This window comes from Sorex fumeus, unplaced genomic scaffold (genome assembly GCF_029834395.1).
Source record: "Sorex fumeus unplaced genomic scaffold, SorFum_2.1 ptg000098l, whole genome shotgun sequence".
NCBI lineage: Eukaryota > Metazoa > Chordata > Mammalia > Eulipotyphla > Soricidae > Sorex > Sorex fumeus.
This window is the reverse complement of record NW_026606155.1, coordinates 21,311,735-21,373,581: the sequence shown is the minus strand read 5'-3', so window position 1 is coordinate 21,373,581 and position 61,847 is coordinate 21,311,735. Positions and strand designations below refer to the sequence as shown.

The window sequence follows — 61,847 nt, the reverse complement described above, 5'->3', positions numbered from 1 at the left end:
CCCACCAGATGCCCAGAAAAGCCAGCCAGAGAGGACCTTTCTGAAATGCCATCTCTTCTGTCCTTGCCTGAGGATCCCCAGAGCCCCTGAAAGGTGAGGCCTGAGCCCCCTACCCTGCCTCTCCCTTGGCCTTGATCCCCAGCGGGAGCTTGCTTCTGACCTTTGCTTCCAAATCCTGCAGGGAGACCTCTCCAAGGAGGGGTCTTTTCCCAGCCCCCTACTCCCCAAGGAGGGAGGCCGCAAAGGTCTGAGCACTGTGGGAAAGGCTGTCCTGACCTCTGGGTTTTTTGCTTGTTTGGGGGACCATATTCCTGGATTGCTCAAAATTTACTTCTGGCAGGCTTGGGAGACTTACAGGATGCTGGGGACTGAACCCCGATTGGCTGCGTGCAAGGCGAGAGCCTTACTCGCTGTGCTATTACTCCAGCCCCAGTCCCTGGCCTCTGGAAGAACTAGGGGAACTCACCAAACCCGTCCATGCCTCCCACATCCTTTCCCTTCTTGCCGCCTTCTCCTTTCATTTGGGAAGTGTCATCAATGTTACAGTATTAATCAGGAAAACCAATGAATGACAGTTCAGCATGGGACAACCCAGAATACCATGTTGAGTGACTGAGACAAGTCCTGGAATGAAATGGCAACTGTGATTCCATGTATGTTGTCTTTAAAACTAGGTCAGACAATATCCAGATTTTTCACTGTGAGTTCATGAGTGTGCTATTACAGCTGAATAGGGAGCTATCTAGAGACAGACAGAATTGAGGTATCAGGAGTAGCACAAACAAAACAAACACTGCCCTCCCGTTGTTCATCGATTTGCTCGAGTGGGCCCAGTAACATCTCCATTTTGAGACTTGTTGTTACTGTGTTTGGCATATTGAATACGTTCCAGGGAGCTTGCCAGCCTTTGCCGTGCAGGCAAGATACTCTCAGTAGCTTGCCGGGCTCTCCAAGAGGGGAGGAGGAATCAAACTCGCGTCAGCCATGTTGGCCGCTTGCAAGGCAAACGCCCTACCCACTCAGGGGTCATATCCAGCTAGGCTAACAGCTGTCCCACTGTTCCTTCATAAAATTAATCCTTTTTTGGCTATATTAATCAAGTTAGTACGAGGTCTAATTTTATTCAGTGTTGGAGAAATATATCTAAGGGAATATGAAAATGTGGACAGTTCTGAAACCTTTTAACTTAAAACAAATGGTTAACTTAAAACAAACACGCTCAGATTGCCTCGGGTTCAATCTGAGGCATCCCATCTCTCTTTTGTGCTATCACAAAAGGAATATATATAGGACATGCTTCCTATTTTTAATTAAGTTAATTAGGAGGGGGTTGGGGTCATATCCAGCTAGGCTAAGGGCTTATTCCTGACTCTGGGGAGTCATTCCTAGTGGCACTCAGGTACCAGGGTTTGAACCAGGGTTGGCTACATGCAAGGAAAATGCCTCACCTCCTGTGCTGGATCTCTAGAGTAAAAATGTTTAAAATTTTGCTTTCTCTTTTGAAGCCTACCAGAGACCTACGTTGATACACGTCTCTTCATAACTACCCAGTAGGTTTTAATACATAATTTCCGTGGCCTGGGAGCCACAAACACAGAAGGGCAAGTTCATTGTGAACGTACTTTGGACTCAACAGAGGCTCATATAAGAACCTAAAGCAAATCCACGCTAACCTTTATCCTCTGCTTACTGAATACCGCAGAGTAGCAGACACTGCATTTTGTGTAGGGGATTGAGACAATGGAACATCAAGTGTGGCTGCAGATCTTCCCAGAATACGATAAACATGTACACACAAGCCCAGCCAATGCGTAGGGAGACAGCTCTGGGGTTAGCGAGGGACTGAAAAGAGATTTAGAGGATGATTATCAGTCCTTAGGCAAACAGGAGTTAGGGATAGATAGCTACACAAAGTTGTCAGAGAGGGCCAGAGTAATAGTACCATGGGTAGGGTGATTCCAGGTTCAATCTGAGGCATCCCATCTCCAAGCCTTCCAGGAGTGATCTCTGAATGAGAACCAGGTGTGACTTCTGAGTATTGCAGGATTGCAAGCTGCGACCCAAAAAGAAAAAGAAAAAAAAAGAAATCCAACCAAACAAAAAAAAACCTCAAGTTGTCAAGGAGAAAAAAGAGCGAGCACTTTGGGGAGGGACTGGAGAGAGGGTGACTGGAGCACACCTGAGGAATGGGGGTACGGGAAGGGGAGGAGGGGTGAGGGGGTCACAACCAGGTTATCAATGCCAGGGCAAGTTTCAGAGGTTAGAATTTATCTGAAGACTGGGAGGAGGCTGGAAAGACTTTAAGCAGGGGTGTGATTCCATTAGATTTGCATATCATGAGGATCTTTGCACCTGGAGTGAGAGGTTAGGAAAATGAGGGGAGCCCAGGGTGGTTAGGGAGTAACTCAGACGGGCTTTCTCGTCAAGCCCACCTTCTCCCTTGGACAGGTATCTTGCATGCTTGTCTCAGTGTTTTTCTGCTTGCCTGTTTCCACTCTGGAGAAGCCTGTGCTCTCTCCTGAACAAGCTCTTCTCCCTTTCTCTCCTCTCACAGCTTTCTAATTAAGTTTCAATAAAACCTTTCTTGTTTTGTGCGCATGCACACACACACAGACACAGAGACACACAACACACGCGCACACACACAGACAGGGAGACACACACACGTGATCCCTGAGTGCAGCCAGGAGTAACCCCTGAGCATCCACTGGGTGTGGTCCAAAAATGAGAAAATAAAGGAACCCAGATGCTGAATGTTGAATTTCGATCATGGGCAGCCCCAGGCCAGGGTGTTTCCTTGGTGTCTGGTTAGGGCCAGCCCATCCCTCCAGAAGGCCTGTGGAAGAAATGCTGGCTGTGAGTTTAAAGGCCCGGTGGCTTAAAGGCCCGGTGGGTCAGCCAAAATGACTCAGCTAAGGAAACCCACGGCCCAGGCTCTGACTTTGCCTGACAGGGGCTGTGGGTGCTGTGCCTGGCAGCTGTCCCACTGTTTCTTCATAAAACTAATCCTTTTTTGGCTATATTAATCAAGTTAGTACGAGGTTTAATTTTATTCAGTGTTGGAGAAATATATCTAAGGGAATATGAAAATGTGGACAGTTCTGAAACCTTTTAACTTAAAACAAATGGTCAAGCTTTTTTTCTATCTTCTAAATTATGATATCTGTTTTTGTTTTGCTTTATTTTGATTTTGGAGTCACACTCAGCTGTGCTTAGGGATCATTCCTGGTGGGCTCAGGGGACTAATACCATGTGCCTCTAATTGAACCTGGGTCAGCTGAGTGCAATGTAAAGGCCCCACCTGCTGTAAGATCTCTCTGGCTCCTGAAACAGTTTTTTTTTTTTTTGCATTTTGCATTTTGGGTCACACCTGGCGATGCACAGGGGTTACTCCTTGTTCTGCACTCAGTCATTACACGTGGCAGTGCTCAGGGGACTATATGGGATGCTGGGAATTGAAGCCAGGTTGGCCGCGTGCAAGGCAAATGCCCTCTCTGCTGTGCTATTGCTCCAGCCCAGTACAGTATTTTTAAATGTAAACATTGTGATCAAACGTGGTGTTTTGTTGCTTTATTGTTTATTTGGGGCCATACCTGGTGATGCTTTCCAGAGGAAGATGGTGGTTGGGCTGGGGCAGGGCTGTGAGCTATCTTTGGTCCCCCTGTTTCCATATGCAACATTCCTCCCACCCTCTTAAAAGAGAAAACCAACAAAAGCAAGCAAGCTCCAAGAAGCCCACTCATTCCCTGCATCCCCCCTCCATTTCCCCTCCCACCCCAAAGCCTTCCAAATGCAAGGCTTGAGTATATGCCTGGTCCATCCTCAGTGCATTCTCCCAGAAGAAACCCAGCTGCAGACCGAGAAGCTATTTTTCTTACACATTCATTTAGGTTTTTGGGCCATACCCCATTGTGCTCAGGGCTTAATCCCCCGGTGGTGCTCCGGATGCACTGCAAGGTAAGTAAGTACCCTCCCCACTGTGTTATCTGTCCTGTTCCACGCTTTAAAAAGCTGGCACAAAATCTGCTCACTTGTGGCATGTCCATTTCCAACCCACACCTAACTCATGCTCAGCTCTAAGTTCAGGGGAGACGTTCAGCGACCCACCTAACCCGGTACACTTACATCCTGGGGTAACGTGACAACTCTCCACGTATTTGCACAGCACATGTAGAGAACAATCAGCTTGTTAGGAGAGAGTGAGTAATGATTAGGGAAGCGCGGCTGTTTGTGAAGATCTGCTCCGTAAAATGACAGTGGGCTGCGCTGGAGAGATAGCGCAGGGCTTAAGACACTTGCCTTGCACGTGCCAATAGATCCCAGGGACAGGATATATCGGTCCCCCAAGCCTGCCTTGCAGGCGTGATCCCTTGAGCGCAGAGCCAGGAGTAAGCCCTGAGCATCACGGGGTGTGGCCGGGGGTGAAAAAAAAAAGACCGCGAAGTGTTCCGGGTTCTGGAGACAGAAATAAATGCCTGGGGCTTAAAAAAAATTTTTTTTTTTCGTTAGTGGCTCCCGAGGCCAAAGAGGGCAACGGCACGTGCCCAAGGCCACTCATGTGTACGCTCAGGCAGGCTTGACTGCCAAGGTCGAAGTCCGCAGCCCGCGCGCGCTCTTCTGGGGCGTGCAGAGCCGGGGCGCGGCGCCCCGGGGTCCCGGGGGGCGCACGGCGGCGGGTCCCGAGCCAGGTCGGGGCTGCGGGGGCCGCACGCAGGCGCGGGCTGACCTCCGGGAGGCCGGGCCGAGGTTGCTGGGGGGGGGGGAGGGGGGGGCAAGCTGCGCCCCGCCCCGCCCCCCGGACCCCGTGCGCGCGCGCGCGCGCCGCCGCCCCCCGCGCCGCGCCCGCCGTGGTTCGCTCCGCACCCCCCGGGCCCGCGCGGTGCCGCGGCCCAGCCCACTTCCGGCGCCGGCCGGGCCCTATATCCGGTGTCCGCCCGCCCTCGGCTCTGCCGCCGCCGCCGCCGCCACCGCCGCGATGCTGTCCCGGTCCCGCTGCGTGTCCCGGGCCTTCAGCCGCTCACTCTCGGCTTTCCAGAAGGTACGGCCCGGCCGCGCCTGACCCCGCAGCGCGGGAGAAGCCGGCCGGGGGCGGGGGCGCACGGGTGGCTCGGGAGGGCAGGGGCGAGGCGCGCTGGCCAGGCCGAGCACCAAGGGCACCGGGACGCGGAGGCCGCGGGCTGGGCCGTCCCGGGCCGCCGTGGCCCCCACGGGGCTCAGCGGAGCTCGCCGGCGCGACTTCCCCCCCGCGGCCCCGCTCCCCTAGCCCCCCCGAGCCCCGCGCCCCGACTGTCCACTCCGGGATGCGACACTCGGTGGTGGAGGAGGAGGAGAAGGCGCCGCTGAGCCCATCCACCCCCAAGGGGCCCGACCCCCTCTCGGCGCTGAGTCAGTGGGTGGCAGCCCCTTGGGGAAGCGGAGATGGCCCGGCCGGCCCGTGCCATGGGACTTGAGCGCCCCGGCCGGGTTGACCACCTTCGCGGCGGCACCTGTCACCGACCCCGGGAGCCCGACAAACCCGGGCCTCTCCCCTCGTTACCCGCGCGGGTGACGTCGATCATGTCTGCTTTCTCAACAGGGGAACTGCCCTCTAGGGAGACGTTCCCTGCCCGGTAAGTCCTGCCCTTGTGGTCACCAAAAAGCCCCCACCCCCATCACCTCCTCCCCTCCGGGGACCCCCCTGCACCGCGCGCGGTTCAGCTAGAGACAAAGTGTCAAAGTGAAGAGCTGCGGGTTTCGCCGGGGAGTTACTGAGTTGCAGTTGCGCTGGCCTTGCCGCGGTGCTGGGCGCCTGCTGGGGGCACGACAGTGGAGCAGGTCTCAGTCCCGGAGCTGCTGACGGCCGTAAGCCCAGCGGGCGCTCAGAGTCGCAGGTGAGGGCAGAGAAGAGTAGGGGTGGGGGGCGGACAGCAGCGGCCTCCTGGACCGCGGGACCTTAGGGCTGTGACCCAAAAGGTGCGATGCAGGCTGCTAGCCCCCCCCAGGGGAGAGCCGGAGGAAAGGGCATGGTCTGTACGCAGTCCCCGAGGAAGGCAAGGACTTGGCAGGGTTTGGGAACTGGAAAAAAGGTGATTTGGCCGAGCATTTTTGGTTAAGGAAGAGAGTCGCTTGAGAGAGGAGTTGGTCATGGAGCCGGTTGCCAAGAGCTGAGATTTGACCCCAGTCATTCTCCCAGGGCTCGCAAAAATATTTGTCGAGTGAGTCGATCTTGATGTGGGTTTTCCGTGTGCCGGGCATTATCCCGAGTGCTTTCTGTGCAGTTTTCAGGTAAAGAAGCATGAAGCGGGTTTTCTCTTTTACAAGTGCCTGACCCAAGGCTAAGAGAGGTCAAGGTCATTTAGCTAACTGGAGTCAGCCTGCTACTCATCTGCGCCACAGATAATTTAGTGAGTTCTTATGCATTGCCGGCCCAGTGCTTGGTGACAGGGCTGCAGCTGGTCTGTCTGTGCCCTCAAGGATCATCTTTGGAGACAGCAGCCATTTATGCATACATGAGGCCAATAATTAGGCCGTGGTTGCCCTGACCGGAAATGCAGGTTGTAATGAGAGGGGCGGGGGTTATGTAGACCAGCTGGGGAATGCCATCAAAGCTCTCCTCTCCCAGGAAGGGACTCACCCCTCCCAACCCCCCAGTGGTGCTCTCAACCAAACCACAGAGCCTCCCAAAATAGAGGTTACTGAGCTATCTCCCTGGCCCCCGATATGCTGTTTTAAACCATGTTTTGGATAATGCCTAGAAGTTGGCCCAGACAACAGTATTGCAGGCAAGAGAGCATTGCTTGCTCTTAAGTTCCCAGGCAGGAAGAGATTTGGAAATGGAAAGGATGCCCACCTGGGTGGACCCACAGGGCTGGAGGGAATGTGTAAAGTTTTTGAACTAATTTCTAAAGAGTCAGGAGAGCATATAGACATCTAATCCAGGGCTAACTCAGTAATCAGTGTTTATTTTATTATTTTAATTGGGAATCCTGAAACAAATCAGTAAACATTTTCTCTGCTGTAGAGAGACTGGCGAGACAGTGGGATGATCCTTTCACGTGGGGTTTGCAGTGAGGGCTCGGGGCTCTAATCTTGGGCGATTCACGTCAGCTGGGGCCCTACCTCTCTTCGGAATAGGGAACGGCAGGTGGGAGTTTGACTTCAGGGAGCTGTGAGACACGAAAAATCAAAATGAGGTCATTATGTGAATGCTTTTTATAAACTCAGAAGCTCTGCATGGGTGAAAATGGCGGTGGGTGAGCCCTGGGTTGGACTCTGTGCTTGCTCCTGGCTGAGGGGTGTCGCAGAGACATTGGCTGGGCCCGGAGGGGACTCGCTGCGACCTGGGGGTGTTTGGGAGAAGGTGAAAACAAGAGCGCAGCTTTCCAATGGGTCTCTTTGGAGCTTTGTAGCCCAGAAAGTTCTCAACTGATCCAGAAACAAGGGCATAGACCCCTGAAAACATATGTGTCGGTGAGGTGGATGAAGTCATTAGTTATTGGTGTGGGGAGAGTAAAGTTATCTGTGGTGACCACCGTTAGTGGGGGTAGAAAGGGCCTCCCACCTTCTGAGTGATGAGGGCGAAGACAGTGAGTAAAGTGTGTGTTTGGGGGGTCCCCAATAACAATACTCTTAGTCCCAGAGACCCTGCAGATGGAGTCTAAGGAGCCCTAACTTTGCTGTTAGGGTTTGTGCATTAGGACTTCTAGGCTAGTGCACTGAAGTAACCAGGGAACCAAACCTAGATCCCCCACCCCACCCTCACCACCCCTTCACAGATTAGGCCACGTGCAGGCGCAGGATAAGCCCTCATGAGCCTTCATGACTCAGTTGGAGTTGAAGACTTGGGGGATAGACAATTTATTATGAAAACTTTAGAGATGGTAGAAGATTATGCATTTTTAAGGTAAATAAACATGAAAAAAATTGCTTCCGGCTGTGCCCTCGGAATTCTCCCCCTTTTTCACCACATGCCTATCCCCTGTCAAGCCCACGTGGGCGTTGTGTCTGCCACTTGTAACTGCCTTGGTGGAAAGGACTGAGGATCAGGGCTGTGTGCTTTAGAGTACCTTGTCATGGATAGTCTGTCCTGCCCCGTCTCCCGAGTTAGGGGAGGAACAGACTTCATTCCCGTTCCCAGCAGGGATTGTGTATAAGAGTCGTTGGTTAAGAGTTGTTTTGTTTCTTGCAGGGGTCTCCTTATGTCAGGGACCAAGTTACCCTGACAGCAGGAAGATTGTGTAAGTATCATTGGGGAGCACAGATGTGTTGCCATGGGGTATTTAAGGCACCAGTTCTGCATTTGACCTTGATTGCTTCTCTGAGAGAAGCCTAGGGAATGAAATGGTTCTGTCGGGTCCCTAGACCGACCCTTGATGGTCATTTATTATGTGCAAGGACCCTCCAGCTTCAGCCCGTGTCAAGTGCTGAGCCAGGTGTTTAGAGTATAGTGGAGGTGGACTTGGAACCCTCTTTCTCTGGGAATGGGTTTAGAAGTGTGCTTCTTAATAATCTGGTTGGATGCTAGAGCAGCTGAAAGGCAGAGGTTCCATGGAATGTGGAGATCAAGAGCATCCTCTTGGCAGCGTAGCTACTGGTTTGAGGAGCAATAAAAGCAGACTGAGCCGGAGTTGGGTCCTGGGGCTCTGACTAGTTGGAGGGAATGGTAGTGTTGCACACAGCCACCTGGGAGAAAAGCCTCCCACCAATGTTTTGGAGACACTTTGCTTGTTACTTAATTGCTGCTAATTTGCATTCCAACTATATTCTGGGTGGTGGTAAAAGGATGCTCTCTAGTAATCTGTTAAAGTCTCTCAACCTACTACTATCTCTTCCTTTGAAATGAAAGGTCCACAAATTAGCTCCTTCCTGGTGCATTACATCAAGTCTTTTTCTTTCTTTCTTTTCTTTCTTTCTTTCTTCCTTTCTTCCTTTCCTTTCCTTTCCTTTCCTTTCCGTCTTTGTCTTTTTGTCTTTCTCTTTCTTCTCTTTCTTTCTGGAGGGGTGGGGGAGAAGGATGCATTCAGTACTGCAGTATGAATTCCTGCATTATTTTTGGAGGCCAATTTGGCAGTAAGTCTTTGGACTGTGTGTTTCTTTTGATCTAGTAATTCTATTGCTAGGGATCTATATTGAAAAACTCCTGGTATACCTAGGTGTATATCATAATGACCAGGCAAGGCAGATGGGTTGAGTTATGCCCTGTTGACACATTCATGCAGCTGAAAAGGAAAGAAGATCGCTTCTGCTGGGGGACAGATATAGTTCCATTATAAGTGGGTTTTTTCCCCCCCTCTTTCAAATGTTCTGTGGTGAACATTTAATGACTTTCATAATCTGAAAGTTTTTTAGTGGTACAGAATGTGCTGCTTATCTGCAATTCAGATGAAAATTGAAGCAACTATATATTGCTGTGCAACAAATATAGCGTACTTATTTCAAAGTAAAGTCTTGGAAACAACACCTAAACTTTAAGGGGTGAGATCACACTTTAGGCATCTCTCTACTTAAAGAGTATGTTTTTCTGGAAATAAGTTACCCTTTTTATTTTTAGTTTTGCTTGGTGGTGCTCGGGGCTTACTCCTGACTGCACTTGGGAGTCAACCTGGCAGTGCAGTGCTTGAGGGTCCATATGGGGTTCCAGGCATTGACCCCAGGTCGGCTGCATGCAAGGCAAATGCCCTACCCACTGTCTTTGCTCTGGCCCGACCCTCTATCTTTAAAAAGTCTTGGATGGTAAAAACTTGGTTTTGTTCGTAATTGTTGCATTTTTGTTTTTTTTATGGCTTGGGGTATTTATGGCTCAGGGTACCCTGTGATGCCAGGGATTGAACCAGCCTCCCCAGAGATAGAACTTGTGCTCCAGCTGTTGAACTCTCTCCTTCTGGCCCTTTAAGAGGTTTTTCCGCATGGTTTAAAAGTAAAAGGAGGAGAAGTAGTCTTTGTCCTCTTATACCACTTGACTTTTTCTGCCCAGGATTCCCGGGTGTCTTCAGAGCAGCCTCTGTACCTGCTCCTCACCTGCTCATTCTTGTCAGGGCCTTGAACTTACAGACCTGATGCAGAACACTTTGTGTGCTGGGATTTAAAAAAAAAAAAAGACCACCTTTTTTGGGGGGAGGGGGGAGAAGTTTAGTACTCAGTGATGTTCGTGGTCTGCTCCAGAGCCTGTGTGGTGCTGAGGGTTGGGCGTTTCCTCCCACGGCCAGAGCTGTTCCCAGCCTTCCCAGCCTTGTTCCTTTTTGTTTTGTTTTGCTTGTTTGGCGGGGGTTGGTGTTGGGCCATACTCGCCTGTACTCAGGGCTCACTCCTGGTTCCGAGCTCTGAGCTCACTCCTGGTGGTGCTCGAGCGACCATCTGTGGTATCCAGGATTGACCTGGTGTGCCACGTGTGAGGCAAGTGTCCTCTGCCTTCTCTTCAGGCCCCCGTTCCATAGTTTTAAATCGCACTTCACATCCCCCTCCATAAACACACCTTGCTTCTACTTAGTTTTTGACATGATAAAGGGGAAAAATCCTATCAGATGACAGCTTAAGCCTATTTTATTATTATAAAGATATGGGTCGTACGATAAACTCTGGAGTCATGAGGTGTGGAGAGTGAATCCCCGTCTAGCCTTTCGTGCCTGCAGCTCCCACGCTCCAGAGGACCCCTATTGTGGGTTGGGAACTGGTGATCCTGGGGCCGGCCTCCTGTCAGTGCATCCCCAGTCTTCACGCGTCCTTTGTCTGGGTCCAGATTGGACGGGCAGCTGCTCCCGAGGCGAGTAAACAGACGAGGAGACAGTAAATAAAGTGTCTGGGTGAGAGGTCTTTGGCACACAGCACCTTGTTTTACTAGCACGCAACACCTGGTTTTACCAAGTAGTTTTCAAGTTGATTCTTTCATCTTGCTTATCAGATCTACCTCTAATCCGCTGAACAGAAATTCCTCTGTGGCATAGTGGCATGTACCTCAGGGGCAGACAATTTAATACTCAGATTTAATTAGCAAGAAGCCCTATTTGAAGCTGAAGTCCTTTTGGATATGCAAAAAAGGGATCAAGGCCTTATTCCTGCCCTTCTCCCCCATAGCGCCCCCTCCCCCCAAAAAAAAATTCCAACCAAATACCAGACTGTGGTGAGAGCTGACACACTCATTGAACACAGGGTTCTGGACCCACATAAAGAACTCACTGCTTTGGCACCAGATCCTCCAGGCTCTGCCCCATCCCTGCCAGCTGGGTCTCTACAGAGGGCCCCGCACATCCATACATGCTTGGGAGACATTCCCTTACAGGGGACACTTAACAGGCACCTCTGGTCGAGGACCCCTTGTTTAAAGGGACGCTGACTACTCCAGGTGCTTCTAGTGACCGAAAGGGGAGTGGCGCACTGGCTGACAGAGCTGCTTCTTGTTTCGTAGCCTCAGCAACAGTGTCTGCAGCGTTCGTTTCTTCAGAACAACAGCTGTGTGCAGTAAGTAGCTGCCTTCAGCCCCCTGCTTGCCGAGCCGTGGATTCACCTGTTAAACCGTTCACTGAAGTTGAGCTAGAGGGGTGGGGAGGACAAAGACTGGACTCCTCATGGTTTTCTTTTGTGTTCTTTTCCTAGAGGATGATGTGATTACAGTCAAAACCCCCGCGTTTGCAGAATCCGTCACAGAGGGCGATGTCAGGTGGGAGAAAGGTGAGATGCGGTGCGTCCTCCCTTCGGACTTTAGGAAGTACCTTATAAGAAGCCTGCGACTCCCCTACTACCCAGGACAACAGGGATCTCGTGGAGCGTTTGGGGCTGGGCTGCCTGTCGCCTGGTCCTCCCAAGTGGCCGACTGTGTCCCTGCAGTGGCAGAAGGGCTTTCGTCCCCTCCACAGCTGCTCTGATCGAGAGAGAATTACAGGGGGAGGTGGAGCAATACCAGCAGCTCTGGCAGGGCTTGAGTCAGTCCTCGCTGGGGTGGCCGGAGCTTGAGGCTCAGCTTGTGGAAAAGGTCTTCGTGGCAGAGGGGCTCGCCCTGCTGGATGGGGCCAGTCAGGTCTTCGAACTGCTGCATCCCACGTCGGTCCAACAGGACCTGGGGGAAGAGGCTGGACGATGTCACGGCTGAAATGACGGGATAAGAAGCCCAGCCCCAGGACCCAGAGTGGCAGTCAGAGCAGCAAAAAGAGACTCCGGCTCAGGCAGCCACAGCTGCAGCTGCCGGGAAGGCCTGGCCTCATGGGGAGAGGGAGGGTGGCCATGAGGAAGCTCTAGACTCTGTCCGGTAGCTAATAAAAGGCCAAAACAAGACAAAAAGCGCAAAGGGATCTCGTAACTTGTTTGCCAGAAGGAAGTCGGTGCTTCTTGAATGAGCCCCTGCTAACTCACAGCCTCTCTCCTTTCAGCTGTTGGAGACTCGGTGGCAGAAGATGAAGTGGTTTGTGAGATTGAAACTGACAAGGTATGCTTCTCCTGCGCTACTTTTAGCTGTTCATGGTCTTCCCGTGGTTTCTTTGTGAAAGAACCAGCAGCCGGGGCCGGAGCAATAGTACAGCGGGGAGGGCGTTTGCTTTCCACAACCCGGATTCAGTCCCCGGCATCCCATAAGGTCCCGGGAGCACCACCAGGAGTGATCCCTGAGTGTAGAGCCAGGAATGACCCCTGAGCATTGCTGGATGTGACCTAATAGAGCTCCCCCTCAACCCCCCCACCACAAAAATAAAGAACCAGGGACTTGGCTGTTTGGGGTGCTGTTGGGGTGTGTGTGTCTGCTTGTCTGTGTGTTTTTCAAGACCTACTTGGAAAACTTAGGGTCTATCATTGATCTTCATCCACTGATTCTGATTGCCTTTCATATCACTTAAAAATCATTGCAATATCTTATGAGTAAGTGAAACATGCTTTGTAAATTAAATTTTACGTAGTTCTAGGTATGGGTGCTATGTACTTGAGCAACTGTTGTGTGGCAGGGATGGAGTGGGGGTGCTCATAAAATGTTTCCACTTTTTTTTTTAAATTTAGATAGCACTGTAGCACTGTCCTCCCATTGTTCATTGATTTGCTCAAGCAGGCACCAGTAACTTCTCCATTGTGAGACTTGTTACTGTTTTTGGCATATCGAATATGCCACGGGGAGCTTGCCAGGCTCTGCTGAGTGGGCTGGATACTTTCGGTAGCTTGCCAGGCTCTCCGAGAGAGGTAGAGGAATCGAACCCAGGTTGTCTGTGTGCAAGGCAAACACCCTACCCGCTGTGCTATTACTCCAGCGCTAAATTTAGATATTGTTTGGAAACAGTAATTGCGTATTGCTCTAACATTCCTGAGAAGGAATGAAAGGGTTAATCTCTATACTAAGTATTTTTGCCATCACTCTTAGTTTGAAAGTATGGTTTTGGTGTGTTTATCCAGTCTTGGGTGTCTGTCTGTACCTCTTCTGACTCATATTTGTGCTTCTGTTTAATTTTCTAATGCTGAGTAAAATATGGACTGTCTCTTGTTCTTGCTTTCTTAGACTTCTGTGCAGGTTCCATCACCAGCCAATGGTGTGATTGAAGCTCTGCTGGTTCCCGACGGGGGGAAAGTAGAAGGAGGCACTCCTCTCTTCACACTCAGGAAAACTGGCGGTAAAGGTCCCCCCCAGTCTCGCCCTTGGGATTGAGCCTGAGCACGTGGCGTTGATGCCTTCACTCCTCAGCCCTTTTGGCTCCCCAGCTGCCCTTGAACTAGGAGGGGTGATATTTCTGTAATGTGGAATTTCCAGACAAAGCTCTAGAAGAAGGGAATTCCATAAACCTCAGCTTTTTTTTTTTTTTTATTGTGTTTCTTGTGCTGGACCGTCTCTTAAAGATAAAATAGAAATGAAGATGATGGTTCCCCCTCCCCATCCCTGGCACTATTGAAAATAATACAAATGTACAGTCCCTTGGACTAGAGAGATAGCATAGTGGGTAGGGTGCTTGCCTTGTACACAGCCAATCCCAGTTTGATCCCCAGTATTCCATATGGTTCCTGAGCACCACCAGCTGCGAGTGATTCCTGAGTGCAGAATCGAGAGTAATCCCTGAGCATCGCCAGGTGTGGCCCCAAAACAAAAAAGTCCCCCAACCCAACTGTATAGTCCTTCTCATCCCATCCCTGGGTTCTAATCTATTATATCTGGTGCTAAATTCAGGTTACCATTTGCAGTGCTGAGACGCTCAGCTCCACAGCAGGGCTTAAGAGCCTTAGTTCTGGAGTGAGCAGCAGTATTTTAGGGGGTTTATTATGGACCTACAGTGTAGTTTTTTCACTTTTAGTCTTTCAGTATTCCTGATGGGTCACTTGTGGAAAAAATGAGATAAAGGAATTTGACTTAGAATTTGACTCTAATATTCACATTAAATATTAGAGATTAAAAAAATTTTTTTTAATTGTTAAATGCTATAACTGCTGAAGTGTTTCTCATTGTTAAAATAGTTCAGCAGCATGGGGGATTGAGTGATAGTACAGCAGATTTTGTCCCCGGCACCCCATATGGTCCTCCGCGCCCTGCCAGGAGTGATCCCTGAGCTTAGAGCCAGAAGTAAGCCCTGAGCACTGCTCTCCTCTCTCCCTTCTCTTTCCCCACCCCCAGTAATAGACTAGTTTAGCAGGAGGACTGGAGAGAGAATATGTTGGATAGGGTACTTTGCGTGTGCCTAACCTTGATTCGATCCCCAACAATGTTTTTGGTCCCCAGAAACAGGAGTAAGCCTTGAGCACAGCCAGGTGTGGTCCAAAACAGATAGTAGATTGCCTCCTTGAGGTTGCTCAGGGAGTAGACTAAGATTTGGGATTAAGATTAGTTCACGCTGAAGAGAATTCTAATAATTCCTTAAAAAGTTATTGTCCTGGAGACCAGAGTGATAGTACTGTGGTTAGGGCATTTGCCTTGCATGTGGCCAACCCAAGTGTGATCCCCGGCATCTTATGGTCCCTCGAGCACTGCCAGGGTTGATTCTGAATGCAGAGACAGGAGTAACCCCCAAGTATGCTGGTGGCAGGGGGGGTGGGGGGGGAGTTGGAGGAGAGGAGACAAAAGGCAAGAAAAAAGAGAAATTCTAAAATATAAAGCCAGAAGTGTTTATCACACAGGTCAAGTTAAGCATCTGATTTTTAAGATAACGGTCTTATTTTACTTGACCACCTCATTGATTTCTTTTCGGTGCTTTTTGGGTCACATCAGTGATGCTCAGGGGTTACTCCTGGCTGGGGATCGAACCCGGGTGAGCCACGAGCAAGGCAGACGCCCTTCCTGCTGTACTGTTGCTCCGACCCTACAGATCATTGATTTCTGACAGACATCTTTGATGGCGTGCTTTGAATTCTTAAGTCCCTGATTCTTTAAGCTTTTATTTTTTCAGAAATGAGTATTCTTATATGTGGGCTTTAAAAGAATAAAAAGGAGGAGGCCAGCTCCTGTATTCTCATAGCTAGAAATGTGTGCCAATATCTTAAAAGACTTGTTTTACTCCTGCTTGGAAGTTTACATTGCCAGTCGGGACTTTGGAAGTAATTGCTGAATGTGATGGCGATGTATGTTTGTGAAATCACGCAGGCCACTGAATTGAACTAATCTGATGGGAGCCGTCTCGAGGCTCCCGAAGCCTTGTATCACCAAGTGCATCTCTTGGTACCGTGCACCCTGTGGTGCTTTCCCTGTCAGCGTTGATTAGCTTGTTAATTGGCTGGAGATGGAGCTGCTGTTGCCGCCTCTTGCTTAGTATGTGGACTTGGGCCGTTTTGCATTCCAGACGGTGCCAATCGTGTTGATTTTTTCCTGTTTTCCAGCTGCTCCTGCTAAGGCAAAGCCAGCTGAAGCTCCTGCAGCCCCCAAAGCCGAGCCCCCGCCCGTAGCCGCTCCCCCACCCCCACCCCCAGCCGCAGCCATCCCCACGCAGATGCCACCGGTGCCCTCGCCCTCACAGCCGCCTGTCAGCAAACCGGGTAAGCTGCTCCCTGCCCCGTGTCTCTGTCCAGGGGCAGACTGCGTCAGCTCGGGGCAGGCTCTCGGGCAGCGCTAGCCGTGGCAGCCAAGCCCGGGCCTGTGCCTGCCCTGGAGAGCTGTGCCCAGATCTTCCGCTGGGGGGTGGGCATGGTGCACCCCCATCCTCAGCCTCTCGGAGTGGTGTGGGATGGGGGTGGGGGCAGATGCAGCTGAGCCTTCTCTCCTTTGTAGTGTCTGCAGTGAAGCCCTCTGCCGCCCCTGCCGTTGCTGACCTGGGAATTGGCAAAGGTGTCCGTTCTGAACACCGGGTAAGCCTCTGAACACCACTTCCGGAAAGGCAGAGGGCAGGGCTGAGGTGAGGGGGCCGAACGTGTGGGTATGGGGGCGCTGATGCCGATTGTGCATGATTAGCAGTGCGTCTGTTTGGCCTTGACCAGGAAGCTGAGACGAGGATGTCTCGTGACCGTCCGGTGGTAGGCAGAAGGCTGGGTCTTTGGCAGTTTCTCCCATAAGGCTTTCTTCCCACCGCAGTGCCTCCCAAGGCAGTGGCAGGGAACAGTAGTAGTGGGGGAAGGTGCCCCTCCTTCCAGAAGTGGTTTCCTGAGCTCTGCTCCCAGACTTCCGGGATACTCGGCTGGGGCTGCCAGTAGCAGGGACAGATGTAAAACCTCAAGGAAGTAGGGGAGGGATGTGGGTTCCCCTAGCGCGGACTACTTCCTCAGGCTACCACAGCCTCGAAAGCCTCCCGTTTGTGAATTTCCACTCCACACGTAGCGGTTCTCATGCAAGTCTCCGGCATTGCTAGAAATTGCCCTTTCTCTTTAGGATCCTTGGGCGGGCTTAGCTGTACACCACACTCTTTCTCTCAGTTGATTTTGTATTTTATTTTTGGGTCGTGCCTGGTGATACTTAGGAGTTACTCCTGGCTCTGCACTCAGGAATTACTTCTGGCGGTGCTCAGGGCACCATAGGGGAGGCCGGGGATTGAACCCGGGTCAGCTATGTGCAACCAAGCGCCCTGCCCGCTGTACTGTCAGTCAGGGCCCTGATTTTGGTCTTTAAATCCGACCATTTCCTGCGTCTTTGTTCTTGGTCCCACTTGAGGTGTACTGGAGTTGAAGCTTTTATCTCCTCTTTTCCAGAGCAAGGTGACCCTGCAGTCTTCCCCCCCCCCACCCCCGTTTTGTGGGGGCCACACTTAGTGGTGCTCAGGGATTCCTCCTAGCTCTGTACTCAGGAGTCACTCCTGGCCAGGCTTGTGGGATGCCCAGGATTAAACCTGGGTTGGTCTCCTGCAAGGCAAACGCCCTCTCTGTTGTTGTAACATTCCGGCCCCGGATCCTGTAGGCCTTGGCGAGCTGAGGGCTCCCTCTGGCTCACTGGGCAGTGCCTGGTGGCGAGACCAGTTCTTCACGTGCCAACTCCACTTATCTTTTCCAGGAGAAAATGAATAGGATGCGACAGCGCATCGCTCAGCGGCTGAAGGAGGCCCAGAATACCTGTGCAATGTTGACGACCTTCAATGAGATTGACATGAGGTGAGAGCCTCCATCCTCTTCTGTTCCGGGCCTTTTCCTTGGGGTGCACTTGACCGGCCCCTACCTAGTGCCAATAACAAGACCAGCATTCACGGGGAAGAGTTCCCTCCTTTCATTGCTTGGCACAGTTGAACCCGCTGGTCTCTTTCTCCACGTGACTTTCCAGGTACTGGGCCTGTCTAAGTTGGTGCGGTGAAAAACAGTCAGATGTTCAGATCTGGGTGCTGTGATTTCGGATGAACAAGGCTGTTAGTGTGTTGTAGGTTTTTTTTAATTATTTTTTTGCTTTTGGGGTCATACCCGGTGATACACAGGGGTTGCTCCTAGCTGTGCACTCAGGAATTACTCCTGGCGGTGCTCAGGGGACCATATAGGATGCTGGGAATCGAACCCGGGTTGGCTGCGTGGAAGACAAACGCCCTACCCGCTGTGCTATTGCTCCAGCCCCTTTTAGTGTGTTTTAAACATGAAGCACTGCATAGTGTTGAAGCCCCAGGAAGAGAAATGTGAGCCGGTCACCAAGCCCAGCCTGGGCCCAGTCCTTGGGCCAGAGCCAGCCCTGTGGCATGCTGGGAACTTACGTTGCCCACCTCCATGAGGGTTTCCCCGGCACAAAGGCACACACTCCTGTCTTGCACCTTTCTCCACTCTGGCAATGCAGTGCGAAGCTCTTTATGTGTTTAAACAATAAAGCCACAGGACAGGAAGTTAAGGGGCTAATTCACTACCTACCCCCTTCTCTAGATTCATCTCTTTTCAAGAAGGAAAAGGAGGTAGCTAAGTTTGGCAAACACTGTTGTGAGGCGTCCAGAATCCCTGCTCTCCCAGGATTTACTTTACCGTGAAGTAAAATCTAGGCCAGTCAGTATCTGAAGGGCACCGTGAGAAATGCAGGGGAGATGGAGAGCATGTGCTTTTGAGGTTGAGGCAGGAAGGAGGGAGGCTTGCAACACGAAAGGTTTCGTGCAGGGAGACTGGCTATAGGTACATGGACACAGGCAGGCAGTGTGGAGGAGGAAGGTCACTGCTTGCAGTGGGCCTGACGGTGGCAGGACAGGAAGGTCCTGACCGTGCTGGGGAAACAGCCCTTGAGAGGATTATGTACAGGGAAGAGCGCTACTGTCAGATCCAGAATTTGTGATGCTTTCAACATTGGGATAAATTCATATATCAAGCAGGAGATGAACCTTCAGATAATCTTTGCTGCCTTTTGTCCGAAGTGTTTAAGTCTGCTAATTAAAAAAAGCTTTGGGGAAATTTTTTTGTCCCGAGAGGATCTGCCTTTCCTTAGGGAATTTGGCTTTCCTCTGGAAAAAGTCTGCAAAGCCTCTCGACAGAAAGGAGTGGTTTAGGGAGCGAGTGGTGGCACTGCTCCAAGTAGGACTCCAGCCTGTTGCACCAGCTGCCATCGCGGCTCCTGTGATGCTTCCTGAAAAGACGGGCTGTCATTTAAGCCCGCCTTCTCCGCTCCTCTCCGTGGGACTGAGGGAAGGACCTGACTAATGAACCACGGAGGTTGCAGCTTATGTTTCAGTGCATTAGGGACCAAAGTGTACACAAATTGAATTGCACTTAGAAATTCTACCCAATTCCTTAAGACCAAACATGTAAATATTTGTGGCCTCGAAAGATGCTGTTGGCCCAGCAGCTTTGACTGCAGGGTAAGTGCCGGTGGCCTGTCCTTTTAGCAGCTAATCATGGTGTCACGTAACCACAGCCTGGGGTCTTGCGGTAGTCAGTAATCTGGTTTAGATCGAGTGCCCTTTGGCTCTTGCGCTGATCAGCTAACCCTTGAGGGGCCTTTCTGAGACTTTCTTCTGTCCCCTGTCGTCCCAGCCTCTGCCCTCCTAGGGCTGCGCTTTGAAATAGAAACTACTTAACGGACCAGACAATAGCATTTGGGCTGGTTGGAGAGCAGAGATGTTTATCACGTCTCTTTCCCTCTTCTGCAGCGCCTGTGTCTTGGGAACCAGTAATGTCTTTAGGGTGGTAATCCTAGCACTTAATAAGGTTAGACTCAGGAAAACAAACATTTTTAAACCCAATCAGTCCTCCTAGGAAAACTTCCTTTTTCAAAAAAAACAAAAGGTCTAAAGCAGGGAGTTAAAGTTATGCCATCTTATCTTTCGAACTAATGTCAAATTAGGCCATTACAGGGAGAAAGAGAGAACTGAGCATTGGGCTGAAGATAAAATTGATTTAATCTCACCGTGGGTTCTGGGTTCCCAGAAACACTGAGGTTTCTACGACAGAATGCTGGGAAAGCATTTTCCCATGTAGCCCGGCAGTACACGCACGTTGAGTTCTTAGAAGCCAGTCCTGAGGGGCGAGGCTGTGCCCATTGCAGAGACCCTTCCGCTGCTAGACCCCAAAAACTCAGGAGTCGCATTTCTCTCCGTCACACGAGTGACTTCTGCACTCACCTTAGGCCATGGCCCTGTCTTTGCTGTGTGCTTGGTCCCTAGCTCCTGTGGGTGTGTGCTTGCCCCTTGGGTGGCTGTCAGGCAGGGAGAACCATGGACTCGGGGACGGACAAGCCTGCCTGTGACAGAAAGACCTGGTGACCGTGGACCCACTTGTTGTCATGCTGCTTTTGCGCGCGCAGAGATAGGACCTGCATGGTGCCGGGTTTCTCTGCTTGCAACAGGAGAGAGGCGTTTTACAAGGAAGTCAGAATGAGATGAAGTTTCTGTTTTTTTTTGAGAGCCTAACAAGAAAATTAAAGTGCTTTTATTTTGTGGACTATTTTTATGCTTAAAATCCTTTTTCTCCACTGTCGATGGCTCCTGAGTTTAGCATAGCCAGCAGTCACTCCCGTATCCTGGCCAAGGGTGTCGGATTTGTTCTGGGCCACGTGCTGATTGTGCCACTAAGGCCTCTCAGAGGGCCCTCTCAGCACAGAGGGGTCCTGTACTGGGCTGGTGGCACCCTACAGGCACATGGGCCCTGGTCCCAGGACTCAGGTCCTGTAAAGGAACAAGGTTCTCGTGTTGGACAAGGTTCTAGTGTACTGTTTCAAAACTTGAACTTGGGTCGATGGTCCAGAGTAAGAGGGGAGGGGAAAAAAGCTTACTCAGCTGTGTATGTGGCGTCAGGACGTGGCCTGGTGGTGGTGAGTTTGTTTGGGAACGTGTCTCTGCAGTAACATCCAGGAGATGCGGGCACGGCACAAAGACGGCTTTCTGAAGAAGCATAACCTCAAGCTCGGCTTCATGTCGGCATTTGTCAAGGCCTCGGCCTACGCCTTGCAGGAGCAGCCTGTTGTGAATGCAGGTGAGTGTGTGGCCATTGCCCAGTCTGAAGGGGAGAGGGGGCAGCAACCGAGGTGTGTTGAACCAGATGCAGAGGGTTGGGGGTCTGCTGCCCCACGGACTCAACCCTGCCTCCGGCATCACTGCTTCTCCCTGCCCGCTGCTCAGCACCATCTCTTCCCAGTGCCTCCCCCTGCCCAGGTGTGAATCTGCCCGGCCTGGGCGGAAGTTCCTTCTCGTGCTTATCTCAGGGCTGGACTGATACCCTTGACAGGGCTCCTTGTGACCTTTGGTTCTGATCTCTGGCCACTGGGGGCTTGGCCCTGGCCCCCTCCCGTGGGCTTGGTGCTCTTTCCCTTTGCTTTTTCTTCCCTTTGCTGCTGCTGCTGTTTTGGCGCCACACCCACTGTGCTCAGGGCTGACTCCTGGGTTTGTGCTCAGGGCTGACTTGTGGTGGGCTCAGGAGATCCTGTGGGGTGCCTGGGATAAACCCCCCCTGGTTTCCCAGTGCATGTAAGGCGAGTGCCACACCCGTCTCTCTGGCCCAGGTTTCCCTTTCAAAGCTTTTTGGGGAAGGTGACTTTTTATCCTTTTTTCCTTTGATTTTGTGTCTAGGATTGAACGCAAAGCCTCACTTATTGCAGGAATGCACCCCGCTGATGAGCTGCCTGCTCCCTCGGGTTTCTATTTTTGTGTGTTTTGGGGCCGTGCCCAGCAGTGCTCAGAGCTTACTCCTGCCTCTGTGCTCAGGGATCCCTCCGGGTGGGGCTCAGGGAACCACATGGGGTGCTGGGGATTGAACCCAGATCAGCCACATACAAGGCAAGTGCCCTACCCGCTGTCCTGTCACTCCGGCCCCTGATTTCTCTTTTTTGTTTTCCTTTCTATGTCCTTTTACTCTTTAGTTTTCCTCTCACTCCCATGTCATTGAAATGTTGGCCAACTTTCGTTGTTGAATAGCGAAGGAGTTCCTTTCCTGTGGGACACAGAAGGGGACAGGTACACCGTTATAACCCTCCGCGGTGCCATGGCCCTCGTTCCCCCTGCAGTGAGAGGCTCGCGGTGCTTCCAGGACTTCCTCAGCTCTCGTCTCTGTGGGCCCCTTCCCTGTGCCTCCTCCCCCGCTCCCCACACATAAGCCTGGAGGTGAGTCCAGCCTCCTCCTGGCTTTCTCTTTGACTCCTGGGTAAGCCACACAGCCTTCCTCTGGGAGACCCCCACTCTGTGTTTTCTCGTGAGCACTGCGCCTCAGTTTCCCCTGCTGCTATGCAGACCCCTTTGTTTCTTCCTGAGTCTCCTGACAAAAGGGTTCCTCTTCCTTAGTGGTTGCCTCAGCTGGTTCATATGCTTTGTTTGAAGCGCTTTTTCTTCTACTTTGTAAAAAATTTTGGGCCACACCTGGAGGTGCTTGGGGCTGACTCCTGGTTCTAACTCAGAGGTCAGTCCTGACAGTGTTAGGAGAGACCGTATGGGGTGCCGAGGATTGAGCCCCGGTCAGTGCGTGCAGGGCAAGAGCCCTGCCCACTGTACTTCTGTCTCTCACACGCTTACCTAGCCGTCAACTCCGGGAGGGCTTGCGACCAACTAGGTTGCCTGCAGCCTAGCCTGTCTATGGACTCCAAAAAAAATGGACGTGCCCCACATGGGAGAGGTGCGAAGAGGTCGGCACGGAGCGGAGACACCTGGTGGCTGTCCCGCCGGCTGGTCAGCTGGTCCTGCAGTGTCAGTCCTGTTTCCCGCCCGCCGCTGGAGGGTTTAGAGTGACCTTGTTTTCTTTCTCCTAGTGATTGACGACTCAACCAAAGAGGTGGTGTACAGGGATTATATTGACATCAGTGTCGCTGTGGCCACCCCACGGGTATGTTGGGACCGGAGTGGGGAGCTCACTTCTCATGCTCACTGCTCTCCCGCGGGAAGATGTGAACTGTGTCTGTGTTTCTTCATAGAAAGAAGAAAAAGCCGACCATAGTTTGGCCACGTTCTTCATAGCGTGTTTCAGAATTTGTTGATGACATTGACTGATGCTGGTTTTCTGGGGAGGGGGGAGCCGCAAGGACACGGTTAGGGGCCGGGGATGTGGCCCAGCGGTAGTAGAGTGCTTGTCTTGCATGTGTGAAGCCCCGAGTTCGATCCCTGGCACCACATGAATGAGAAAAGGGGTGGGCACTATTTACCTGAATGTGAAAACGGCCTCCACTCTCTTCAGGGTCTGGTGGTTCCTGTCATCAGGAATGTGGAAGGTATGAATTACGCCGACATCGAGCGAACCATCAACGAGCTGGGAGAGAAGGTGAAGCACGGAGCGGCCGCATGGGCGGGCGGGCGGGCAGGGGCCCAGGGCTGCGGGGAGAACCCAGGCTCCCGAGCTCCTTTTCCCGCCTCACTCCTCGACCCCGTGGCATTGCCCCTGCCGTCCAGTGGAGCACTGGCCCCACTTGTCCTTCAGATGCCCTCCTGCCGGGGCTTTGGACGGCTTCCCCCTCAGGAGGCTGCTGGGTGAAGTCCGTTGGGTTGTCCTTGTATCTCAGTGGTGAAATCTGTGTTTTAGGCCCGGAAGAACGAACTCGCCATCGAAGACATGGATGGAGGCACTTTCACCATTAGCAATGGCGGTGTTTTCGGCTCACTTTTCGGAACACCCATTATTAACCCCCCGCAGTCTGCCATCCTGGGCATGCACGGCATCTTCGACAGGCCGGTGGCCGTGGGAGGCAAGGTAGGTGGACTGGTGGTGCCCTCCTGGGAGGTGCCTGGCCAGGTGCTAGTCACACAGATGGCGCCGTGTCAGGACTGACTTCCGGCTCCCAGCTTACGTGTGCTCCAGAATTTCCCAGGCTAAGTGGTTTGGTTTACCGCCCCCTTTTTAAAATCCAAGTCACTGAGCTCCCCATCAAGGAAATGTGTGGGTGTTTTGGGTTCATTTTTTTGGTTTTTGGACTTCACTCAGCGATGCTCAGGGCTTTCTCCTGGCTCTGTGCTCAGGTATGACTCCTGGCGGTGGTGCTCAGGAGACCAGATGAGATGCCGGGGGTAGAACCCAGGTTGGCTACATGCAAGGCAAGTGCCTTATCTACAGTGCTGTCACTCCAGCCCTCAAAATATACCTTATTTTTTAAGGGAACAAAATGCTCTCTTCAGTGTTGCCCGCTTTGGGAAGCTCTGATTTAACACCCAAGCTGTTGACTCCCAGATCGTGTGCCAGTCAGCCTTGTTGGGGATCTTGTTAGGGATGGAGTGTTTTGAACTCATCTCAGCCGACTAGTTGGTAAGCGAGAGTACATCTTACCGGAGGCATATTCAGCTTGGAGAACCTCTGGGCACAAAGTGCTGATCCTGCCCTTTGGGCCCCACCACTGGACATCACTCCCTAGTGCTCCAGAAAGCAGGAATGCAGCTGGTCTGTACCAGGCCATCGTGCCCGGGAGCCAGAACAGGCAGAGTTGTGTGAGCCGCCCCATGCTGTGACAGAGTGCAGGGGTCTTGGGCCTGGCCGTGCCTCCGGGAGATGCAGGTAGGGATACATAGTTTCCTAGATTCCTATATTTAGAGCATTTCTAGGAGTGCCAGGGGTGTGGCACTGCAGTGGAGTGCTTGCTTTGGGTGCGTGAGGCCCTGGGTTCTATTTCTGGCACTGCCAAATAACATTGCAGGATCTCTTTTTTTTATTTTTTTATTTTTTTATTTTTTGGGGCCACACCAGCCAGTGCTCTGGGATTACTCCTGACTCTACTTTCAGGGATCACTCTAGGCTGGGATTAGGGGACCACGTGGGGTGCTGGGGATTGAACCCAGGCATCTGTGTGCCAGGCAAGTGCCTTAACCTCTCTGTGCTGTTTATTGCTCCAGGGTCTGTAGGATCTTTCCAGGTGCTAACTCCTTCATGAATCTAAACAGTGGTTACATACCCAACTTGCATACAATTTCAGAGAATATGTGGACCCCAGGATTAAAAAAAAAAAACTAAAACTAAACATTTAGGGGTTGGGATTAACCCCAGCTTGATCCTTGGTACCTCATATTCCTTGATCACTGCCATGAGTGATCCTTGAGTTGCAGAGCCAAGAGTAAATCCTGAGTACCACTGTGTGCCTCACAACAAAAATTACGTTTTATTGTTATTTGGGGGCTGGAGTGATAGCACAGCGGGTAGGGTGTTTGCCTTGCACGTGGCCTACATGGCCGACCCGAGTTTGAATCCTCTGCCCCTCTTGGAGAGCCCGACAAGCTACCGAGAGTATCTCGCCCGCACGGCAAAGCCTAGCAAGCTACCTGTGACATATTCGATATGCCAAACACAGTAACAACAAGTCTCAAAAAATGGAGACACTACTGGGCCCATTTGAGCAAATCGATGAACAACGGGAGGACAGTGTTTGTTTTCTCAAGTTCTTACTCTTGGAGAACCCGGCAGGCTACCGAGACTATCTCACCCTCATGGCAAAGCCTGGCAAGCTACCCATGACGTATTCAATATGCCAAACACAGTAACAAGTCTCACAATGTTACTGGGCCCGCTCGAGCAATTCGATGAACAGGAGGACAGTGACATTATTTGTGGAGGGCTTGGGATCACACCTGGCAGCTCTGGGAGCCCAGGGTGCCAGAGATCAAACTGGGGTCTGCACCATGCAAGGCAAGCACCTTACCCCTATAGCCATCTCTCTAACCCACAAACCATTTAAAAGTGTTTAAAATGGGCCGGGAGATGAGGCAGCAGCTAGGGTGTGTGCCAGGTGTGTTTCCAAGCCCACTTCCAGCACAGCATCACCAGGCCTTCTCAGCATGACCAGGTGCTGCAGCCCAGGATGAGCCTGGCCCTGCAGGCCCTGGCATCAGTGAGTGACACATGGCCCAGTTGGCTGAGACTCCCCAGGAGTGGCCCTGGGGCCCTTGGAGCTCTTTGGGATACCCCGTCAAAAAAAATTTCAGTGCAGAAGGAGAAACTGCAGGGCTGGAGAGAGCTCAATAGGCTGGCGTGTGCCTTGCATGTTGCATGTCTGAGTTCAGTCCCCGGCACCAGGTGGTTCCCCCAAGCAAGGACTGAGCCCCTGACACCCACCACCCTGGCCCCCAAACCAAGGAAGGGGGAAAGAACCGAAGAGAGCTGGATCGTTTCTATTTAATTTTTGTTTAGTTTTGGAATTGTACCCAGCAGTGCTCAGGGCTGAACTCCTGGCCCTGCTTTCAGGGATCACTCCTGGAGGGGCTCAGGGAGTCGACCGATTACCAGGGATTGAGCCTGGGTTGGCTGTGTGCAAGGCACACGTCCTCTCCCCGCTGTGCTGCGGCTCCAGGCCCTGGACTGGTTTTCTTTTCTTGTCCCATCTGCCCTGCTCCTGACTGACCCGCGTCCTCTCCTCTGCAGGTGGAGGTCCGGCCCATGATGTACGTGGCGCTGACCTACGACCACCGACTGATAGACGGCAGAGAGGCTGTGACTTTCCTCCGCAAAATCAAGGCAGCGGTGGAGGATCCCAGGGTGCTCCTACTGGACCTCTAGGCAGAGCCCCGCGCCCCAGACACCCACCACGCAGGAACTGAAGCCCTCTTCTCCCTGCCCCCACGGCCCCGGGTCAGCCCCGTGCAGGCCCGCACATGCTGCTGGCCTCAGGCGAGGCGGCCAGGTCCTCTTCTGGGTGTTCCTGCGAGGCTCCCTCTCTCCTGCCATCCCTCCCCGCACCCCTTCTCCCCCTGCCCCCTTCTCCCCTAGGCCGAGGGAGAGAGCCTCCGGGTGCCCCTTCATAGTCCTGCCTTTCTTTGCTCACCCATGCAGAGAGTAGCTTCTCCCCGTGCTGGTGTTACTATGGAAACCACCAGGGACCATGTGCTACGTGTCTTTTGAAAGTCTGTTTTCTAGAGACTCCCCCCCTGGGGGGTTCTGGGGGTGCTGTGCCTCCCAGCTCTGAGCAGCCTGTCTCCTGGCTGTGCACATGGTCCCCGGACTCCACGCGTGTGGAGGCGTGGACCCCAGGCCAACGGGTGCTGCTGTGCTCCTTGGAACGCACCGTCATCCTCAGTCTCATTGGCTTCACGATGCCTCTTCTACCTCTTCCGGGAAGCACAGGCCAGGGGCCGTGGGTGCGGGTGGAGCGGGCATTGTTGAGCGTGGGAGAAGCCAGAGTCCCCTCTGGTGCCCGCCGCCCCCATGCCGACTGGCCTCTCGCCCTTCGTCACCATCGCGCACATGCTCAGGCTGTGGGAACCCCTCGGGCACCCTGTTCTCCTTTTGAGCAGATTCAAGGACATCATGGCAAGGGGCACGGGCAGGTTTCGGCCTCAGGCGGGAGATGGATTGAGGGATAGGGGTGCAGGGAGCTTCCTGTCCGGTGGCCTCAGGCTTGGTATAAGTGGGGAAGGGAGGGGCAGTTCTGTGCTTCCTGCACTTGGGCATGAAGGAGCAGAGCTGTAGCACTTACACACAGGACGGGGGGAGAGTGGGCCGGCATGGGGCTGGCCAGCGTCCTCACAGAGCCTCTGCCTGGTGCCTGGGCACGGCTGCTGGCATTCCTCAGAGCAGGTTAGCACAGCCTGTGTCCAGCTGCATCCCGGCAGAACAGGCTGGGCCCGGTGCTGAGAGTGCCCGGGTCTCGAGGGAAGGGGAGGAGGAAGGGAGGAAGGGAAGGAGTGAGCCCGTGGGGTGGGAAGGGAAGGGGGTGGGGGCCATACAGTGCCTGCAGCGTCTACTCTGTCTTCACTATTAAGAACTTGTAACTAAGGTATTTAAAGAAACAGATTTTAAATGCAAATTAAAGGGCAAATGTTCTCAAACTTGGGCTCCTGCTTCCCTGTTCCTTGCGGGGGGGGGGCCGAGGTCTTTGTCTGCAGAGCTGCTCGGCTCTTCTCCCACATATTCTGGTTGGGAACCGGTGGACACTGGGCCCATGTGACAGGAGGTAGCCCTTCGCTGGCCCGCCAAGTGCTGACTTTCAGGGGCTCCTGGAGCTCAGCTAAGGGTGATGCTGTCCATGGGCTCAGTGGGAGGGGGGAGTTTGGGATTAATGACATGGGAGCAAGGTGTTCACAGGCCCCTCAGTCTAGAAAGGCCTGTGACAGGAGCCCAGGGGCTGTGAGACATTCCCCCACCGCGCCCAGGCTGCAGGAAGTGCCAGCTCTGCAGCAGGGAGAGGTCAGGCCCTTGAAGAGGGCAGTCCCCGCCTGCCCCCTCCCCAAAAGGCCACTGTTACATGAGTGAGGCCAGGACCCCTATAGGCCACAAGAGGCTTTATTGGAGGGATGGGGGGCTGTGGGGTCATACAGACTTCCAGAGCCCCCCCTGTGCACCCACTTCCCCAAAGCTGGCGTGGGGGCCCTGGCATGGTGGGAATTGTCTTAATTCCCCTCCTGGGTGACATGAGTCCTAAGGGGAAGGGAGGGGACTGCCTTTGCAGGGAGCTGCCCACCCTGCCAAGTTCTTAAAGGCAAGAAACCTGGCTGGAGGCTGGGGCGGGCACTCCCCGCAGGAGGAGAGCACAGTGGGCAGTGAACGCAGAGCCCGACTCATGCACAATGGCAAACGGGCAGGATGCCCAGGACCCTAAATGGGGGCTCAGACCTCTCGCCCCAAGGCGCAGGGTTGGCTTCTGCCCCGTGCCCTGGAGAAGGGATCTTTTCAGAATGACTCTCAAGCGTCGTTCCCTGCCCCTTTTATCCAAAGTTGGTTGGTGGGGCCAGGAGGTGGCCCAGGTGGGTCTGTCCCAACCTCACCACATGCCTGTGTCTCCTGTGGCCACATCCTGCATAGCCTCTGGCAGAGGTGACCAGCCAGGACAGGCCTGGTTTGGGGCCAGTACACCAGTGCCCTGAGATGAATGTCCAGTGTCCCAAGTGGGCCCCCGGAAAGGCAGCGAGTCACGAGACCTCATGGTCAGCCCATGGTCCAGCCTGGAAGGCACTGGTCAGCGTGGGGGTCTGTGTTCACAGTCCGGGGATGTGCCCAGCAGCTGCCAGTGGACCGTTGAAGGGGTGGCTGGGGGGTGTAGGTGGAGAGGATGGTCCTAGCTGCCCCTCCCCCTCAGCAGTGCCAGAAAGGACTTGTCCAGGCTTTGGTCACTTTGGGGACCACAGATACAGGGCAGCTCTGGGTGGTAGACAGAGAGGCGGGAGTCTGTCACCCCCGTCCCTCGTCCCCCACCAGCTTGCTCCACTGGACGGTGCTGAAAAAGGGGTGAGACTTGAGTTTGTCAACGCTGAGGCGCTTGCTGGGGTCGAACTGCAGCAGCTGTGGGGAGAAGGCTGGATCAACACTGCTAGCCCAGCGAGGGTGCACCCCTGTACCGCAGACCGCCCCCAGGGCATGCCTCTAATACTCAGCCCACCTTCAGGGTACACCCCTGCATCTCAGCCCTCCCCCATGGCACACCCCTGCATCCCCAGACCACAGAACTGACCACTCACACTGACCATCTCACCCGTCCCCACACTTGGCACCCCCGGCAACCATGAATGGGCAGTGAGGCTAGCCCACACACAGGTCCTGATCCCCAGTGCACACACTCGTCCCCTCTGGCCTCACCCCTGCCAGCAGGGAGGCGGCTGGGCGGCTGAGCCACTCAGGCAGCTGGAGCTGGGTGTGGGGCTGGATTCCCGAGGGGTGATTCTGGGACAGCGCCTGGGAGGACAGACACAGAAGGGGCTCTGAGCGGGCAGCCCAGGGCAGTCCACACCCCAGGGGCCGCCCGCTCATGTCCCTGCGGGGCAGGAGGTTCCCATATTGTTGCCCTTTACCCCAGGGTGTCAGGAAGCATTATGGTGCCCCTCAAAGTAGGAATGCCCCCCCCATTTTAAAGACGATGGCAGGGGTCTGGGGAGATAGCTCAACCGGCGGAAGGCAGGAGACCCGGAGGCTTCTGGGCCCAGCACTGCAGAGGGACCCTGACCACCACCAAGTGTGGCCCAGCAAAAAAACACTGTCTTCCCATTGTTCATCGATTTGCTGGAGCGGGCCCAGTAACGTCTCCATTTTGAGACTTGTTGTTACTGTGTTTGGCATATCGAATAGGCCACGGGGAGCTTGCCAGGCTTTGCTGTACGGGCGAGATACTCTCAGTAGTTTGCCTGGTTCTCCGAGAGGGGTGGAGGAATAGAACCCAGCTTGGCCAGGCTGGCTGCACGCAAGGCAAATGCCCTACCACTGTGCTATCGCCCAGCACACACATAAAAAAAATCCAAAAGGTAATAAAAATGTGGCCAGCTCGGAGGCGGAGGCACCAGGCTGGGTTCAAGTTTGAACCCTCAAAGGACACCGAGCAGGAGCTGGAGAGATGGTATAGTGGGCCAGGTGCCTGCCCTGCACTCAGCCGACCCAGGTTCGATCTCCAGTACCTCAGGGCCCCACCAGGAGTGATCCCTGAGCACTGCCAGGTGTGGCCTCCCCCACCTCCAAAATAAACACCCACAAGGACAGCTCGATCCTGACTTGCAGTCAGGGCCAGCAGGGGGCAGGCTGGCCTGGGGGAGCAGAGGATGTGCCTGGCAGTTCGTGACTGGGAGGGAAGGTGTCCAGGGGTGGACTCAGACGCTGGATGGCTAAGAGCCATGCCGGGCCACGAGCAGCTAGAGTTTGAAGGCCTTGGCCTGGCTCTTGGCATCGGCAAGGAGTTGGCAGGAGGCAGCCGGGAGAGCCGGGTCAGACCTGGAATCTGGGGTCCTGCACGGCCTCCCCTGGGTGGCCTGCCCAGCTCCAGTGCTGCGATGCGCTCCCCTGGGCAAACAGGCAGGCAGGCGGTCACTCTCCTGTCCTCCTCCTCACCTGGGCTGGAGGAGGGGGTGGAGGTAGCAGTGGGTGGGTGACCGAGTGGCCAGTGTCAAATCCTGAGCGGCCCTGGGGCGTCCTGCTCCCAGGCGGGTCTCTGGGTGCAGGGTGAGTGCAGGAGGCGGGCGAGGACTGGGGGGCTGGCCCTGCTGACCCTTCACTCACCGTCCCGGTGAGCAGCTCGTACAGCAGGGACCCGAAGCTCCACCAGTCACACGCTTCGGTCAGCTCAGAAATCCCGCCCACCTCTGTGGGAGCAAGGACAGGCCATGGCAGCCTCACCCCCGGGGGTGAGCGGGTGACGGGCCCCCTTCCGTCCAGCTGAACCCAGACACCCCCCCTCCGCCACCACCACCAGTGCCCTCCCTGCTTGCCTGGGGCACTGTAGAGGTGGTCCGAGGCCTCGCGGCAGCACTGCGGCTCCACCTCGGACCACTGGCCGAAGTACGTGAGCCGGATGTGACCTTCTCAGAGGGAGGATGAGAGAGAGAAGGACAAAAATCACTGTTAGTCATCACTGAAGTGACAGCATGGAATTGGGAGAGTGGGGGACGCCTGGGGACCTCCTCCCAGTCACAGCAGGTGGCTCAGACTGGGGGGACATTCCCAGGGCAGAGAAGAGCCTGGCTGGCCACCTCTGCCCTCACTTGGGCTTTGGGGGGATTCTTGTGGGTGTAGGGGCGGGAGGGGCCACCCACCGGCCTGGTCCAGGAGCAGGTTGCGGGGGTTGAGGTCCCGGCAGAGCACTCCCTGTGCGTGCAGTGCCTCCAGGGCCACCAGCATCTCCGCCGCCCACTGCTTGGCCTGCTCTTCCCTCAGCGTCCAGGCGCCCCCACCGGCTCTCAAGCTGGCTTTCCCGGCCAAGGGCGGGCCCTGGCCTCGACCTCGGCCACAGCCCCCCAGCACCCGGCCAGCCCCCTCCCGAACCCAAGACAGCCCCCAAGGAGGTGCAGTGTCGGAGCTCTGGCCAGGTCCCCGCCGGCCGGCCACACCCAGGCGGCCACTTGGGGTCTTTGGAAGGTTCCAGGAGCAGGCAGCGCCGGACCTGGCCGAGGGGGCCCTTTCCGTCCCTCTCAGGGGAGTCTCCGCGGTGGGGACCCCCCGGGCGGGGGCGGGGCATAGGCTCCCACAGGTCTGCAGAGGCCTCGGGGCGGGGTGGTCCGGTGGGTGGAGGCGTGGCGGGGACGGCGCTGCAGGGGTGTGAAGACGGAGGCGGGCGCTGAGCTGCGTCTTCATCCTCTCCAGGCTGGAGTCGGGACCCAGCCCAGGCTGCTGCGGGCGTGCGCGGGACCGCAAGTGGGACCAGAGGGCACCTCCTAGGCCGTGCGAGAGAGCAGGGGATGAGGGGAGGCCCAGTGGCCGCCTCGCTTCCCCTCTGCTTTCTCAGTCTGTCCCCCACCCCCCAGGGGTCCCCCATGGTGCTGCACCCCTAAGGAGTTGTGGGTGACTGGGGTGTTTCGTGTTTTGTGGTTTGGGTGGGTCACCATGCCCAATGGGGGTCCACTTTGTTCTGTTTCCTGTTTTTTGGGCCATGCCCAGTGGGGTTTCTGGTCGCCTGGTGCTTGGAGGCCACTCCAGCCGCGCAAAGGATTTTTGTTCGCTTGGTTTGAAGGTGCCATACCCGGGAGTTCTCGGGGGCTATTGCCAGGATATCATGGGGGTGAGGGGATTGTCCCTGGCAGTACTCGGGTCCTACAGTGCTGGGGACCATACCCGGGCCTCCTGCATGCAAAGCACGTGCTCGGCCCCTTGAGTCACCCTGTGATGGTTTTTGGTGGTTGTTTCTTGGTTTCGGGGGTCTGGGAATGGCTCAAAGCCAATTCTGGCTTTGCAGTCAGGAATCCCTCTTGGTGGTGCTTGAGGGACCATATGGGATGCTGGGGATTCAGCCCAGGCTGACCACATGCAAGGCGAACGCCCCACCCACTGTACTATCACTGCAGCCCCCCAAAGTTATTTTCTTGATGGGAGAATAGTAGTAACGAATTTAACGAAAATAAATGGATGCTGGCATAGATTGATGATGAGTTACAACCCGACCCTGAGGTACGTACCTTATTAAAAAAAAAGAAAAAAAAGGGGGAGAGGGGTGGAGTGATAGTACAGCAGGTAGGGCACTTGCCCTGCACGCAGCAACCTGAGTTTGATCCCCAGAATTCCATATGGTCCCCCAAGCACCACCAGGAGTAATTCCTGAGTGTACAGCTAGGGGCTAGAGCGATAGCACAGCGGTAGGGCGTTTGCCTTGCACGCAGCCAACATGGCCAACCCGAGTTTGATTCCTCCGCCCCTCTCGGAGAGCCCGGCAAGCTACCGAGAGTATCTCGCCCGCACGGCAGAGCCTGGCAAGCTCCCCGTGACGTATTCGGTATGCCACACACAGTAACAACAAAGTCTCCAATGGAGACATTACTGGGCCCGCTCGAGCAAATCGACGAACAACGGGAGGGCCTTTTTTACCTTACCTTTACCTTACAGCTAGGAGGAACCCCTGAGCATAGCCCAGGTATAACCCAAAAAAGCAAAAAACAAATACAACCAAAAACAAACTCAGGGGCCGAAGTGATAGTACATCAGGGAGGGTGTTTGCCTTGCCCCCGGTCTACCTGGGTTCGATCCCCGGCATCCCATATGGTCCTCCGAGCACCACCAGGAGTAATTCCTGAGTGCAGAGCCAGGAGCAACGCCTGAGTATCGCCGGGTGTGATCTTCCCCCTAAAAAAATCCAAACCAACCAACCCTAGGGGCTAGAGTGATAGTACTGTGGGGAGGGCATTTGCCTTGCACTCTGCTGAGGCAGTTCAATCCTCCACCTCCCATATGGTTCCCCAAACCCACCAGGAGTGACCCCTGAGCACCACCAGGTGTGCCTCCCAACCCCTCCCCCCCTGAAAAAAAAAAGTGAAAAACCTAACTAGGGGCAAAGGATGTGGCTCCGGGTTAGAATGTCTGCCTTGCATGTGTGAGGCCCCGAGTCTGATTCCTGGCATTGTAAAATCACCCCAAACCCACTCTACTAGGTCTAGGACCTGGCTGGCAACCTGGTTCTTGTCCTGATGTGCTACTCTGCAGATAGGCACAAACGAGAAAAATGGACTTGGGGCCAGGGACGTAGTACAGGGGTTTAGTCCTGTCGTGTTCTCCGGAGCCCACCAGGAGTGCCCCTCAAGCACAGAGCCAGAAGTAGCCTGTGAGCAGTGCCAGGGGTGGCCCCCAAACTCCCCTACCAAAAAAAAAAAAAAAAGACTACCAGAAAAATTGACAAAGGAGAGACAGTACAAAGGGCTTAAGGTGTGTCCGAGAGTTTGGTCCCTGGCACTGCATGGTTGCCCTGGTGCCCTGAGCACTGGGCCCAGTAACCCAGTAATGCCAGCTTGCCCAGCTGAGGGTGGTTTCACCAGGGGTGGTCTCTAGACCCCCAAGCACCACCGGGAGGCTCCCCCTAAAGGGACATCTGCACACCTGCATTCTCTCCTTGGCACCACACAGAAGCCCATGCCAGCCTGACGCCGCTGCCTCCCTCCAGAGAGGCGGGTGTCTCCTGGCTCCCCTGGCCCGCCCCTGGCGCTCACCTGGCACGTGTTCCAGCTGCAGGAAGATGGAGTCCTCACTCATGAAGTAGCGCAGCAGCTTGGTCATGTAGGGGACACCATGTGGGATGATGGTTGGTCGCTCCCGGCTGGCCACGTGGCACCTGGACAGGCTCTGGGAGGGGGACAGGCAGGTGAGGGACAGCCCAAGCCAGATTGCTGGAGGGGAGGGGCCACGGGAAGGCGGGCAGAGCCTCCTCATGAGCTTCGGGCTCAGGCTGAGGCCCGTGTGTGTTTGTGTGTGTGTGTGCATTTACACAGACATGTTTACATAGACATAGACATGCATGGGTGTGCGTGTGCACTCTGTATACTCAGATAAGTGCATATGTCTCCATGTATGCAGCTGTATGTGTGTACATGTGTGTAGCTGTTGGAGGCTTGCTTGGGGCAGGATCAGCAGGTCTGGGGATGGGAGGGCACATGGATTTCAAACACGGGTTCAGGGTAGCGCGTCCAGGGGGTTTAGGGCTTTCCATGGGCTCTGAGCGGGCCCCAAGGGGAACGCAGGATGGGGGGAGTTGTGGAGGGGCCACCTGCCTTCACAACGAAGGTCCCACCAGTCGCCGGGTCTTGCACCAGCTGCACCTGTGAGCAGGGAGGGCACAGGTCACGGCGATGCTCTCTCGGCCCTTAGAGAGGTTCCTCCTTGCAACCCTCACCCAGGGGCAGGGCCAGGGGGGAGGGCTGTGGCGATGAGCACTCTGCCACCCCCACATTGACAAGGGCCCTGGCTCGCTCCTCTGTCCAATCTCTGTCCAGCGGTCTCAGCTCTCCCTGCAGGAAGGCTCAGCACACTCATTTCCTGTCACCCCTGGGCTGTCCCCTCCGGAGCCCACAGTGGGCAGGTGGGAGAGGGGCCTTCACACCTGTGATGGGGCTCCAGCCCAGAAGGCACCTCAAAACCATGCCACCCCCCCCAGCAGGCCGGGAGTGGGAGCCCCTCCTGAGCTCCTCCTGCTGCCTTTGGGCCCTGACTTAGCGCCGTGGTGAGCAAGCAGGGTGGACCTACCCATCTCAGGGGCCGTAAGGGGCAGCCCTGCACCCTGCGCTGGGGCTCTTTGGTCGGAGACTCGCCTCCTTCACAAGAAAGCAGAAGGGACAAGCGCCCTGACCCCCGCCCCCGGCAGCAGGGAAGGTTGCAGCCTGGGCGTAGCACTCGGGCATGGGAACCAATTTCCTTGTCTGCTGAAGAGGAGCTGGAAGTGTCCACCTGCCTCCACCGGGGCTGGGGGACCTTCTCCAGAGAGAGCCCCACCTGAAGGCACAGTGGAAGGCTGCTGGGCTCAGGATCTACATGCTGGCGTCCACATTGAGCCCCCGCCACTTCAGCGTCCCCAGCGCATTTACCAGAGCCCTTGTCCACACCCTGGTATTTTGGGGAGAAGGGGAGAGCGCCCCGCGCTGGCCATGGAGCAGAGGGACTCTTCCTACCGCCCACCGCCCACCTCGCTGAGGGCTGCTGATGGTAACTAGTAAACCAGGGACACCCGAAGAGTTGCTAGAGCAAGTCTCTCTCAAACCAGCTGTCACAGGGATGGTTAAAGTGATCCTCTTTATTGCATTAAACAGGCCCCGAGTACATTACTTTCTTTTTTCTTTTCTCTTTGGGCCACACCCGGCGATGCTCAGGGGCCACGCCAGGTTTTGCATTCAGAAATTACTCCTGAAGGGGGCTGGAAAGATAGCACATAGGTCGGGCGTTTGCCTTGCACACGGCTGACCTGGGTTCGATTCCCAGCATCCCATATGACCCCCTGAGTACCTCCAGAAGTAACCCCTGTGCATTGCCAGGTGTGACCCAAAGAGAAAAAAAAATTACTCCTGAAGGTGCACAGCAGAGGGACCATATGAGATGCTGGGGATCAAACCCAGGTTGACCGTGTGCAAGGCTAACTCCATACCCACTGTGCTATCACTCAGGCCCCAGGGTGCATGTCTTTCTAAACTGACACCTGTATGTTACTGATGAAGAAACAGGGTCAGACGCTATGACAATCCTAGTTGGAAATGATCACTCTGGACAAGAGCTGAGTGCTGACCGGAGGTAAAGGATATACATGATAACCTTTCAGTATCTGTATTGCAAAGCATAATGCCCAAAAGGAAAGGGGGGGGAGAGTGAGAGAAGGGGGGAGGGAGGGAGAGGGAGGAAGGGAGGCAGAGAGAGAGAGAAGAAAAGGTTCTATCATAAAGGCAGGCTGGAGGCAGGAGTGGTGGTGGGAATGAAACTGAGGACATTGGTTGGGGGAAATGTACATCATGGGGAAGGGACAGGTGTTGGAACATTGTATGACTGAAACCCAATCATGAACAATTTTGTAACTGTGTATCTCACTATGATTCAATTAAAAAGTAGCACTGTAGGGGCTGGATCGATAGCCCAGCGGGTAGGGTGTTTGCCTTGCACGCAGCCGACCCATGGTTCGATTCCCAGCATCCCATATGGTCCCCTGAGCATCGCCAGGAGTAATTCCTGTGTATGACCCAAAAAAGCAAACAAACAACAAAAAAGTAGCACTGTAGTCTGATTTGCTTGAGCGGGCACCAGTAACGTCTCCATTGTGAGACTTGTCGTTACTGTGTTTGGCATATTGAATACACCACAGGGAGCTTGCCAGGCTCTGGCGTGCGAGCAGGATACTCTTGGTAGCTTACTGGGCTCTCCGAGAGGGATGGAGGAATTGAACCCGGGTTAGACGTGTGCAAGGCAAACGCCCTACCCACTGTGCTATCGCTCCAGCCCAATTAAAAAGTAAAGAGAAAAATGATTAAAATGTTTTAATTTTATATATATAAAAATTTTGATTTAAAAATTAAAAAGAAAAGCAGTACAAACAAATAAAAGAAATATGTTCTGAAAAGTCATGTCCCCACAGCTGAGAATTGGAGAACGGGGCTGTGAGTGCAGGTGCTGAAACAGGTGCTGGATGGTGTGGCTCTGTCTCTGGGCCTCAGTTTCCCTGTCTTCCGAGATAAAGGGAGCCTTCTACACAGTGAGGTGTCTTTACTTTTTTTTTATTTGTTTGTTTGTTTTTGGGTCCACCCCAGAGATGCTGAGGGGTTACTCCTGGCTCTGTGCTGAGGAATTACTCCTGGCGAGCTTAGGAGACCATGAGGGATACCAGGGATGGAATCTGGGTTGACTGTGTGCAAGGCAAATGCCCTCCCCCCCCTCCTTGATAGGACTCCAGCCCCGCGAGATGTCTTCTGACCAGCAGAGGGCTCCCCTCAACAGCAGACCCCCAGCCCATCCAGCAGGCCCTAATCCCACTGGGCAATGTTGGAAAAAGAAAAGAAGAAAATCTGAATCATTTAGAAGTTTCCCACAAGTGCTGACACCCCGGATAATTCCCCACTGCCCTTTGCCAAGTGGGATTCCCCCTCTCAACGTCCTCTCGTATGCAGACTTAAAAAAATCCCGGCAGAGAACATGCAAAACCAGAAACAAAACCTGTTGAATGCATGGAGGTGGTCTGGGGGCCACAGTAGGTGATGGGCAGAGTCAGTCGGTCCTGGAGGTGCTCTGGGGACCATATGTGGGACCGGGGATCAAACCTGGGTCTACTGCATGCAAGGCAAGTGTCCTACCCACTGTCCTATTGCTCTGGCCCATCTCTTTTGACTTTTGATTGTGGGTCCCCCCCCAGCAGGTTTTGATTGGTGCGGGGAGGGGCTTGAGTCACTGGGTGCCCCGCCCAGGGCACCTCTGTGGGCACAGCATGTGCTCTGCCCCTTGAGACATACCCCTGGCTCTCTCATCTTTCTAAAAAGGAAAGCCCTTTATTTTGTTACATTTAACTTTTGTTTAACACACTTGGCAGTGCTCAGGGGTCAACTCCTGACAGGACTTGGTGGACCATGTGTGATGCTGCTTGAACCAGGTGATCTGTGTGCAAGGGAGCACCCTACCCCAATATACTATTTCTCAGCCCTGTTTCTTTTGCTTTGTTTTGTTTTGTTTTGGGGGAGCCACACCTGGCAGTGCTCAGGGTTACTCCTAGCTCTGTGCTCAGGAATCACTCCTAGCAGTACTCAGGGGACCATATGGGATGCCCGGGATGGAATCTGGGCTGGCTGCATGTAAAGCAAGCACTCTGCCCTCTATCTACCCAGTGGCACATTTAATTAATTAGAAAATTTTTTTGCTTTTTGGGTCACACCCGGTGATACACAGGGGTTACTCCTGGCTCTGCACTCAGGAATTACTCTTGGCAGTGTTCAGGGGACCATATGGGATGCTGGGAATCGAACCCGGGTCAGCCGCATGCAAGGCAAATGCCCTACCCACTATGCTATCTCTCCAGCCCCTTAATTTATTTTTAGAAATTATTATTATATTATTATTATTTTGCTACACCCAGCTGTGTTCAAGGCTTACTCCTGGTTCTGTGCTCAGGGATCAGTCTTGACTAGGGTTCAAGGGACCATATAGAATGCCAGGAATTGGACCTGGGTGAGCTTCATGACAGGCAAAACCCCTTACTATTGCTCCAGCTTTCTTATTTTTATTTTTAGAGAACCCCCTGAGTTCTTAAATATCGGGACGATTAAGACTTTAATCAAATACACGGATTATTTCTTTAAAAAAAATACCCAACAAGTTCAAAACTTTCAAATAGGTTCTCAAACACCAGGGCCCGCAGGGACAGACTCGCCAGCCAAGTGGGCAGGAGCACGCGGTGCCACGGGGGTCCTGGCTGCCACATGGGAATGCAAGGCCCATTCCTGATGCTTCAGAAGAAGCAGGAAATCTGAGCTTTTATTAGTGGGCTGCCAATTTTTAAATGTTGGTAACTAATAAAAATAAATAAAAACCACCCCTGTTTTTGAGCCAAAAAAACAAAAAGTGACTCGGATGACCTTTTTCTCCTCTGTCCCTGACTCAGAGCCTGGCTCCTGGCGGTGTGTCCAGGGTCCAGCTCCCTGGGTCCCCTGCTCCCTGCCCACCCACCTCGCTGCTTCCTTACACACACACAGACACACACACAGACACACACACAGACACACAGACACAGACAGACATACACACACACACACACACACACACACACCAGTTCATTTAACCATGACAACTGAGCACGTGTGGGGCACTCGGGCCTAAAGCACCCGTCCTGTGCTCCTCCCCTGGGGCCACTGGCTGCTTCTGGCTGGCATTGCCTGATCCGCCTGGGCAGAGCTTCAGAATGCAACTTGGGTATAGCACCCCGAGGCCAGGCAGCAGGAACACGAGCCCAGAGACCCTGTACCTTTCCTAATTTGGGGAAAATCGGTGCTCCTAGCTGGGGCAGGGCACATGACAAATAGCACGATCTCAGAAGGGCTGTGGAAGAGGTAAGTTAAGGGCACATTGGAGACCCGGGTTTGATCCCTGGCACTGCGTGGCACCCCTCTAGCATGGCCAGGAGTGATCCTCAAGCACAGAACTGGAAGTAGGCTTAAGCACCACCAGTGTAGTCCTGGGAATGCCCCCATCCCCACCCCCCAAAAAAACTAAGCAAAAAAAAAAAAAAAAAAAGAGGGCCAGAGTGATAGTACAACATGTAGGGCATTTGCCTTGCACACAGCTGACCCGGGTTCAATCCCCGGCATCCCATAGCACATTGCCAGGAGTAATTCCTGAGTGCAGAGCCAGGAGTAACCCCTGAGCATCGCTGGGTGTGACCCAAAAAGCGAAAAAGAAAAGAAAAGAAAACAAAAAGGAAAAGAAAAGAGCAAAGTCACAGAAGTTTAAGTTGCTGCTGCTGAGCCGGTTAAATTGTCCAAGAATCTCTCTGTCCCACCTCTGGCCGAGTGGAATCCCACTGGGGACCTGGATGTGTCCAGCATCTCCATGCTGGACTCTGGGCCAGCGGAGGAAGGACACTGCTTCGGCTCGCACTGGGCTGGTTCCAGGGGCCTGGGAGCAGCAGCTGGAGCGAGGCTGGGGGCTGGGCGGGAATCTCATGGCTTCTCTTATCACTGGCGCTGAGAGCCACCAAATCCGGATCAAACCGTCTGTGTGCCAGGCCTTTCCCAACAATCATTTCATGTTAGTTCCCAGACCCGCTGCGGGGGGAGGCTTCTCACCCCACACTTGGAGGAAACAGATGTGCAGACGGGCAGGGGTGGCCAGGCCCTCCTGCCCGCAGACGGCAGCCTCCTCGCTGCCCAGACCAGGTCCCACGCATGCTCTCGACGGCAGGCCCCTGGGTCCACCGGGGAAGTCTGACTCCAAGGGTGGGGCGTGGGACCTGAATCTTTAAGGTGCTTCCAGACAATTCTAGGAACAGTCAGTTTGAAGGGGAACCCCATGAACAACTACTTGGTATCCCTGTTTGAAGCAAAATTTATCTTTATTTTTGGGCTATGCCCAGCGGTTCTCAGGGGCCAACTCCTAGCTCAGTGCTTGGGGCCATTTCTGATGAAGATTGGGGGAACTATCTTGTGCTGGGGGGGGCAGAGGGAAGTGGGGATGGAGCCCAGGGACTCCAGTGTATACACATAAGCTCAGACAGTCCAGGACCCCAGAATATTGGCTCAGGCGCTGGAGAGATAGTACAGTGGGTACCACCTGGCACTCAGTCAACCTGGGTTTGATTCTTGGCACCCCATATGATTCCCTGAGCCCACCAGGAGTGAACCCTGGGTGCAGAGTCAGGAGGAACTCCTGAGCACTGCTTGGGTGCTCCCCAAAACAAAGAACAAACAAGAAGACTGGCTCGAATTTCATCTGACCTAGTCTAGTTAGTGTCCCGAGGAAGGGATGCTATCTCCTTTCTTCTTCTTCTGTCTATATTTTGCTTCTTTGGGCCACACCCAGCGATGCTCAGGGCTTACTCCTGACTCTGTGCTCAGGAATTACTCCTGGCAGTGCTCAGGGGACCCCGTGGGATGCCAGGGAATCGAACCCTGGGTCAGCCAGGTGCAAGGCAAATAAATGCCCTCCCCACTGTGCTATTGCTCTGGCCCCGTCCTCTCTTCTTCTTCTCTGCCCTGAATTAAGGGCAAAAGTCTCACACGGGCCAGGATGAGAGCTGCGGGCACGGGAAAAGACGAGCCATCTGGAGCCCCAGCTCAAGTTTCTCGAGATGAACACATTCCCACCCCAGACATGCCCGGCTGTGCTGGGTGGGGACACTCAGTGGCCGAGGGGCGTGGGGGCGGGGCCTGTGGGAAGCTAGCAGGCCCCTGCAGGCAGGCGGGGGACCCCTGGGGGCCTGACTGTGGGCGTTGGAGGGCTGTGCAGAGGGTCCACCGCCTCTTTGCTTCCCCTGGCCTGTCCCGCACCCGATGGACATGCACTGGAGCGGGTGAGGACGCGGGCCGCTGGACACGGCTGCTCCCTGACCCCCAGGGATTAAGTGGGTGACTGTGCTTTCTCTCCACTCGCCATTCCTGGGACACATACCACCCCCCTCCAAGGTGTGGGCTCACTCACCTTCTCGATGACCCCGACCACCCTGCAGCCCCTTAGCTGCTCGGGGGCTGAGCTCAGCGTGCGGATCGGCCGGAGCCTCAGGCTGCTGAAGCCCTGCGAGGGGAGACAGTGTTCAGGGCCCAGTGCTCAGGGCTCAGTGCTCTGGGATGGTCGGTCCCTAATCCCTGGCAGTGGGCCATGCCCTGTGGCTGCCGGGCAAATGCGGGCAGGACTGGGCACAACCCCTCCCGGGCACAGGCTGAGTGGGCACCCTGAGTGGTCACTCTTCACTGAGTAAAGGGACTGACCAGGCCTCCAGGGCCTGAGGAATTGTTGGCACTTCACTGGGAAACAAGGGGGCCCCTGAGAATAGGCTTCAAAGGCCAGGGAACTGGCTTGGTTTCGAACCAACACCCAACGGGCCTACTCCTGGCTTGGTGCTCAGAGGGGCGAGGGGTGGAAGCCAGGTCGCCCACATGCTCAGCCTTCTGAGCTCTCTAAGGGGCCATGCTTAGGGGGAAGTCGCCTTAGGAGATGGAGGGAGCCTTAGAGTGGCCCTTGGGCAAGTCCACCCAAGCCCAGGGCAGGAGGCAGGTGCCTGGACCATTACCCTCCCTGAGCACCTGCTGGGCAGAGAACAGCGGCATGGGAGCATGCGTGTCCATGTGTGTACGCACACATGTGTGTGTGCGTGCATGTGTGTGTGTGTGCGCACACGTGCATTTTTGTGTGAGCGCGCACGTGAGTGTGCGTGTGTGCACGTGCGAGTGAGTATGTGTGTGCACGCGTGCGTTTGTGTGTGCGTGTGCATGTGTGTGAGTATGTGTGTGTGTGTGCGCGTGCGCGCACAGCTGCTCCAGACTCTGAGTCCCCCTCCGAGCACCAGGCCCACCTCACTGGCCTGAATTTGCGACTTTTCCATGCCCAATTGCCATCCCAGTCACCGCCACAACCACAAAAAGGGAAGTTTTCCTTTTTGGAGGCAGTGAAGCGGCAGTGGGCTGGGGAGACCGAGCGTGCCCAAGGTGGAGGTGAGGTGCTAAAGGAGGGAACCCCAACCCGCCGTGGCCCTCTGGCTTGGGGCACGCCCTCACCGTGCCGGGGCTGGCCCCATGGCCCAGGGGCCTCTGCAGGTGGCAGTTGAAGATCTCCTCCGCCCGCCGCAGGTACTTGGCGATCTTCAGCTTCACTGCCTCGCAGCGCTCCTTGTTGGGGTCCACTGTAAGGGAATAGGGGGCTCAGAAGCTGGACACCTGGTCCAGCCCTGATACGCTGGGTGTCCGCCGCCCGCCCTCTGCTCTCGGAAGGAAGGGCATCACAGATGGTGTCCTCCAAAGTGCCCACACCGCTCCTCTGGGTGTTCATTGCCCTCCTTTAGGGAGGCCGTGAAGAGTTGGCTGGACACCCCCACAGCACACTGGCCCCTCCCCGCCCGGCCTCACCATGCATGCTGCGGAGCAGAACGTCCACCCCGGGCAGCAGCAGAGAGCGCAAGTGACCTGGCCAAGGGCTGGGTTCCATGGCCCCGAGCCGCGGCATTTCACTGTGGCCCACACCCACAGGGAGAGCTGCAAGGGAAATTCCCATGGTCACTGCTCGGAGGAGGCAGGGGTGGGTGCACCCAGAGAGCAGACCCCCTGCCCCCCTCGATGCCAGAGAGGGAAGGGGGGCAGCAAGTGGAAGAACTCACAGGGCAGGTTTGACGCCCGTGTTCGAGGGGCTTGTACAGGAAGGTACGAACTGGGAATTGGGACCCACTACTACTCCTGCTGGAGCGATAGCACAGCGGTAGGGAGTTTGCCTTGCACGCAGCCGGCCCAGCTAAGCCGGGTTCGATTGCTCCACCCCACAAGCTACCAAGAGTATCTCGCCCACATGGCAAAGCCTGGCAAGCTCCCCGTGACGTATTTGATATGCCAAACACAGTAACAACAAGTATCACAATGGAGACGTTACTGGGCCCGCTCAAGCAAATCAATGAACAACGGGAGGACAGTGCTGCAGTGCTACTACCCCTGCTGCCAGGGGTCCCTGCTGGCCATGAGTCAGCCTCTGCCCCCTGCTGGCCGCTGCTCACCTGGGCTTCAGGCCCCTGGCCCCTCAGGCCTGTCTGCTTTCTCTCTGGCAGAACAATGAGACTCTTGTACACTCTGCTCAGAAAATGGTCTAGGCTGGCTTAGCCTGGCCTCAGTTTCCCTCTGGTTTCTTTTTATGCCTTCCCTTTTTTTGGGGGAGGGGAGGAAATGGGGGAAGGGGCATGGGTTTGAGCCACACCCAGTGGTGCTCAGAGTTATTCAAGGCTGCAGATGGCTATGGTTACAAGCCCTGCCACTGTCTTCTCTCCAGCCTGTCAGTTTCCTCTTGCTCTTCCTTTGCCCTTCTCATTGCTTTTCCTGCCCGGGACCATAACTACCCATCAACGTGGGTCCTTTTCTCCTATGTGAAGTCAAGCTTCCTGAGGACAGGAGTCAGCTAGAGGGGCGGGCAGGCTTCGGGGGTCAAGCATAGACTGGAGCGTAAAGTGTTCAACCCCCTGGTTTTTGTTTGTTTGTAATTTTGATTTTATTTTGGTTTGGTGGGGGGGCCATACCTGGCAGTGCTCAGGACTTATTCCTGGCTCTGTACTCAGGGATCACTCCTGTCAGGCTCAGGGAACCATATTGGGTGCCAGAGACAGAACCTGGGTTCAACACCCTACCCGCTGCACTATCACTCCGGCCCCATCGGCCCCATCCCCCTCTGCTGTTTTGACACTCGTAGCTGGGGAGCTTTGATTGCCTGGGGCCTCAGTTTCCTCACCTAGATCACCTAGCAAATCGGAATATAAAGTAGCTCTGGCTGGGCCAAGGAGGGGGCTCAGGGATAGAGAACATGCCTGGCACATGTGAGGTCCCGGGCTGGACCCGTATCTCACATGTGCCAATCAGCATCCCCACAGCAGCCCCTCATTCATGGGACCTACACGTGACAACCGATTCAGGAGCCTGGGTCACTATGAAGCTGCCGCGGGGTGAGCCGGGGTGGGGTGGGGTGGGGGGGTCCTACAGGAGCCGGCAAACAGTCACTCACGGTTGCTTATACCCTCCTTTGGGGAGGCCGTGAAGAGCCGGCAGAGTGGCCGGACACTCCCATGGCCCGCTGGCCTCTGCCCACCAGGCCTCACCATGCACACCGCGGAGCAGCACGTCCACCCCGTTCTGGTAGTGGTTGAAGGCGGCCTCGTAGTCCTCACTCACGTCCCGCTCCAGGGCCAGCCGGATCTGCGTGGCCGCGTCCACCAGGTAGTCACGCTTGGTCACATCAGCTCCTCCTGGGGCCACCCGGCTGCGAATCTGTTCTAGGTACTCGCGGGCCTGGGACCGAGGTCGCGAGCAAGGCTCGGGCTCTGGGCCAGGGCTGGCTGGGCACTCACAGGCTACCAGGCTCATGACTGCTGCCCCCGCGTCGGGGGTGGACCTGGGACAGACACAGGCATGAGGGAAGTCGGAGCTGGAATATCACTCATGTGCACCCAAGTTGCATTCACTGAATATGGGGGAGACTGTAAGGTTTGGACTGGGGAACGATAGTACAGCGGGGAGGGCATTGCCTAGCACATGGTTGACCCAGGTTTAATCCCCGGCATCCGATATGGTCCCCCGAGCACTGCCAGGAGTAATTCCTGAGTGCAAAGCCAGGAGTAACCCCTGTGCATTGCCGGGTGTGACCCCAAAACAAAATAAATAAATAAATAAATAAAACAAAGATGTAAGGTCTGTCCTAAGGTGGGTAATGGCCACTAAGCTACCACTGTGCTATGGATGGATAGAAATCACTGAACAAGAAAATGGCATGCGTGGGGCTGTTTTCCCTCCAATGCAAATTGTTTTGTATTTCTTGAACACCTACTATGCACAGAGCACAGGAGAGAGTGCAGGACATGGACACTGGTAATGCTTGGCCACCTTCCTGGAGCAAACGGCATCTAGCCCACTCTGCGTATGCTCCCTGCCCTCTGAGCCTGAGGCTGGGACCCGGGGTGGGAAGGTGGGAGCCCTGGGTAGGTTCCTCACGCGGTTCCCTCTGCCTGCTGCTCCTGCAGAATCCCAGCTCAGTCCGGGGGAACCCATGAACCAGGACACTGTGGCCCTGCCTTGTTTCCATTCCCTGGATCCAGTCATCAGTGTGGCAAGAGTGTGCGGTGCTGCCAGGGTCCCTGCAGTGGCTGGCCACAGAGCCTGGCCCTGAGGATTCCAAATGGAGTTCAGGAAAGAGGGCAGGACCAGCCCGGCCCAACCAGGAGATGCCTCTCTGGCCTCTGACGCTGCTAGGACCAACAGCACCCTGCCCCAGCAGCCAGCTCCAGGGGCCAAGGGGACCAGCGAGCGCCAGGGCTGCAGCGAAGGAAAGGGCTTTGTGGGACCAGCCCGAGCGGTGACGCTAATGGCAGCTTGCGCCCCTTTGCTCCCTAAGGCTCCCCTGGGCAGAGGCAGGGCCTGAACTTGAGGGAGAGCAGCCAGCACCTTCCCGGCTCCGCCTGGCCCAACCCCAGGGTCCCTGGAGACGCGGGGACACGCAGCCCTGCCTGTGCGCAGATATTCTTAGGCCACAGATGCTGAGCTGCTCGAGGCAACGAGGCAACTGCATCCTGGCGGGGTGAGGGGGTCACTGGTAGTAGCCCACCTTGGTCCAAGGAACATCGGTTCCGATACTGAATTGGATCCCTGGCAAGCAAGGTGTACCCTTTCTCCGCCTGCGCACCTCCCCCCGCCCCTTCCCATTCCCGCAGAGATCAGGCCCTTGGGGCAGTGAGACAGGAAACATCCTTCCCCGCCTGGGTGAAGGGGAGAAAGGACCATCACCATACCTGCCCGGTCCACCGGTCCACCGGCCAAACCTATCCTTGCAGGGCAGTGAGCTCAGCTTTCTGCTCTCCAGTCAGGTGCAGGGGTCTAGGGGGATGCAGCTCTGCCATTGGCTGCAGATGAGCTCACCCTCTAGCCATTAGAATAAACCACCAATCAGCGCTTGACTGGGCTTGGGTGAGGTTGGGGTGGGGCGTGCGCCTTAAAGCTGTAGTATCCTGGTGGGAACACAAGGGACGGATGGGGCTAGAGGGGGCTGGAGAGTACTGGGGGAGGTGGATGAAGAGGTCCACACTCTGCCAGGGTTACCAAAAGGGCGTTGCCCAAAATCTAGGCTGACTCAAGGGCACACACGCTACTTGTGGGACTTTTATTTCTGCAACTATTCCGAAAGTCTGCCCTGAGCGCCTCTCTGTGCTGAGATGGAATCCCCCCCATCCGTGCTTGATGCTCACCAGGGCCTGCAGTCTGGCAAGGGGGATGGTCTAAAGAATTAAGGATCAGGACCCAAGAGATAGTATAGGAAGTAAGGCACTTGCCCTGCAGGCCACGGGCCTGGGTTCCATTCTTGGCACCACATAGGGTCCCCTGAGCACCACCAGGAGTGATTCCTGAGTACAAAGTCAGAAGTAAGCCTGAGAACTGCTAAGGGTGACTCCCAGAACTTCCAGTTCCCCCTTCTCCCCTGAAAAGAAGTAAAGAACTTCGTTTTGATTGTGATCAAAGCTGTGAAGGAGGGTGTCCCAGCTGGGGCTCAGAAGGCTTTCTGGGGGGAGGGGTACCTGAGGCCCCATCTCAGCCTCTCCCAGGCACTCGACTTCCCCTTTAACACCCACCCCTTCCTTCCTTTCTTTCTTTCTTTCTTTCTTTCTTTCTTTCTTTCTTCCTTTCTTTCTTCCTTCCTTTCTTCCTCTCTCTCTTTTTTTTGGGGGGGTCACACCCAGCAATGATGCACAGGAGTTACTCCTGGCTCATGCACTCAGGAATTACTCCTGGTGGTGCACGGCGACCATATGGGTTGCTGGGAATCGAACTCAGGTTGGCTGCGTGCAAGGCAAACGCCCTACCCACTGTGCCATTGCTCCAGCCTTCCACCCTTTTCTTGATTCCCATCTCTTTCCCTGGTTCCTCTCTCAGTCTGAAAGTTGCTTTTCCTTCCCTTGAGAACGTGAGAGCACAGACACAGTCCTGCCCTTTGCCTCTCCCCTTATTTCATGGATGTGCCTTGCCAAAGCCTGGGATCCTGCCTGGGCTCAGTCCTGACTTGTCCTGTCCCCCAGGCAAGGACAATGCTCCTGCCTCTGTCACCTCACTCCTCTCATTCATTCCTGGCTCTGCTGGATAATTCCTACAACTCCTACTGACAATACTTTCTCCCGGCTTCAAAGCAAAAAAAAAAAAAAAAAAAGACAAAAGCAAATCACCCATCTCTACTTCCTCCCCTTACGGGTCTCATTTTGCTGCAAAATGCCCAGAGTTACTGTGGCTGCGTGTGGTCATGGTCCAGCTCCGTGGACATTCTTCCTCCACCTTCCTCGGAGCAGCCCTCAGTCGAGTTCCCGGTGGCCTCCCGCCCTAACCCCATGGACGTTTGTCGAGCCCCAGCATCTTTTACTCGGACTCTCCCGACCCGGGGCCCACCTGCTCTTTTCTGTGTACTTCCCTCTCATGCTCCACCCCCGTTCCCATCGCCTCCTATCCTACTGGCTTCTGCCTGGAAGAGTCCCATGGCATGTGCCTGCACTATCTTCCTTCCCTCTGCCCTCATGTGGAGTGAGGATGACGTCAAGTCTCACAGTTCTGCTCATTGGTGGCCTCCTTCTCCCCCAGCCTTGGGTGACCAAGGCCTACACACCTGGCCTTGGTGCTCGTTGGGGGTCACCCGTCAGCTTGTGGCACTGGCACACTCAGCTGCAGAGCCTACCATTGGGTGTCCCCCTTTAGATACAGGGCTTGCACGTGTGCTCACCAGGGGATGTACTTACTCAGTCACAGTGCTTGAACATTGTATTATTATTATTTTATCATTATTATTATGGGCTGGAGCGATAGCACAGAGGGTAGGACGTTTGCCTTCCCCACGGCCGACCCCAGTTCGATTCCTCCGGCCCTCTCAGAAAGCCTGGCAAACTACTGAGAGTATCTTGTCTGCACGCAAAGCCTGGCAAGCTCCCTGTGACATACTCGATATGCCAAAAAAATAATAATAGCAACAAGTCTCACAATTTGTTATGAGACGTTACTGGTGCCCGCTCGAGCAAACCGATGAACAATGGGAGGACAGTGCAGAACAGTGCATTATTATTATTAGGTAGAACCAATAATCAATCCTGGCCCTCCACCTTCACAGCATGTGCTCTCCCCCGGCCATGCCCCTAGCCCAGGGGCATCTTCTCAGTCCTGATGTTCACCAACTGCTCCCGTGTGTGCTGGGAACAGCAGTGTTAGGGGTCACAGGCAGAAGAACTGTCCCTGTCATGCCATGCTCGCTGCATGTAGGAGTAGGGACTTCGAACTTGGGGCCATAGGCTTGCCCCTGCATTATTCCTTGAGGCCACAGAAACATCCTACAGGGAAATGGATATTCAGGATCTTGCACATAAGTCCTCTCTCTCCCCTGAGCCAGATCTCTGGCAATTGAGCTCATGATTTTATTTTATTTTATTTTGCAGAGGAGGGCATGCCCAGAAATGCTCAGGGCTTAAAATCCTGGCTCTGCACCCAGGGATTACTCTTGGCAGGAATCACGGAACTGTGTGGGGTAGATCAAACCTGGGTTGGCTGAATGCAAGATAAGCACCCTACCCGCTGTGCTGTCTCTCTAGCTCCTCCAAGATCATGATTTTAAATTGTTTTCTTCCAGTTTTGATGCTTCTGTATCTCTTAGATATACAGATATCATACATCTCCTATTTCTTCTTAGTCCTCTACCAGGTTTAAGCACAAAGCACCTGCAGCTGAACAAACCAAGGGCAAGACAGATAGTACTGGGGGAAAGGTTCTTGTCTTGTATGTGACTAATCTGGGTTTGGATCCCCGGCACCCCATAAGGTCCCCCAAGCCCCACCGGAGTGATCCTTGAGCGCAGAACCAGGAGTAAGTCCTGAACACAGCTGGGTGTGGCCCTAAAACAAACAAACAAAAAGTCCAGAATTAAACTTTTGAAACAAATTCTATGGAATTGGAGAAAATATTTGCCAATCATATCTGATGAGTTTAGTATCCAGAATATAGAAGGATGTTTTATAACTCAACAACCAAAAGAATTTAAAAATGGACAAATGGCTTTAGATAACTCTCTAAAGAAGATGTACAAACGGCCAATGAGCACGTAAGAGGCACACATCATTAGTCATTTGGGAAAGTCATGAAAAGTACAATGGGAGGGGCTGGAGAGATTACCCAAGGGCCAGAGAGCACATCAGTGTGGGAGCCCCAGGAGTGGGGCGATTCTCTCTGCTTCAGGGTCCTCTAAGCACCACCTGGTGTGTGTGGCCTTCAGTACTGCAACACACACACACATACACACGCACACAAACACAAACATCCTCCCATCACCACCCTCCCCAACCTCACCATGAGAGATTACCCCCAGTATGATCTAAAATAAAAAAAAGATAAACAACAGCGAGAAGTGGCAAGGATCTGGAGAAACTGGAACCATTATCCATTACTGGCCCATGGTAAATGGTGTGTATAAGTACTTCTGAAAGCAATTTGGTGGGTCCTTAAAAGTTTAAACACACCAGGCGGGAAAGATAGGGGTTAAGATGCTTCTTTGCACCGTGACCCCAGTTCAAACCCCCAGCACCACATATGGTCCTCCAAGTATGGCCAGGGGTCAGTCCTGAGATCAGAGCCAGAAAAAAAAATAGAAAAAGAGATCAGAGCTAGGAATAGCCCCTGAACATTGCCAGGGGTGGCCCGAAAACCAAAACCAAATAAACAAAAGTTGAACATACAGGTTTGGAGAGTGGAGGGCAGAGCCTGGTGTGCAAGGGGTCCTGAGCCCAGCTCCCAGCACTGCCTCCCCCCTCCCCCTCCCAGCAGCACCAGAGTGGCCTCAGAAACCTTGAGCACAGTTGAGTTTGTTTCTTTTTTTAAAAAATCAAGGAGTCAGAGTGATTGCACAGGGTCAACCTGGGTTCAATCCCCAGCCACATGGAGTCCCCTGAGAACCACCAGGGATAAGCCCTGAGCTCTGCTGGCTGTGACCCCAAAACTAAATCAAAATAAAACAATAGATAGCCCCTCTGTACGTGACTCCAGGGTGCCTGGCTCCTTGCCTTTCCTCTCTATGCACCCATTGTCCTCAGCTCCCCAAGGCTCCATTCCTCCTGACCCACTGCATGGATGACCTTAGTGAGCAACCTGCATTCATGCCTTTGAAATCCTCTGCAGGGATGGAGGGGAGGTGTCCCCCTCCAGGTCCAGTGGGACTTCCTCAAAGGAACTCATTCTCTGGAAGACTGCTCCCCATCCTGTGCTCCTGGACTCAGCAGAGAGGTCAGCACCCACCACTTCCCACTCCCTCAGTCCTGTCGTGGAGCTCTGGGACTGCTCTCAGCAGTGCTTAGGGGACCATGCGGTACGGAGAATTGAACTGGGGCTCTCGCAGGCAAAATATGCAATTCAACCCCTAAAGTCATCTCCTTATTTGGAGTTTCTTTCAACAAATCGACAGATAGATACATATTCTGGAGTGCGTGTGGTTTCATAGTCTTATAAATATACTAGGAAACACTCAACTCACTTTTTTTTTTTTTTTGCTTTTTGTGTCACACCTGGCAATGCACAGGGGTTACTCCTGGCTCTGCACTCAGCAGTGCTCAGGGGATCATATGGGATGCTGGGAATCGAACCCAGGTTGGCTGTGTACAAGACAAATGCCCTACCCGCTGTGCTATCACTCCAGCCCCCAGAACTTACATTTTAAGGACATAATTCTTTTTTATTTGGGAGGGGGCACACTCAGCAGTGCTGCTCAGGATTTGCTCCTGGCTCTGTGCTCAGGGACCACTCCTGGCAGGCACAGGGTGCTGGGGATCAAACCTGGGTCAGCCACAGTGGTGTACAGGAGTAAGCCCTGTGTAACACTGGGTGTGGCCCCAAAATGAAACACACGCACACACACACACACACACACACACACACACACACTTAGGGACGATGTTCAGCACTTCCCCTTCCTGTCCTGTCCTCTGGTGAGGCCAGCAGGTGCCTGTCTCTCTCCCTGTTGGACCTCCATGCTCCCACTAAGCCCCACAAGGCTCATGACCACCCATCGTTGTTTCTGGAGTCCCACCTCCTGCAGGCTCAACTCCATCCAACTCTGTCTCTAGGTCTCTGACTGGAAAAAGACACGTGGGCTCACTTCAAGTCAGCCCCCTGATGACACTCCTGTGTCTCCTGAACCCTCATCCCCAGCCCGTTCACTTCCACCTACACTGCTGCCTTTTCACCACAGTCAGTGCTCAAGAATGGTCTACAATGGACTGACATCTGACATGACCGTGTTCTCTGTTGACCGGGAGAGGGCTTCCTCAGCTTCGCTCGCTGATGAGTCCAGGCCAGTTTCTGGCATGGAGAATGGCTCAGTAAACAGCTGCCGAGTGAAATGTATGCCCTCGCTAGCATGAACGAGAAGGCGCATCTGGGGAGGCCAGTGGAAGGCGTGTTCTGGGCAGAAAGAGGTGTATAGAGCCTTAACAAATGAAAGGAGAAAATAACGTTTGATCATCAAACAGCATGGATAAAATTTACAGGCCATTCATGATAAAGACCAACGCTTTACTTAACAAACTCTAAACAAATCCTTGGACTTCTTAACCTGATAAAAAGTTATCTGCCAGAAACTTAAAGCAAACACCATGTGTAATGGGAGTGCTTAGAGGTTTTCCCACGGCCTCGTGATCCTGATACGAGGTCGGATCACATCTCCATCCCCTTGGAAGTTAGGCCTGATCCTGGGACTTGCTTTGACATGCCTGTGTACAGGCTGTGAGCAGAGGACGAAGGTCTCCATGGAGAAGGTTTAGAAGCCAGGGCAGGGCTCACCCTGCCCGTTCCTCCTGCAGCCCGTCCTTACAGACACAGCCCTGTTCATCCGGGTCCCTGGGGAGCAGCAGTGAGGAACTTCTCGCCACCCCACAGCTGCTGCTGTGCATGAGGAGTGGGTGGGAAATGAGTTTTTAAATTTTTGGAAGCCACTAGATTTGGGGATTGTCTGTCACTGCAGCATATCTTATCCTACCTTGAAAGACATACCCAGATGCACTCGGAAATTAATCTGTGGTTGTATTCCACAGCACACTGGCGAGCCAGAGATGCATGGCAGGAAAGGAGCTTGCTTCTGGTGGCCTACCCCAGTGCGTATATGGTCCCCTGAGCATAGAGCTGGGAATAGCTTCTGAGCACAACCGTGTGTGCTACAACCCACCACCAAGTCACTGGAAGAGACCAGGGAGAGAGCTCACAGTTCGAGCACATTCCTGGCATGCTGTGGGTTTGGTTCCCACATGGCCTCCTGTGCATTGCTGAGAATAGCTCTGATGGCCCCAGACCACTGGGCAGCCCCCATTCAAAGAAACCAACATGCTGAAGGTGCAACTAACACCATAAGAAACTAGAACGGGGGGCTGGAGAGCTAGTACAGCGAGTGGGGCACTTGCCTTGAGGGCAGCTAACTTGGATTCCATCCCCAGCACCCTTTATGGTCCCCCAAGCAACACTAGGAGTGATTTTTTTTTTCCTTTTTGGGTCACACCCGGCATAGCACAGGGGTTATTCCTGGCTCATGCACTCAGGAATTACTCCTGGTAGTGCTCGGGGACCATATGGGATGCTGGGAATTGAACCCGGGTCGGCCGCATGCAAGGCAAACACCCTACCCGCTGTGCGATTGCTCCGGCCCCCTGCTAGGAGTGGTTTCTAAGTGCAGAGTCAGGAGTAACCCCTGAGCACCACCGGATGTGGCCCAAAATCAAAAAGAGAGAAAGAAACAAGAAGTTTACAATCTGGAAAGGAAGAGGCAAACTCACTGTGATTTGTGAGAGTGTGGTTACCCACCAGGCAAATTCAGTGTTCAGCAAAGCAACCTTATCCCAGACTGATATTAGTAAATCTAGAGCTCTCCTATAAACAAGCACTAAAAAATAAAGAGTATGATTATCATTTTGACCCCCTTTAACCACAGTAACAAAGGAACTACTTAGAAATAAACTAATCAGGGGCCAGACCTACAGTGCAGCAGGTAGGACTGTACTTGGATTCAGTCCCTGGCATCCCATATGGTCCCCTGAGCATCACTTGGAGAGCTAGGAGTAACCTCTGAGCAATGCTGGGTGTGATTCAAAAAGTCATAAATAAATAAACAAACTAATCAGGGACCAGAGAGATAGCACAGCAGTTAGAGCATTTGACTTGCATATAGCCAACACTGCTTTAATCCCCTGCATTGCATATGGAGGGGGGGGGGGGAAGAGAAAAAAGAGGAGGAGGAAGAAGAAGAAAGACCTTAATGATTATTAAGGTGCTTGCCTTGCAGGTAGCTGAAGTGGTTTGATTCCCAGCACCCCATAAATTCCCCTGAGTACCTCTAAGAAGGCGGGAAGGAGGAAGGGAGGTAGAAAGACAGAAAGGCACACAGACAGACAGGTGGATAAAGAGCTGACTTGTGAACTTGTGTGAACTGAGTCCCACAAACAACCATTTGCAGTCTGGCTGTTTCAGTTTGAATCTAAAGGTTGGAAAACAAACAGAACTAATGGTCTAAGCCCCATTCCAGAGGCAGGAGAAAATCAGTTCCCAGCTCACAGACAAGCAGAAAGAGAAAACCCTCCCTTCCTTCTACATTTTGGTTCTCTGCAGGCCCTCAGTGGACTGGATGAGGCCACCCACAGTAGAACAACATGCTTCCCACGGTCAGAAGCACTCTTACAACGCTCACATAAGAGAGAGCGTTACCTGGGATCCGGACACCGCGTGGCACATAAAATGAGCCAGCATGCGATAGCACAGCGGGTAGGGCGTTCGCCTTACACGCGGCCAACATGGCCGACCCGAGTTCAATTCCTCTGCCCCTCTCGGAGAGCCCGGCAAGCTACCGAGAGTATTCGATATGCCAGACACAGTAACAAGAAAGTCTCCAATGGAGACATTACTGGGCCCGCTCGAGCATACCTTCACCGGGGCATCTCGCAGGGGGCGGGTTGAGTTTCCTTCCCTGTCCCAAACAGAACCCCATCAGCCAAAAACCTCCAGTACCGAACAGCCGCCATTCCCACGGCCACTCTCCGCATGCTCAGACGAGCTTTACCCAAGAGGGAACTGGCAGAAAACCCCAGGTAATGCGGGACCCGTGACTGAGATCTCCCAGCCCTCTGATTGGTACTGGGCCTCCTCCCCCTAGTTCTCCAGTTTTGCAGTAGCTTGGCAGTGACACCCACAAACAGCCCCAGCGCCATGTAATCTCATCAACAGTCAAGATTTAGAGACTTTAAACTAAAGCTGCCTGAAGAGAACGACACAGAATTTCCTGAAGTGTGCAGCCGAGAACTCTTAGACTCTAGCCCACTTACTTACCCAAAGTATCACACGTTTGTTTGGTTTTAACATACTTGCTTGCATTCTTTTACATATGGGGTTAAATGACTCTCAATGAAATACAACGACCTTCACACACTTTCCTCTTCTTGTGGGTGGAAGGTGCTTGGTGGTGGGATTGTTGTTTGAAAATTACCTGAAATCAACTAGTATGAACTATAGCACTGTCCTCCCATTGTTCATCTATTTGCTCAAGCGGGCACCAGTGACGTCTCATAACAAATTGTGAGACTTGTTGTTACTGTTTTTGGCATATTGGATACGTCACGGGTAGCTTGCCAGGCTCTGCCCTGTGGGCGGGATACTCTTGGTAGCTTGACAGGCTCTCCGAGAGGGGCAGAGGAATTGAACTCGGGTCGGCTGCGTGCAAGGCAAATGCCCTACCTTCTTTGCTATCGCTCCAGCCCAGTGTGAACTACTTTATGAAAATAAAATGTATAAAAATTGCAAATGAGCCAGCATACACAGTAATGAGAGTTAGCACCTCCTACGCACTTACTGCAAACCTGGCCATCTAATCACTCACATGGACCTTAGGTGAATCTTATAGCTATGCTCTTAGTTATTATTCTAAATTTGGACTCTACAGATGGTAAAAAAAAAAAATGGGGCAGGGAAAGGTGAGGACTTAAGCTTATCCAGCCCAGAAGCAGGAGCTCGAGGAATCACACCTTTAGTGGCTGATTCTAGGATACAAATTTCTATCCTAGGAAGCGCCTGACCACAGTCAGCTCTCCAGGAAGTGAGGCAGGGACCTGGGCGTTGGGGACATGGGAGACAGACCAACAGGGATCCTGGAAGGTGCCATAATTACCCGCAATGCCAAGAATACTTATGTGGCGAAGAAATTAATTCTCAAATATTGTATTTGAAATCATATATAAGTATGTTTATGACAGTTATGTATAGAGAGAATGATATTCTATGACTTCATTGTTAAAATTTCGTTTTGTTTTTGGGGTCATGTACCCAGGTCCCCAGAGCGCTCAGCCCTGGGCGTCTTCTTACACACAGCGCATGTGATGTGCTCTGCCCTTTGGGCCATCTCCTAGTTTCTGGATAATTCATCTGAAATCACGAATTCATCTGAAGTTATGAAGTTCTAACACAGCCGGCCGCACCCCGCGAGCCTCTGTGGTCGGCAGACGGGCCCCGCGTGATTGTGGGAAGGGGTGTTGGGGAGACCTTCCTGCGGAAATGCCTCTGAAGTGAGTTTTACGGTGTGTGCGAATGAGTCAGCAAGGTTGAGGGGCTGGATGTGGGAGAGAGGGAAGAGATTTCCTGGCGGAGGAAACATCAGCCCACAGCGACCCCGCCAATTCCAGGAACTAAGAGGATACAAGCATGTTGTCCCTTAGCGAAGGAGGCAGAGCCCAGCCTCCTGCATTTAATTCTAAAGCGCTAAGTGGAAACTGGAAGTGCTGAGTGGCATCCCAGCGCGCCCTGGAGTCACAGAGGCAGCTGGTCCCGGCTGTGGCCAACATGCCCAGAAAGCGACCAGACGTGTGACAACTCTCAGACACGTGGTCATGGAGCAGCAGAGCCCCGGGGAAAGCACGGAGGGAGATGGCAAGGGAGGGGTGGGTTTGATTTTTGCTGCTGTTGTTATTTTTGTAACCGAAGACACTTTTCCACACACATATCCTTAGGGATGTTCCTCGTAGCAAAAAAAGAACCAAAATAGCCAACAATAGATCAATGAACCCGACTGTGGGATAGCCCATAATTTGCAATGAAACGAAGAATCGATCATAGGAGAAAATATAGAAGGCATGGGAAAGGATCTACCACACATTACATTTTAAAAGTCAGGTCACATGGGGAGAGACATGCTCCAAGGGCTGCTGTGCTGTACCCCAGCTCCATCTAGTCCCACAACCCAGCCCCCCACCCCAACAAACAAACAAGCAAATACTAAAATGCCAAAGAGGGTGCGGAGAAGTTCCAAAGGGCTGCGGGCACACTTAGCCCGCCGCAGCGCTGGTTCAAGCCCCAGTGTGACCTGGGTCTCTGAGCAGTGCTGGCAGCGAGCCACGGAGCACTGCCGATGTGGCTCTAAAATCAAGACAAGAAAGCAAGTCTATGGGGCTGAAGAGATAGCAAGGGGGATAAGGGGCTTGCCTTGCACGTGGCCAGTCTGAATTCAATCCCCAGCATCACACAGGGACCCCTGAACCCTGCCAGGTATAATCTCTGAGCACAGAGCAAGGAAGAAAGGTAGGAAGGGAGAATGAAAGAAAGGAAGGAAAAAGAAAGAAGCAAGGAAAGAATGAGAGAGAAAAGAAAAAAAGGAAGGAAAAGAGGGGGCTGGAGCAATAGCACAGCAGGTAGGGCGTTTGCCTTGCACGCGTCCGACCCGGGGTTCGATTCCCAGCATCCCATATGGTCCCCCAAGCACTGCCAGGAGTAATCCCTGAGTGCAGAGCCAGGAGTAACCCCTGAGTGTTGCTGGGTGTGACCCAAAAAGAAAAAAAAAAGGAAGAAAGAAAAAAAGAAAGAAAGAAAGAAAGAAAGAAAAGGAGGGAGGGAGGAAGGGAGAGGGAGGAAGGGAGAGGAAGGAAAGGAAAGGAAAGGAAGGAAGGAAGAAAGAAAGAAAGAAAGAAAGAAAGAAAGAAAGAGAGAGAGAGAGAAAGAGAGAGGAAGGGAGGAAGAGACAAAGGGAGGGACAAAAGGAGGAAAGGAGGAAAAGGAAAGAAAGAAAGAAAGAAAGAAAGAAAGAAAGAAAGAAAGAAAGAGAGAGAGAAAGAGAGAAAGGGAGAGAGGAAGGGAGGAAGAGACAAAGGGAGGGACGAAGGGAGGAAATGAGGAAAAGGAAAGAAAGAAAGAAAGAAAGAAAGAAAGAAAGAAAGAAAGAAAGAAAGAAGAAAGGGAGAACAAAAAAAGAAAGAGAGAGAGAGAAAGAAAGAAAAAAGAGAAAAAGAGAAAGCAAGCAAGCCAGGCAGGCAGCCAGCCAGCCTATGAGGATTCCTTCTTGGTATCAGGAATGAAGTGAAGGTGACAGGCAGCCCTTGGTAGAGACGGGCGGGGGGTGGGGTGAGGGAGAGCGTCTTTTGACATTGTGCCACATCATAAAACAGGAGAGACTGCCCGTGGGCGGTTGTTGGTGCCGTGGACGTGCCCCATCCCACTGTGCGGCGGGGACAGCGGCTTCAGAGCAGAGCAGGAAGCCAGGAGGGCTCCGGAAACCAGACGCGGGCTGAAAAAAGCATGTGGTTTGTGCTCTAGACTTAGAAAAATTTCGTGAGATGACAGAAAGGCTGTGGGGACGAAGGCTGGCAGGAAGAGTGACCTCTTCGAACGTGAGGAAGAAAAAGCTGGATTTGCTGCTCATTGGGGAAGGGGCTGAGGAGGGGGGCACTTCTGCAGGGCCCAGAGGTGAGCCCTCCGAGACTGCTGAAGGGGGGTTCAGCCGGGGGGCCGCTCTCAAGGACTTTAGGAACTGGTGGACCTGTGACTGCAGGGGTGAGGCCATTGGAGGGAGCTGCTGCCATGGCTGGTTGTGTTCAGAGGGTGGGGGCCTGGTCACCCAACCCAGAGGCCATGGGGACCAGAATGCAGCTGCTTGTAAGGGGCACTTGCCCTAGAGCCACTAGCACTTAGCATGTTCCTAAGAAGATGGGAAAAGGTTTTCCTTCTTCCTCTCCCTTTGTTGGTATAGTTGGGACACGAAATGGGGGGGCGGGGGTGTTGGAAGGGGGATGTCTCCTGGCAGGGTTTGGGGGGACCTTATGCAGTGCCAGGGATTAACCCTGGGTGGGCTGCATGCAAGCCAAATGCTGGTGGCTAAATTTTCTTCTCGGGGGCCCAGGTTGGAGGGAAGTCTGTCTTCAGGCCACGAAGATAAAGGGTCTCCCTCCAGCAGTCGTGTATGATCTCGGCTGCTGCAGGTAATCCTGATTGGCCAGGGCTGGTTTCTAAGGGTTCTCCAAAGCACGGTGAGGGTGCAGGGGGAATCCTTTCAACCCTCTGGGTTCTTCTCTTACTGATGGAGTTAGCAGTAGCATTCAAGGGTTTTACAGAGGGAAAAAAATCAATTGAGGGACAGGAGAAATTGCACAGCAGATAGGGCATTTGCCTGGTACGTGGCCAACCTAGATTCCATTCCTGGCATCCCACAGGGTCCCCTGAGCCCCGCCAGAAATGATTCCTGAGGGCAGAGCTAGGAGTAAGCCCTGAGCACTGCAAGGTGTGCCCCATCCAAAAAAAGAAAAACAAGATGAGTTTAAATGGGGAGCTCCCATGGGGATGCTTTGCTTCCAGTGTGGGGGGAGGAGATGATGGGGTCAGGGCAGTGCAGAGAGAGGAGGGAAACCAAGGGACATGTCTCAGGTGGCGCAAACATCATTACAGGCAAATGGCATCGCGGTGATACCCCAAACTATCTTTTTTTGGGTCCCTGAAGTAGCCATGAGCGAGGCCTTATTTGGTTCGGGCCAGGGCAAAGGATGCGGGCAGGGTACGAGCTGCTGGTGGGGTGACTCCAGGACCTCCACTCTGGACATGTGGGCTATTCGGGGACCCTGTCACCCCCACATCCCCCCACCCCCCGCTGGGGCCTGGGAAGAAATCACATCCCGCTGGCTTGGGTGGGTGGATGGCTCCAGGAGTCTGAGCCCCTGTGTGGGGTGGTCCTGGCTCCCACCTCCCTCCCTCATGAAGGAGCCCATGGCCGGCTGCTGGGGACAGCTGTCAGACCCACCCCCCGCCCGCACAGTGGGTGTTCCCTGGGGGCCCCCACTTCTCACCCTCTCGGCATGGAATTTCCCTCCAGCGCTGGCCTGCAAGTGAGAAGACTTTGGAGGCCTCTGAAGGGGCCTGGGGCCCAGACAGCTTTGAGAGGGATCAAGAGCTCAAGGAGGGCAGTGATGTCAACCTCACAGCCACGCGGGGGGGGGGGGGGGGGGGGTGGGGGGGGGGTGGGGGGGGTGGTGGCAGGCCGCGTCAGGTGTTCCTGGGTGCCACCACCCCGTGCTGGACGATCTGGACCGAGGCTCCCCTCCAATGTGGCCCGAGGCGGGGTCCCTCGTGGTGGCGGGGAAGGGCAGAGGGCACAGCGGGGTGGTGGGGACAGGGCCCCTGAGGGGGGAGAGGAGAGCAGTCAGAGCTTGGGGGGGCGGTTTTTTTTAATTTTTATTTTTTGGTTTTTGGGTCACTCCTGGCTCATGCACTCAGGAATTACTCCTGGCGGTGCTTGGGGGACCCTATGGGATGCTGGGAATCGAACCCGGGTCGGCCGCATGCAAGGCAAATGCCCTACCTGCTGTGCTATCCTCAAGCCCCCTGGGGGGCGTTTTTCTGACTCCATCTGAGGAGGATCAATTCTGCAGTGCTGGAAAAGGAGTAGGGGGGGGGGGTCCCTCCCGTCTCCCCGGGATATACTCCCTCTGTGAGAGGAGCAGGCAACGGGCCTAACTCAGCGAGAACTGGAAGCTCGGGGCCTCTGAGGTGGGGCCCACCGCGAACCAGCAGTGTCCAGCATGGGGGGGGGGGAGGAGGAGGGCGGCCGTGGGCTTCCCTCAGGAAAGGGCTTGTTTCTTGGAAAACAGCAGCCTGCGAGGCGGACAGACAGTTTCCCCTCCACACCAGGGCTCCCGGCCATCCCCGCCCTGTCTGGAGCCTGCGCATGGGGCCTGCTCTCCTCCAGGCCCACCCGGGCCCCCTCACAGATGGCTGTTGCTTGCAAGGCTTGGAGGGGACCCAGCGCGCCCTCCTGAGGAGACGCAGCAGGGAGGGGTGGAGGCTTTCTTGGTTCGGGACCAGCCTGGGTCTCCGCCTTTTCCTTTGTAAAAATGAGGTGGGAACGGACGGTTTTTAAATTTTCTCACAGCCTTGAATTCCCAATTCCAAGATTCCGTCACTCTCCTGTTTGGAAAAGCTTCAGAGCAGGGCTTGGAAACTAGCTCAGGGGTGAGGCGCACGCTCACACGCTCGGGGACCCGGATTGGCTTCCTGGCACTGCCGACGCCCCAGCCCTGTGCACCACTTGGTGGGGTCCCTAGTGACATCCCCCACCCCCGGGGAATGGTCTCTTTCTCCCATCCCCCACCCCAGCACCACTGAGGTTGGGGGAGGCCTAGTTCATAAAAAGTCCTGACTCGGGGCTGGAGCGATAGCACAATGGGTAGGGCGTTTGCTTTGTACACGGCCGACCCGGGTTCAATTCCCAGCATCCCATAGGGTCCCCTGAGCACCGCCAGGAGTAATTCCCGAGTGCAGGAGCCAGGAGTAACCTCTATGCATCACCGCGTGTGACCCCCCACCCAAGAAAAAAGTTCTGACTCCCAGCATGGGGAAAGGGTGAGTCCAGAGCCCACTCTCTCTTCCAGCCTCACCCCTCACCAATGGCTTCATGGATGAGTTTTCCCACCTCTGGATCACTGTTAACTGGCTTCTTCCCCCTGGGAGGCCTTCCCCAGTCACCCTGTGACACCATACACCTCATCTCCTCTGACCCTCAAGTCACAGCTCAAGTACCTGGAGGGCTCGGCTTCTGTGTCAGGTTGTGTGCTTGCTTGTGTCAGGGGGTGACACAACATTATCCCCAACATTGTATGACTTCCTTCCCGAGACCCCTCCAAGCATTGCTAAGAGTGGACCCCAGAACTGCCAATCGCTCAAAATATCACCACCCTCCACCACCAAATCACCTCTGACCTTGGAAGCAGTGAGGTGACTGGGGGACATTTCCCGGGTCAGTCCTCTCAGCCTCTTAGCTGTGGTGGTGATCAGGACAGGAGACAGGGCCCAGCTCTGCTCTAGGGGGCTAGGGGGCTGTCATGGAGCAAAGGGAGGCCAGGGCTGAACCTCGGCCTCTCCCCAGCCCCCCTCTGCACTCTCTTCCTTCTCTGTCTCTCTTCATCCTTCCCCTCCCCTCCCCTCTTCCCCATCCCTTCCCTCTCCCTCGTTCTCTTCTCTTCTTTTCATTTGGGGGTGGGGTGGGCACTCCCTGCAGCACCCAGGGCTTATTCCTGG

At 54.1% G+C, this 61,847-nt stretch overlaps 2 protein-coding genes across 2 annotated transcripts; one reads left to right on the top strand and one right to left on the bottom strand.

The window, feature by feature from the left end:
* The first annotated feature begins 4,908 nt into the window (after positions 1-4,908).
* Positions 4,909-27,330, top strand: DLST (dihydrolipoamide S-succinyltransferase). The gene is made up of 15 exons (XM_056133529.1): positions 4,909-5,038; positions 5,576-5,609; positions 8,168-8,216; positions 11,381-11,433; positions 11,569-11,643; positions 12,339-12,394; positions 13,445-13,556; positions 15,742-15,897; positions 16,130-16,206; positions 17,339-17,436; positions 20,579-20,709; positions 22,472-22,545; positions 22,894-22,977; positions 23,236-23,403; positions 26,053-27,330. Exons 1-15 carry the CDS (start codon positions 4,976-4,978, stop codon positions 26,185-26,187), a joined length of 1,365 nt encoding a protein of 454 aa, XP_055989504.1. The 5' UTR covers positions 4,909-4,975; the 3' UTR covers positions 26,188-27,330.
* Positions 27,331-28,762: 1,432 nt separating this feature from the next.
* RPS6KL1 (ribosomal protein S6 kinase like 1) lies at positions 28,763-44,861 on the bottom strand. The gene is made up of 10 exons (XM_056133535.1): positions 44,591-44,861; positions 42,522-42,646; positions 41,449-41,541; positions 34,569-34,616; positions 34,011-34,143; positions 31,137-31,754; positions 30,813-30,902; positions 30,604-30,686; positions 29,200-29,295; positions 28,763-28,905 (listed from the first exon to the last, which is right to left on the bottom strand). Exons 1-10 carry the CDS (start codon positions 44,853-44,855, stop codon positions 28,795-28,797), a joined length of 1,662 nt encoding a protein of 553 aa, XP_055989510.1. The 5' UTR covers positions 44,856-44,861; the 3' UTR covers positions 28,763-28,794.
* Positions 44,862-61,847: the final 16,986 nt, after the last annotated feature.

What these genes read in the sequence shown, in the direction of transcription:
- DLST (XM_056133529.1), top strand. Translation starts at nt 4,976, where the DNA reads ATGCTGTCCCGGTCCCGCTGCGTGTCCCGGGCCTTCAGCCGCTCACTC. An exon ending in GTGAGATTGAAACTGACAAG is followed by an intron (nt 12,395 to 13,444) that starts GTATGCTTCTCC and finishes TTGCTTTCTTAG; the next exon opens with ACTTCTGTGCAGGTTCCATC. An exon ending in TCAACGAGCTGGGAGAGAAG is followed by an intron (nt 22,978 to 23,235) that starts GTGAAGCACGGA and finishes TCTGTGTTTTAG; the next exon opens with GCCCGGAAGAACGAACTCGC.
- RPS6KL1 (XM_056133535.1), bottom strand. Translation starts at nt 44,855, where the DNA reads ATGAGCCTGGTAGCCTGTGAGTGCCCAGCCAGCCCTGGCCCAGAGCCC. An exon ending in GCTGCTCCGCGGTGTGCATG is followed by an intron (nt 42,647 to 44,590) that starts GTGAGGCCTGGT and finishes ATTCCCTTACAG; the next exon opens with TGGACCCCAACAAGGAGCGC. An exon ending in GTGGGACCTTCGTTGTGAAG is followed by an intron (nt 34,144 to 34,568) that starts GCAGGTGGCCCC and finishes TCCCCCTCCCAG; the next exon opens with AGCCTGTCCAGGTGCCACGT.